Below are 72089 nucleotides of genomic sequence, written 5' to 3'. Positions count from 1 at the left end.
ATTTCAAGAAATATAACTCTTGAAAAAAGAATATAGCATTCCTGCACCTTTAATGGTCAAACTGAAAATGAAATTTCAGAAGGGGTAGTTCCCTTTTCCCCATCACCATGTACAGATGTGAGGACTGGACAGTGAAGAAAGTGGATAAGAAGAAAATCAATTTATTTGAGATGTGGTGCTGGAGAAAAGTGCTCAGGATACTGTGAATGAACAAAAAGACAAACAAATGGGTCCTTGAACAGATTAAGCCTGAACTCTCCCTGTAAGCAATGATGATCAAATTGAGGCTGTTTTACTATGGGTATATCATGAGAAAGCGCAAATCATTAGAAAAGACAATAATGCTAGGAAAGGTAGATGGCAGAAGGAAAGCACGCTAAATGGCTAGACTCAATCAGGGAAGTCAGGGGCCTGGAATCTAAAGGACCTAAGCAGAGCAGTGGAGGACTGGGGGTCTTGGAGATGACTCATCCACAGGGTTAGCATGAGTCATGGTCAACTCGAGGGCAATGAACAATAACAAAGTTCCCTTCTCATTCCAATATATTTCTTTTGAACCTGTGCATTCTCATAGACACTCTCACTTTTCAATGATCAATAGTAGAGTCCTTAGTAGTATTAATATATACTGTCAAGTCCTCGTCTATAAGCTAATTAGGGATGGGCAAGAGTGCTGCCAAACTATGAGATTCAGACAATACAGAAGCAGTTAGGTTTTAATTTGCCCCCCAAAAACATATTTCAAGCATGACTTTTCAAGATTTTTTTTTAATGGAAAGATTGCTAGTAGAGCAGTTGGGAGGAAGGCTGTTAATTATGCAGAATTAACCTGTTTGGATTGGTAGAAAATCAACATTTTCTGTTCCCTGAAATTGTGAATTGTGCAGTGTGAAGCATGCAGCTTCTTTCCTTTTTACTTTCCCTTTACTTTCCTTTTATTCTGTCGCGTATGTGTGTGTTATGCATGCAGCTTTCTTTGGTACACGAAGATACTTTCACACAAAAATGTGCAGCTATTATTAACAGATGTGAAGAAAGAAAAAGAGCTCAAATATTATTTCCACTCTGCATTTATTCTGTCACACCACACAGTTATCACACTTTGATACCACATTATCTGCCATGCCTCTATTTTACAAAATACAGGGATTTCTACCTTGGTGACTCATAAGAGGTCTCATATTTCATGAAACTACAGATCCCAGAAATCCATAGGATGGAGCCATGACATTTAAAGTGGTATCATATCTATTTCAGCCTTTAAAAACCAGAGTAACTGCTACCTCCCAGAGGGCCTTCTCTGCAATTGCTCCCAAACTATGGAACAGCATGCCGGACGAGATCCGTCAAATTGCCAGCTTAGCTTTAAAAAAGCTGTCAAGACGGATCTCTTCTGGCAGGCCTTTCCTGAATAAAAGTGCCTGGCCACAGAATGACTGCCCCTCACATCATGTATTAACCCACCGCTCTGTCCTCGTCGTATTTTTATTGTGTTTTTAATAGATATTTTAATTGTAACATGTTTAATCCTGTTTTGGGGGGGGGATCTGGGACATAATTTTGTAAATGTGGATTTTAATGTGTTGTGAGCCACTTTGATTGTCTAGTTACAGAAAAGCGGGATAAAAATAAAAGTTTTATTTATTATTATTATTTTATAATTGTGCAGAGTGATCATTCATATCAAGAAGAAATAAAATGCAACTGGTTGTTTTGACATAAATCCTGCAGTGATTTTCAGTTGTAGCATTGCAGTATGTTGTTTCTCACTTTCAATTGTAGCTTAAGACATATTCTGTTGCTCTCCAGTCATATGTCAGTAATTTAGAATTAGGCTAACAAACTATGCAATACAAACGGAGAGTTAACAAGATGTGTGTAATTGTTTTAAAATTTTTATTGTAACATTTTTGAATAATTTTATCTGTAAGCCACCTTGTTTCCCTTTCTATATATTATTATTGTTGTTGTTGTTGTTGTTATATCATGATATACTTAGGGTGAAATCCTATACTTGCTTATCTGGGAGTAAGAGGCTGTGCAGACTGCCTTAAGGGGCAGTCTGAAGCCATCTCCAGCCGCACTGGATAAGGACCATGGCAACTGATTGCTGTGGCCCCAAACTGGCCTTTCCAGGGTGCAAAAAGGAACCACAAAAGGCAGCTCCTTTTTGTGCCCTGGAAAGAGCGCAATAGCTGCAGCACTGCAGCTTTAGGGCACTTCTTTGGTGCTGCATCATGTAGACACAGCGCCAAAGGAGCTCCATGATGCCACGTACCATGTGCAGCAGAGCACAGCATCAGGCTGCACTACGGGCAGAGTTGGGGCATGCATCATGTGGATGCCATGCTCCAACTCTGCCCCCAAGCCAGCCTTAATGGTTGGTGTGCACAGCCCCTATGTTCCATGTATCAATGAGGCTTACATCTGAGTTATAGACTGGCTTGCATGTTAGTGAATATACTTACTAATCCTGTATGTTTCCCAGTGTGTGGCTGGAATCCTGTTAATGGTTTATACAGGCATGCATTAATCTTAAACCCACATATGTCTATTTTTGGTTGCTGCAGAGCTGGTATTCACTTCTTCCATCTGCATCAAACAAAGCTCCACCAAAAACTCATTACAGAGCTTCTAAAGTCCCCACCTATGGCCATTTGTGGTAGGAGGATTGCTGGACAGATGTGTCTGGTTATGTCCCTGTGAAGTTATTTTCATTGGCCACTCCTAAACTTTGGAATGACCTACCAGAGGAGATCCGTAATATAACATCTCTTGAGGCCTTTAAAAAAGCCATTAAGATGGATCTCTTCTGGCGGGCATTCCCAGACTGATACACAGGCCCTCTCCACTGTCCCATAATTATGCCTCCTTGACTCTCCCTAAAATCGCCTCATTGTAATAGGGATTAATTCTATTGTAATTTTTGTTGTGATTTTAATAATTCACATTTTATGCTGCTGTATTTTAAATTGAAGGTTAGGAATTGTGCTATTATTTTATTATGTTTTATTTTTATTGTAACCTGCCACGATCCTCCAGGGAGAGGCAGGCTATAAATTATTATTATTATTATTATTATTATTATTATTATTATTATTATTATTATTAGTTGCTGAGACCTCTTAACCCCACACGTCAGCAGATGATATAATCATTTCATGTCTGGCTATGGGGAGATAGACAGATGCTTCCACAACCCCTCCCTCAAGCATAAATGCAGATGGATGGTAGGCTTCAAAGGCTCAATGGTAGGTCTAGGGGTGGTAAATAGGTTTGGTATGGTGGTGTTCTGTGTGTGGTACTACTGCACTATGCATAGTTATGCAGGATTGCTTTACAAAGCCATCTCAGAAGATATAAGCATGTGAACTCCTTTCTCGTTCATAACTTTTAATCAATTGTTGTGTTAAATAAGTACAGAAAGAAACCTGCATGTTTTAGTTCAGCACTCAGTCTTAGGTCTGCATGGTAAGTAAACAAATTATCTTGATCTGTGAACAAAATTGAGAAAATGGTTGCAATTCCCAATTGCTTCAATGCATATGACAAGTCTGGTTGTGAAGGAGAGGCAACAGGAAGATTAAAAGCTGAAACTGGTTTCCCTTGGAGTTGCAAATGATCTACCCAGACAGGACAATTAAACAAGCAATTCAAAATAATGGAATCAGGGGACCTTTGGCGGTAGTGGCACAATGCTATAAACAAGTCGTAAATTGTTAAAATTAGTGTTAAAAATAGCCCCTGGTGGGGTATAACTTTACAGAACATTATTTAATGGATTGCCAAAGACCAGACAGCAAAGATTCCTAGTTTCCTTCTAAGACTGAGTAAAGTCCAGTATCATGCACTTTTTGGGATAACAGCATTGCTGCCTCAGTGGACATTAAAGAATATTGTCTATAGGGCAAGAGGTAGTTGAGTTATCTATAAACTCATTTCTCTCAGTGCTTTAGGGAGACAAAAATCCTTTTGACTTTATTGAATGAGTGTTTCTGTCTAATCCCCGGCCAGCCCGTTGTTAGCATTACCAGTGGCTGCAGAAGCGACCTCTGAATTGACCTGATCTCCCTCTTTGGAACAAAGTCACAATTTCTAGAGACAAGATGTAATGATATTTCTAATTCTCGTCTGAAAAAATGGGCAGCTTCATGTCAGCAGTTCTGAGTGCAAAGAAAATAATTGCCATGTGGAAACTACGTGTGATGATAGCCACCATCCAGATTTTGAACAATTGAAATCAGCTTGCATCCATATTTGGCAAGGAATAAGGAAACTGTTGTGGGCAAATGATCCTAAAGTTAATTAAACCAAACCAAATTGAAGCATTCTTCCAGTAGACCAGTATATGGTTCAAATATGAAAGAAGTAGAAAGGGAAAGTCAGAGCCTAGAAAAAGTTATTTTTGTACTACAGTTCCCAGAATCTTCCAGCCATTATGGTCATATATGTACTTTTAAAAATTCCATATCAAGAAATTTAGCAGATGGCACTTTTAAAAAAAAATCATAAAATATAATGAAAAAACATTAAACTCTGACAATACAGAGTAAAACATTCCTCTTAAACATAACAACATATAAAAACTCAAATATATTTACAACATTAAAACATACAAAAATATCCTATCATTTACTGTGACCCTTTGTTGTATAACCAGTAATAATACTGGAATATAGAATATACAGACCTTCTATATAAATCTTTTCATTAATATTGTCGACATTCATATCCGTCTCCTTATTTATTTCTGTTCTTTTTTTCCCACCTATCCTTTTTATATAGCCTTTTTTGTTGTTGTTAAATATTAACATTATTTTTCTTATTTTGCCATTCTCATACCAGTTTCAGCATCTGGAACATTTAAAATTACATTATTATCCATTTCCATTTAATTTACCTATATATACCGGGAACATAGAATTTATCTTGCAGATGGCACTTTTTTTAAAGTATGTATATATTTAAATCAAGCCATAATATTCATCATCATAAAGTATAGAATCCTATCACCACAGAACAATACACATGCAAATCACTTCTGCATTCCCAGGCTCACACAGTATATATACACCCAATTTTTCCAGGCAAAGCATTCTCTGAAGATGCCAGCCACAGATGCTGGTGAAACGTCAGAAAGAAACTCTGCTAGAACATGTCCACATAGCCCGAAAAACCCACAAAAAACTATCCCCATTGGTTAGTGCAGTGATGGTGAACCTTTTTGATACCAAGTGCCCAAATTCAGTGACATTCCTACACTGGGTGTCACCAAGTGCCAGGGCGGGGCTTCTGGGGGAAATGCACAATGAAAAAAAGGGGGATAAAAAATATAAAAGCCCACCTATATAAACATACATCCATCCTTCTCGGCCCTGTTCAAAATGGAGGACGTTGGACCTCCAATGCTGGACAGGAGACTGAAAGGGAGAATAGGTCTGGGAAAGGGAGAACCAAGTCTGGTCACCTTCAGCCAAAGCACCTATCTTTTCAGCCAGAGTGCCATATGGGGGAAAAGCCACATACAAATAAAATACAAATAAATTCCTGATTGTTATTCCCAACTAGGGAAGACATATTTGATCAATTGCTGAACAGTGAGTGAACATGTAGGTAGATTCCGTTGGTTCAATGAGTCTAATTTAGGGTGGAACACTGTCTTAAAAGAAAAGTAAGAAGTCCAATTCACGCTGCAGAAATAATCCAGTTTGAGACCACGTTAAGTGCCCTGGAAATCAGTGCTAGGGAATCCAGGAAATTGTTGTTTATTGTGGCACCAGAGCTCTCTAACAGAGAAGGCTAAATGTCTCAAAAACTACAGTTCCCAGAATTTCCTAGCATTGAGCCAGGGGAGTTAAAATGGTCTCAAAGAGGATTATTTCTGCAGTGCATTTTTGACCATTATTTTGGAATACCTCTATATGCATTTACATACATAATGAGATATCTTAGAGATGGGATGCAAGTTTAAACACAAAATTAACCTTTGTTTCATATATACTTTATCTATGACTGAAGGGAATTTTATACACCTTTTTAATAATTTTGAACATGAAACAAAGATTGTGTGCACTGAACGATCAGAAAGCAGGTATTATTATTTCAGCCACCCATGAAAAATGTTTTGGTTTTTGCAGTATTTTGGATTTCAGAATTCTGGATAAGGTAGACTAAACCTACACACACACACAAAGACACAATGTGTTGCCCCTATGTTCAGTGGCATCAGTAAGCCGAGAAAAACACAGGGAGAAGCATGGCTCACCAACAAGGACAGTGAAGTAGGGAAATCTGTTCAGTCCAAGGTATACACAGTTCAGTGGTAAATCCAGGTAACAGTCCAAAAGGAGAGCCAATAGCAAAGTCAATGAATAAAGCAGCGTCTAAGGCTATCAGGCAGCACAAACAGGGACATAAGTAATGAATGTTGCTTCAACCACAAAGGTAGGTTGTCAGCAACAACTTCTTGAGGGAGGTGCTATGTTATTTATGGCCTTGCAGCCTCCCGCAAGTGCTGTCTGATTGCTGAGTGTTTTATATATAAATGATCCAAGTATCTCCACCCATCCTTCTCTGAATGACACTTTGCTGGGCCCAGTACCACCAGGTCTGTACATCTGTCTGTGTCTATTTCAAACTGTTGCTGTTGGGGGGTGGGTCTGTCTCTGCCATCTGTCTCTGGTACTGGCCTGTCTCTCTGTATCAGAGTCTGCACTGTGATCTTGGAGACAGGGAATGACACAAACCAGGACTTACATAGTGTCCAGGAAATTGTGTGGGATACTTGAGAATCATCCAGCTGCTGTTCAGGAGTGAGCAAACAGCGTCCGCCTCCCTACTGGGTCACCAGCAAGCACACTGGCAATCCAGATGGTGGAGTGAGAAGAAAATACCTGGTCTTTTCTCCTAGATGCTGCCTGAGCACCCCACACTATCCCACATCCACTAAAGGACTACCCCCTTCCCTCTTCCCCTTGGCAACAGGCTTGCAGGGGCATTGCTTAATAGCTAGCTCTTTGTGCAGCAATTATGAGGGAATGCCTATATCACCAAGAAGATTCTAGCCAATGTCTTGATCACTGTGCTTTCAGGCAACCTGCAAATTCTGGAGTGGCAAACAATAGTGATCATGTAATACTACCTCCATTTATATGTACCTAGCATATAGAGAGCAAGCATGGTGTAGCAGTTTGAGCATTGGACTACACCTCTGGAGATCAGGGTTCAGCTCCCTGCTCAAGCATAAAAACCCACTGAGTGACCTTGGGTGAGTCACACTCTCTCAGCCTCAGAGGATAACAATAGCAACCCCCCCTGAAGGCCCTAGGATAGATTCGCCTTGGGGGTCTCCATAAGTCAAAAATGACATAGGGGCACAGAACAACAACAAAGCATGAAGGGCTTCATTGTGCCAAATAAAGAGAGTGATTATGTCTGCCCACAACATTGTACATTCCTCCTCCCATATCCATACACTGAACATGGATGTTTTCTCAGGAGTCTCAAAGCCCATGCAGCAACTGGCATGTAAGAAGTTTGCACTATAGGCAAAACTGGGACTAGCTCAATGATATGGACTGAGTGTGAACAGTTTTCAAATGTCAAGGCTTCTTTGCTCAGTGCATGGATATTGGGGTAGGGCAGATGCATGACACTCAAGACTGGGCTAAAAGAATCACCTTGCCACGGCTTAAGGCTTTTCATTCACTAATGTGTGAATAGGATTTTAGTTAGGCCATTTTGGATGATGTAACTACACAGGTTCTACTATGAAAATACTCAAACATTACCTTAGGTCTGCTTTGTCAAAACAGACCATGTTCATGCTTTGCAGTCTAATGCAGTCCCTAAGTTTTTTCATTTTTCTAATTATGGTAATAGTTTACCCTAATTAGGGTAAAATGCATACCAAAATGTGTGGGCTTTTCTCCCTAGAAAAACAATCAAGAATAATGAAAGGTTTTCATGTGACTTTTTTTAAAAATCACAGATTGATATGGAATCAAGAATAACAAGCTTTTGCCTAAACTCACGCAAAGCTGAGATGAACCAGAAACAGACTGATCCATCACACTAGAAGCACTGATTTTCTAAATCTATCAAGATTGTTTCAAATATCATATCATGTGCCTTTCATATTCAAATGATTCCTTTTCTCTTATAACAAGGAACTATATATCACTTTATTCAGGGTGTTTTTTAAAAAAAAAGTTTAATATTTGGATTCAAATATATTTATTAATGATCTTTCTATTTCTCAGTTTATGGCAAATGGTTTGAAATCTGCTTCCTCCCCCCCACCACCACCTTTTCTTTAAAATGGGGGAAACTTAAACAAACACTACTAAAGAAATTTGCCCTTTAGAACCATATTTCATATAGCGACATTAAATGCTGATTACAAATCCTTATAGAATAAGCCATTATATGCAAACTTCTCATAGAACACGCTACTAGATATTCTCTGGTGACATAAATTATGGGGAAATACATTATGAAATGTATAGTGCAAAGAAAGAAACAGGTGAAGTGCTTCTAAACTCAAGTCCAACTAGAACAGGGCCACACAAAATGAATTTTACATTTCTGCCCAGAAGAAAGGGCTGTTGAGTTCAATAGCTTTAGTTGTAATTGTTTTAAATCACATAATGGAGTGGACATAATGAACACAGAAGAACAGACTTTTTTGTTATTTCTGTCAAACTAAAGGATGGTCTTCTCAGTTTTAGGGATAAATATCTCATATTCCATAAAATGAACTGGTCATCTAATGGGTAAGGTGTGCTCTGAAATGACTGCTTTCTTGCCTTAAATAGTGAGGATTTTTTGTAACAATGAAAGCAACCTTGACTCTAAAGTCTATTTAAGCACTCTGCAGCACCCAGGCTAGTATTGTCTCTGCCAGTATCTGTCAGTGTGCCTTACTGTCTGAACACTAGCATCAGGACACTATAGTTCAGAGATGAAAGTGCGCAAGACTTAATAACCATTGAATGCTTTCCACTTTCCCAATGTATCACAATTACAGAAACACCTGTTCTAAATAGCAGTGTGTGCTTATCGGTGGTGAAAATGTACAGTGCTCAACAGCCCTCAAAATTTCTCATTTAATTTTTATGGCGGGTGGTCTAGCAATAGCAAATTGGGTGCAGTGCAGGACATGTTGGAGCACCAGGTCAATGGTTTGTTTACAGTACTACAAAATACATCTGTGTTCCCATTACTGGCTGTATATTATGTTACTGGTCTTCCTTCTTAATAGCTCCCAGAATTTCTTTTTTAAAATAATAAAAAAGCACATCCAAATAGCATTGTTATTGTTTTTAAAGCAAATTCACACAACCTGAACAGAACTAAAGCTAAGAAAAGAGAGAAAGACAATATGTTTAGGCAGAAAATCACTTCTGATCTTGGAAGCTAAACAGGGTCAGCCCTGGTTAGTACTTGGGAGACCTTGAATGAGTATCAAGTGCTCTTCAGTATATTTTAGAGAAAGGAACTGGTGAAACTACCTCTGAGTAATTCTTGCCTAAGAAAACCCTATTAAATTAATAGGGTTGCAATAAGTCACAGGGGACTTGAAGGCACATACAAACACACACACACATTTGTGTGTGAATCTTATATGCCTATACAGCATGAACATTACTGTTTCTCTTATTCAATACAGCAAAATAAGAGATGGTACACATTAAAGGTATTCAAAGCAGTGGTGTCCCTGCACAGGATGTCACCTAGTGTGGAAACTGGGCTTCCAGGGAAGAGGCTTGTGGGGGTGGAGCTAAAGGGGCAGTTGCCACCCATGCCTTCCAAGTCCTTGCTGGATTTGGAAGGCAGACTCCACCCCCTTTCCAAGTCCAAGCTCCTCCTCCTCCATCCTGGGCTTCCTCCATGGAGAGGAAGACCAGGATGGAGCAGCTTGCAAGAGTGCAACATAAACATAATGTGTAAGTCAAAGACCAAGTGTTAAGAAAAGCCAAAGTCAGAGAAATGGTGTTGTATCCTGCCCTCAGACGAAGGGAGAGGAAGTCCCAACCATGTGTCACTCCCCCTTCTGGGTGTCACCCTGTGTGTTCCACACCCCACATGCCCCTAAATATTGTTCCATGCTGACTGACAAAGCAAGCACAGAGTGCATGCTGTCTATCTCATACAGCTGATGACAGCCTGGCTCCTATTGTTATCCCCATCAAAAATATACTTATTCAATCAGTGGGATGTACTAATGCATTGACTCACCTTTCAAAAGAACAATGAGTCTGCTCTAGTTTGGACTAATTGATAGGCGATAAGCTAAAACGAGTGCTTGCCTTGAGTAGAACATCCCACCTTCTTTTTGCTCCAGTTTTTAGCCCCAGAGTGCAGCTTCATTTTGCTTTCCTCCTGGTTTTGCCTCATGTGTCATCTAAATACCCTCTCTTCAAAGTAGTTAAATGCCACTTTAGTTGGCCAGTACATGCTACCCCTTGGTGGTCCTCTTGTTTCTGCTTCTGTTGGAAGTGCTTTGATTGTGTATTCCTGCACTCCTGCATTCTGTATTCCTGCATTGCAAGGGGGGGGGGCGTGTGGACTGGATGGCCTTTGTGGTCTCTTCCAACTCTATGATTCTATTTACATTTCCATGCTGAATCTTAGATACCTTGTTGTCCAAAATATACCATTCCTCCTACTTTCTCTTATTGATTTAACATGTTCACTTTTCCTTTATGGCAAAGCATCTAAACAGGCAAATATGCTCTCTCTGTGTGCTTGCATGACAAGCTGTCATTACTGCATAATGTTTAATGACATCACCAGGAGCCATCCCTAAGTTTCAAGTTTTGACCTAAAAACCTCAGGGCCTGGGCCATTCCTGAACTTGCAGCCCTGCATCTAACAAATAAGGTAATATGCACATACACATTTCAAGGTAGGTCTCTAACATTGAAATTCCCTTTTCTCACCCTGAGGACAAGAGAAGAGGAGCCAGGCCCTACGATCTGGGAACTCTAGAGTGATTTCAGCCCCCAAGAACTAAGATAGCTTCTGTATACACAAAGGCGAATTGCATCTTCATCTGTTTTGCCTTTTTCAGCTGTACAGTAGTGGTTCTTTGTTTGCAAAGAAATAGTATGAGAGAACTTTGGGAACTGTCTGCATCTACATCTTTACCAGGAATGATTGTTCGTTCTCATAAAATAAATTTGTGGCTCCATTATATTGAGCTTGGTGCAGTTAAAAGGCAGCCGGTGTCAATTATACACATAGCCAGGCTGAGGGCAGGATACAACACCATTTCTCTGACTTTGGCTTTTCTTAACACTTGGTCTTTCACTTACACATTATGTTTATGTTGCAAACAAATTTACAGACACATGACAGTAGCCTGGAAAGGTGAAAACGAAAAGGCAGACTAGCTGCAGACTTTCATCAAACACACTTGAACAAGAACAACAACAAAAATCTATTTTCTGCTTTCTATTTTCAAAAGTGAGAAAGTTATCTCTTAGGAGGGCTTACAGTAAATCTAACACATTTTTAAAGCTCAGTGTTCTTTAAAACTATGTTCTGGAAATATAGCTCGGTTTTGTTTTATAAGAAATAATTTGGCCATGATCCACCTAAAGTAGTTTTAGGCTGCAAATCTATGCATCACATATTGGCCACCACAAAAAGCGTGTAGGCTCCATACAGACTGCTATCATATTTAAGTTCAGTCATCCTTTGTGTTCCAAACTGTGTGGTCCTGGGTCATGACTGAGTAATTAGTTAAATTTATATTCTGTCTTTCTCCCAAAATGGGGTTATGCGAAGTACAGCAAGTGTGGATGGAACACTACTTTCCCTTTATAATCCACACCTCACTCCACCTTGCCCAACTCATTGGCAGCAGGGAAAGCTTCTTCCCAACACTGATCATCTGGTTAGTGTCATGGAAGGGGCAGGATCCCACTGTGGAAGGAAAGGAAGTTCAAATCTTTCCATCTCTTTTAAGGTGAGATGCAGAGGAAAGAATAAGTGTGTCTCATACCCACCAACATTAATGAGGTAGACAACAGCACACTGCACTATTATTCCTCTTTAACTGCCATGGCTACCTCTTGTGGTATTTGCAGTTTAGGGTGGGAGCATTTAGAATTCTCAGATAGAGAGCTCTTAAGCCTCACTAGACTACAGACTCCAGAATGCCACAGGAGGAAGCCACAGAAGTTAAAGTGGAATAATAGCACTTTAACAGTGTGGTGTAATATTTAAGAAAAGACAAGCTAGGAGAGGCTGCAGGAGGTTGGTTGTCCCTGGGGGCTCTTTCACATGGAGGAGGCAAGCGTCATTAAATCGTGATTAAATTGTGCTAATAGTGCAATCAGGGGGAAGATTATCACACCCCATGCACTTCTCCTGTATGTGTCCCATGAGTAAACAGTAATGGACGTGTCATTGGGTAATAACGGAAACTCCCATTATTACCCAATGATACATCAATTATTATTTACGCATAGGACACGGATGGAAGAAGTGTGTGGAGTGTATGTGATAATCTTCCCCCCAATCATGCTATTAGCACGATTTAATGACACTTGCCTCCCATGTGAAAAAGTCCTGTGTCTAATGAGAAAGGTAAGATTCTGCCTCCTCTTCCTCCCTTCTCCCTCCTGCTGAGTTAACTGAGTACAAACTACTTTTGCAGTTTGAATTCAGTTTGCACCAATGGAAATAATCTGATGATAAAGGGGAAAGTGGGAGGAGGAGAGAGAAACTGGGACATTTTAAAAACATCTGAGAAAGCAGGATGACAGAGGGTTAATCATGTATACAATTTGCCTCAGTGGGTCATTGAGAGGGGGTGAGGTGGAAAGCTCACCATTTGTGTTAGGTTTCCCAGATCACAAGGCGTGGATCTTCTTCTTCAGTCCTCAGGGCAAGGAAAGTGAGAGCTATAGCATATACATTTTCCTCATTTGTTAGACTTTGTGTTTTTTATTTTCAATAGTGTACTCTATCAATGTGGTTGATACTTTGTAAAACAATTAACTACTATTGATTATTTATATAACATCATCTATGTACATGGCACATTACAAACAGTTACAGTATAAAATATTTGCAACTATTCCAATAATATTAATTCCTAAAATACAATACTAAAATGTAATGAAACACACACACACACACACACACACACACACACACACACACACACTGTAAATAGCAGAATAGTTATGCTTAATGGTATCACCAGGGGCTTGTAATAGCATCTGTCCCAGTGACAGTACAAATGGCCACGACTTGGTCTGATATTTTGGCCCTGAAATCTCATGGCCTAGGATAACTCTGACTTGGAAACGGAGTGGTGGTGGCGGCAGAAACAAAAGATAGATTCTCTGTGTGCATGTGTGTGTGCATTTGCTTGAAGCTATCCAGTGACACCATAAGGAGTTGAATGAAACAGAAAGATAGCCCGTTCCCACTATACACACCTATCTGAGAGACTCCTTGAATTTATTTATACTTCTGAACACATGTAAATAGATGTGTTTAGGATTGCACCATTCGTTCCACTGAAATTTAGTGAGAGATTGTTAAGCATATGCACTCAATTCTCTCCAATGGAATTTTAAAATGCCCTAATTTTAGCTGAGTTATGACCTTTAATTTTATCTCTCAGATTTTTGTCCCCTCCCTGTTCAGATGGTTTATATGAATGTCTGTCTATTTATACATACACACACACACACACACACACACACACACACACATATATATATATATATAATCTCAAGATTTCAAGTTGTTGCAGCCCCCACTTTTCCCTTCTAAAAATTTAATAAATCTTTTACCAGAACTTTAGAGTTTAGTTTTCTTTGGCTGGAGATTCTTAATACCATGTGATTTCAAACCTTGCACATTTCCGTTGCAAGTTTACCATTGCATCTTTGAAAATCCCAAAACATGTAGACTGAAAGCCAATGTTCACTTTCTTGAGGATAAAGCTTGCTGAATTCAATAGGACGCTTTCTGAGTAGACCACGCACATGCTTGCACACAGCAATGTGTTTGCAAAAAGTACAGATTTTTAATCAAGTTACTGAAGACATGTGAGTCTGTGTCTTGTTTGGAACTGTGTTTTATCTACTTTGATTTCTGGTGTTATTAATCATTTATCATAAATAAATTACGATTATCTCCTAATCAGTTAAATTATCACCTTGACTTCTCTCCTTCCATGCCTAGTAAAGACCTTGGGGACCTGGTGTTAAACAGTAATTTGCTTGATAACCTCACAGCAAAATTTCTCTAAAATCCATTTTTTGAATTATTAATTAGCTTTAGAAATTATCAGATTGTCACGATGTGAATGACCTATTGCTTTTTAATTATCTCAGCAGCTTTTGATACTATTAAGTATGACATATTGCTGACCTAGTAACAGTTGTTTTCTTGGCTTTTCTCAGCAATAATAAAATGTTTTCCTTCAACATTTTCTTACTCCTATATCCCAGAAACAAATGGACAGCACAGCTTGGACCATCTCCATGTTCTTGAGTGGTGTGGCTCTCAAATCTGAGCTGCACATTTAAAATTATTATTACAAGTGAAAAGTATTTCATTATCTAAAGAAGGCATTCTCAAATTAATCTTCTTTCATGAAGAATGGTAAAATCACTGAAAGAAGGCCTAGAAGACATCATTATATATATTATATCTTTGAATGGTCATCAGCAAAATCATGCATAGTTTGGGAGCCCCTAGGTCTCAGCGATTCCCAACTTTACTGATGCTGCAGCCTGTACCTCTGTGTTCCATGGTGATACTGTCATATATACTAATAGTGAGCTCATTGCTCTGAGTGTCAGTCTTTTTGTAATTCAAGGGAACTTCAGGGTTTGAAAAAGAAAAAAAAATATCTAAGGAAGAAGACCACAAAAGCATCTCACAGGGACCGATGGCTGAACACAAGTAGAAAACCGTGTGGAATGAAGAGGAAATGATCTGGCCAAAATTTGTAACATTTTGTGGTGGTCCTACTTGGAGAGGGGACAAAATGAGGACATTGCCACTCAATAATAACTCTTCCCCCATGTCTAGCTTTTCTAGCATTTCAGTAACTTAAAACTTGAGTTGAGCATTTAAAAGCACAGTTTAGGCAGAAATATGAACACTGCAAATATAAGAGGTTTAGGTTTCAATAATTATTAACATCTCACATCTAGAATGCAAGACGTTTAATGTCTCACTGCTAGAATACTAGAAATCAATGTTAGAAACTTGGGGACTGAATGGAAAGAGTTTATCGCTTGGCGTTTTAAATCGTCTCCAGCCTTCCAGGCTGCATCCAGGACGCAGGAGGGAGGCAGGGATTATCACACACTAAATTGCTACTAAATTGCCAGCCAACATCAGCCCAATCCAGGCCGCACTCCACCAGCACTTTTTAGAAGTCAGAAAGCTTTCCAACTTCTAAAATGTGCTGTCAGAGTGTGGCTTGTACCTGGCTGGAACTCAAGCCAATGGCAACCAGCAATTGAGCAGCGAATTAGTGTGTGATAATCACTGCCTTTGTCCTGTGACCCGGCTGCAGCCCAGGAGGCTGGTGCCAATTTAAAACTCCAAGTGATAAGCTCTAAAATTTCATCTGGGGAGGTCAGAATTCTTTGGAGGGGTAATACCCTCATTTTTCCTCTCTCTAGTAGCTACATCCCTACTCTTAGTTATTCCTTCTGTTTCCATTTTTCAGGTATAAGTGGTGGTGTTTAGGTAGCCAAAATGAAATCAGTCACACACACAAAAGGAAAGTGTCAGTAGGTTTAAGCAAGCTCCATGCTTTACAGAGGAACAAAAACAGTTAAGAAAAAGCTCTAAGGAGGTAACTTCACACACCCCAGCAATATTGTGAAAGAATTTGATTCCCTACTGGGTTAACATTGGACAGAGAGGGAATGGAATTGAGTATGATGAAATAAGTTCATGGCTGACAAAGCAGAACAATGAATAGGAAAGCAGTCATCCAGCTCCTCAAAATTGTCCCACAAGTTCAAATCCTGGGAGAAACTCCAGAAACTTAAAAAGTATTCCAGCATTAACATCTGAACTGGATCTAAAGTCTTAATAGCTATCTACAACAACAAAGAGATTGGTTCAAATATGAAACCATTGCCACACTTGCTCTGATATACAATACCACCACACCATGATACTACCATGAACAACATTTCCCTATACACATCTATTAAGAAGTAAACCCTGTGGAGTTCAATGGAATTTATGCTCAAATAAATGCATATATGATTATAGCCCCAATCAAGTTGGCTTACATAAAGGAACTATGGCACGTTACAGACCAGCCAGAAGGGGCGGTCTGCCGCCGCCGCCATTTGCAGCACAGAGGAGCCCCAGCGTCCAAACTGCGAGGCTCCTCCACACTGCAAATCAGAAGCGCCAAAATGGCGCTTCTCTTTGCAGTGTGGATATGACACCACGAGGCACCAATGGCGCACTCGCAGCATCATATGCGCCATGTGACGTGCGGACGCAGTGCGTCTGCTACGTAAAGATGGCGCCCCCCATGTGGAATGGGCACCACCATTTTGTATGGACTTGGTCCGTATTAGGGTTAGGGGCGTCCAGAAGGATGCCCCTTTCTAACCCTAATACGGACCCAGTCCGTACTTTATGCCCGTCTGTAACGGGCCTATAATATACTGTACATGTAGACTTCATGACATATAAATAATTAGAAATTGTTAACATTTTTATCCCCTTACTAAGAAACTGGCCTTTACAGATTACTCTGGGATAATTCTAACAGAAATATTAGGTTGTATCCATGGTGTTGGTTGGAATGTCCCTGAGTGGAATTCTGCTCAAAAGACCTTCTTCTGGGAGAAAAGGGGCAGCAACATTTTGACAACTAGTCTATTCTGATTCATGTATGTAACAAAGAGTATTTTTAGCAGCAATTCAAGGTATACATACATACAATACATACATACAACCTACATATAGTTGATTGTATCCATAGCTGATAATTCTTACAACAAATTTCTTTGCTTTCTACAAATATTGTGATAAGTGTTTTCACTGGCTTTTTTCCTTGAGACTTTTGTTCCACTATAATTCACTGTGTTATGGGGAGAGAACACCCTTATAGTATTGTTACTGTGACATCATTGCACACCCTGCTGTGAATTCCAATACGTTCCATGGTATAAAAATGTCCAACAATTACAGGAGTGTTTGTATCTGTAAAATATCACAGGTTGTTTTCGTACCTCGTGGATTCTAGTATCCATTCCCAATAAAAGACCATTTAATAACAACCTAAGCACTTATATTCAGATTCTCTGCTTCATAATTTGTCCGCAAAAAAGAATAGATGTTTCCCCCCCACACTCTGTATCAACTGGGGAAGAAAAGGACTTCATTGTCCACAAAAATAATCAGAAGATGGTCAGAATAATTTTTGTCCCAGGCGTTTTTGTTGATTTGATTATTTTTATTTGTTCTATCTGAACTTTCTTCTAATGTGGGACTGAAGATAGCTTACAGCATAGGGCAAAACAAGATGGAGCTAAAATAATTCACAATGTTTTTTTTATTGTTGTATGCCTTCACCTCATCTCCAACATATGGCAATCCCTAAGGTAAACCTATCAAGGGTTTTTGTTGTTTTTTGTTTGTTTGAGGGTTTTTTTTTTCTGTTTTTTGCAAGATTTATTCAGAGAGGTTTTGCCTTGCTTCGCTCTCAGGCTTAGAGTGTGTATAGCTTTGTTGAAGGTTGCCCAGTGGGTTTCCATGGCTGAGCAGGGATTCGATTCCTGGACTCCAGAGTTGTAGTTCAATGCCCAAACCACTACACTATGCTGGCTCTCAATTTATTGCATAAAACCTTTTAAACAAATAACAATCCTATTCAAAACACTTATTTAAATAACTTTTAAAAGCATTCAAAACATGACCATAAAAATAAAGTTATAACACACCATATTAAAAGATTCTTATGCAACAATCAGTTATCCACTAGGATTTGGTTCCAGGACCCATCCTTCCCACATAGATGCCAAAATCAATGGATGCTCAAGTCCCATTAAATGCAGCAGTGTAGTAAAATGGTGGAGCTTATCACACAGCTTTTGTAATGTGACTTACGGCTCCCAAATTGAAGCCTAATTCAGGCTGCATCCTGGTTCTATCGCTTAGCTTTTGTCTTCCAATCTGCCATCTGAATCCAGCTCGGCTGCAGCCCACGTTCCTTAACATGCTTCAGCAGCCCTTTTTCAAAGTCGAGAGCTTTCCGACTTTGAAAAATGGCCAACAAAGTGCATTAAGGGACACGGGCTGCAGCCGGGCTGAACTCAGATGGCAGATTGGGAGACAAAAGCCATGCAATAGGACATGGATGCAGCCCAAATTAGGCTTCAGTTCGGGACTAGTAAATCATGTTATAAAGCTGTGTGATAAGCCATAAAATGGCAAAATCAAGGTTTGCTTTAGGTGTGTGTGTGTGTGTATAATATTTTCAAACCATGGATGGTTGAATCTGTGGATAAAGGATCCATAGATGTGGAGGGCCAGCTATTATAGCCAAAGGCCTGTCTAAATGAGCAGGTCTTTACCTGCTCCTGTCCAGAAAAGGGTCAAAAGGTAAAAAGCCAAGCTTCCCATGGGAGAGAATTATACCAGATGGGAGCAGATAATGAGAGGTCCCTGTGACTATTGTAAGGAAATATCCTACAACATGAGATAATGTTAAGATGTGTTGTTGTTGTTGTTGTTGTTGTTGTTGTTGTTGTTGTTGTTGTTGTTTTATCATTTCTGACTCATGGCAACCCTAAGCCAAACCTATCACATGATTTTCTGGGACTGATAGTGTGTGATTCACTCAAGCTCACTCACTGGGTTTCCATGACCAAGCAAAGAATCAAGCCCTGATCTCCAGAGTTGTAGTGCAGTGTTCAAACCTCTACACCATGCTGGCTCTCTTAAGACAAGCCACCTAATACTGACTCTTATATGGGGAAAAATCATTTTTGTGAACCTCATTTTACTGTTTTGCGATTCTATATATTTATGAAAAATAATATGCACCTCATTTGGTTGTATATATTTATTATATCAAAATAACTTTCATTTAAACATTTTAAAACACACTTCCTTTGGTGTTGGTTAATTGAGGGAAAGAGGAATAATTCTTTTAGTGCAATCATTTGCTTGTTTACCCAAACCCAAATCCAATGTTTGAGCAGTGACTTGCATCCTCACTCTTTTTCTGCTGCCATTGCTCTCCAATGATTCCTTCAGCTTAATGAAATGGCAAGTTCTTCTTTTCTCCTCCCATATTACTATTAAAAAGCTTTCAGCCAGCCTTTCAAAGAAGAAAGTCTTAGGACTTTTCTATGCATTAAAAAAAACCCTCAGTAATAATTGTGTTATGTTTACAATCTGAGTTTCCCCCCCCCCCCCAAAAAAAAAAAAACCTGAAAGAAAGAAAGGGAAAAGGAAAAAAAGGTTAAGGACAAAAAGAACACAGCACTAAAGTGTTTACAGCCTGACTTTGAAGAGGCAGCTGATGTAGTTCTGCATTTGAAGCTAATTGTCTGTGGAACTTTTGACATTGGGAAAAGAAAGAGAGAAAGAGAAATCACAGAGGTTCTATTTTGAATTTTCTTCACTAGATTTGTGTGTGTGTGTGCTATTGCTGTACACCTGTTTCAGAACAACAGAACTCTCTTACTTTCACCCTCTCTCCCACCTTCTTTATTGGTACATAATATATATTTTTTTCAAATGTGTTTTCCAAGGAATAAAGCAAAACCTTTCCACCTAGACTTATAATTGCAGCCATTGCTACCTGCCTAGTGTCAGACAGGTAAAGAAAGCATATGTAGATATACTTCTAACTCAACAATTGTTGATGGGGGGGAGGCACATAGCATGCCTTCCTTGGAGGGAAATGCATTCCTTTCCAGTACCAAAACTCCTGGAGGGATTATCCATTTTGAGGTCATCCATATTTTCGTATCTTGAGAAGGGTGGGGGGGGGGGCAGCATGGTGTAGTGGTATGAGCATTGGACTAGGACACTAGGAGACAAGGGTTCGAATCCTGTCTAGACCATGCAAACCCACTGGGTGACTCTGGGCAAGTTACACTCTCTCAGCCTCAGAGGATGCCAATGACAAACCCTCTTTAAGAGGGGTTGCATCTCTGACCTATCTTGAAGAAACTTGCCAAGAAAACCCCATGGCTTTAGGTCGCCATAAATTGGAAATGACTTGAGGACACAAAACAACAATAACAACAACAACATACACACACACACACACACACACACACACACACATACACACACACACACATCCATCAGTGATACCTTTATTGGCCAACCCAAATGCACAATATACTTGTTGCAAGCTTCTGAAGCTCCATGGGTTTCTTCATCAGGCAAAATGTTACAAATCAAACAGGAGGAAAAAAATAATTGGAGATGTTAGTCAGATGCCTGCATGTTGTTTCAGTCCTTAGTAAAGATGTTATGATAGGGAGGATATCTTTTGCAGGCAGGCTCCTCCTCCTTCTGGCCATGCGGCAATAGGGGAATTTTCAAAGTCCTTGAAATTTAAAGTCCATTTGCATGTCAACAGGACCCCTCTTTTGCAATACAATATGTCTACCCCTGAATGTTACAGATACCTACACACAATCTTGTTGAGAAAGAACTAAGGTAAGATATATTAAAAATGGTGGAAATTAACATATAAAAAGTGCATATATAGAGTACAAATATAAGTGAATAAAATGGATATAGGTATTTCAGTTTCTTGAGATTTGTTTTCTAATTCCAGCTACATAATAACACAATAAAAATAAAACTTTTATTTATACCCCACTTTTTGCTACAGGAGCAATCAAAGCAGCTTACATGATTAAAAGACAGTGAATATACACTACATACCGTCTGTACAATACTATATTTAACTCCCCCCCCCTTAAAAAAGGATTAAAGACATTAAAAATTAAAATCAATTGTCAAAATACTGATAATAACAACAATCTACTGGGAAATAGTAGAAGGATATTTAAGGCTGGGAGAAATCATTAGCCCATTGTTCTATTCAAAGAAAGCCTGCCAGAAGAGATCCATCTTAACATCTTTTTTAAAGCTGTCTGGGCTGAAAATTTGACGGATCTCCTCCAGCAAGGCATTCAACCATCTGGGAGCAGCAGCAAAGAATGTCCTCTGGGAAGGTGCAGCTGGTCTGGTCTTTATAGGTTGCAATAAATTCCTCCCAGAGGACGTGAGGGTGTGGGGTGGATTATAAGGAAGTAGGTGATCCCTTAGATAGGTTGGACCCAGGCCATGTAGGGCTTTAAAGGTAATAACCAACATCTTGTACTGTGCCTGGAAACTAATAGGCAGCCAGTGAAGTGACTTTAAAATAGGTCACTCCTGGATTTTCCGGTGACCAACCTGGCTGCCACGTTTTGTACTAACTGGAGTTTCCAGACTAGGCACAATGGTAGCCCCATGTAGAGCACATTGCAGAAATTGAGTCATGAGGTTACCAGTGCATGTACTACAGTTTCTAAGTCCCTTATTTCCAGGAAAGGGTGCAGCTGGCATATCAGCCGAAGCTGATAACAGGCACTCTTGACCTGATTTGTCATCTGGAGCGAGGGATCAAGAAGCACCCCCAGACTGTGAACACAGTCCTTTGAGGAGAGTGTGACCCTATCTAGGACTGGAGGTTGCAACCCGATGCCTGGTTTGGGGGGCCCTACTGTAAGTACCTCCATTTTGTCTGGATTCAATTTAAGTTTCTTTTTCCTCATCCAGTACATTACCACTTCAAGAGACTGATTGAGAGGAGAAATACTATTTGTCATCAAAGCTGTTGACTGAGACATAGAGAAATATATTTGGGTGTCATCAGCATATTGATAACACCCTGCTCCATAGTGATTGTGATGAGAGGGGAGATCCAAGTGAGTGCAACTAACAAAAAGCTAAGCACAAATAAGCTAGAATTATGTTGGTGTCATCCTTTTGGGGATGTTGTAAATGAGGTATACAACAACTCCTTGTACAATACCCCCCCCCCCCCCGGGCAGCCTCCATAGATGTGGGCTGACTTCCATGCCCATTTCCTGAAAGGGAGCAGAAAAAAAAGATCCAGAAGGGTGCCATTAATCCTCTTCCCATGACAACAGAACTGCAATCAAGTGCTGCTTTTGTACCTCCTGCCATTCTTTCGCCTCAGCCAGTAAATGGCCATGACAGTGCAACCCAGTACAGCTTTGGAACTCACGGTTTTGCTTATTGGTCAGGTGATCCAGCTCCAGGATGATGGGGCAGAGAGAGGGAGCAATCATGGGGAACCCTCTGCTCCTTTCTCTGCCCCATTGCCTTGGAGCCAGCTCAGCTGATCCAGCTCTGAGGCGACGGGGCTGAGAGGGGAAGCAAGTGGACACCCTTTGGCTGTATCGGAGGGAGATGGGGCATGCACCCAGCCAAAAGGGAAATTGGCATGGTGGTCATCTGGTGGACACAGATTACAAGCCCTGGTGGCCTCTGCACCCTGGCTCACTTTCCCCAGACTGAAGGAAGGCCCATTCCCTGCCACCGAAGCCACGCTAGGCCCGGTAGGGGATGAAAGAAGGAGGTACGGAAGAAAGGGAGGGAGGGACTTGAATAGCCACAAATTTTCAAGTTCACAGGGAGTCCCAGAATGGATCCCCCATGAATTCAGAGTGATGACTGTATATGGAAGCTGTCTGATGAGGTGTGGAATGGCATAGAAGCTGCTTTCTGGAAGCAGAAGGAATGTATATACTGGACCTTGACCAGGTTAAATCAATTGAACAATCATATGCATTCAAAAGTCACAGTGTGTTACACACAACTTCTTGACAGTAAACTTGCACAGAATTGTAGCCCCCTCACACACACACACACACACACACACACACACACACAGTTTCATCATGTAGTTAAGTACAATGATTTCAATTGGAACTAATCATGACTAAATGTTTCTAGTCCACCATCTCACTCCATTGCAGCAATCTGTTCTTAGTGTGAATGACTCTGATGAATACACTGAGCTTAACTGCCTGGAATTGCTCTCTCATTCATTTTAACAAAGAAAGATGATCCACATACATAAGTTTCCATGTGTGGATTAGCTCCCTCTGCCAGCCATGCGTGGAAAATATCTATGTACTCTAGATCAGGTCATTTAACAGTACATCTAAAAGCAAAAATCCTTTATTTTTTTCTCTCTCAGATTGAGCCAAGTTTTTTTATCTGTATATTCCTCTCATTGAACAGAGAGTAGGGCTGGCCTAATACATTTTGCTCCCTCAGGCAAAGGACAGAATGATCAATGTGCCCAACTGGACCTACAACAGGACAATGTCCTCCACTGCAAATGTGACCAGGAGTCTACCTTAGGTGGTTTAGAACAAGCTGTATAGCACACTGGGTTCTGTCCTCCAACAGAGGAAAATAGTTCCATCATTTAGCAGGACCATCTAGGGCAGAGATGGACAAGTGGCAGAGGCTAATGGAACAATATTACCCCTAATGTGACCTTGGAGGGCCACACCCCATTGCAATATATATGCACCCCCAAATTCCCCTACCTCTTCTGGAGGGGACATGGGGATATTTGACCATGTTTTTGCATCTCTGAGTTGTCTTAAGCCCAGGAAAGGCCTATTTTACAATGGGTACAGACCTTGAAACCAACTTCTAAACCATTTTCTGTTAGGAGAAAAAAAAAGTCTTTCTTGGACCAAAACATCCCAGGGGCAAGAAATAAGACAAAATTGTCCCCAGTGCCCCAGATGGTGTGGGAGGGAGATATTTGTGAACCAAAAAAATGGACAGTGGGTAAATCTGGGGGCTGTATGTGCCCTGTAGGACATATTCTTCCCATCACTGAATATGCTGGCTAAAACAGTTATTCCACTTTACCCCAAAATGACCATAATAGATTAGAAAGTGGGGCCAAAACTAACAAAATGAACTTCAACGGGGAGAAATGTAAGGTACAGTGGTACCCCGGGATACGAATTGATCGCGTTACGAAATTTCCAGGGTACGAAAAAGTTAGATTGGAAAAAACTGTTCCGGGTTACGAAAGATTTTTCGGGTTACGAAATTCATTTCGGCGCGAAATTCAAATGTGAAGCGCGGCTAGCGGCTTTCCAGCGCCTTTTCGGGTTGCGAAATGTATCGGGTTACGAACGGCGCCGCGGAACGAATTAATTTCGTAACCCGAGGTAGCACTGTACTTAGGCAGAAAAAAATGAAATGCATAGATATAGGATGGGGGACACATGGCTTAACAAGATTACATAGGAAAGGAATCTAGTAGTCCTAGTACATGAGTTAATAGTGAGATGCAGCAGCACAAAGGCCAATGCGATTCTGGGCTGCATCCGTAGAAGTATAGTGTGTAGATAGACCAAGGAAAGTAATAGTGCCACTCTGTCCACCTGAAATATTGTGTCCAGTTCTGGGCACCACAATTCAAAAAATGTTGAGAAGCTGGAGTGTGTCCAGAGAAGGGCAACTAAAAAGGTGAAGAGGCTGAAAACTATGCCCTATGAGGAGAGACTTAGGTAGCTGGATATGCTTAACCTGGAGAAGAGACAGTTAAGGGGTATTATATTGAGGAGGGAGCAACCTTGCTTTTTGCTGCTCCGGAGAATAAGACATAGAGCAGTGGATTCAAACTAAAAGAAAAGAGATTCTACCTAAACATTAGGAGGAACTTCCTGCCAGTAAGAGCTGTATGACAGTGGAAGACACTCCCTTGGAGTATTGCGAAGTCTCCTTCTTTGGAGGTCTTTAAACAGAGGCCATCTGTCATGGATGCTTTGATTGTGAATTCCTGTATGGCAGGGAGTTGGACTGGATGGCCCTTGTGGACTCTACCAATTCTATCATTTTATGATTCTAATGCTATGGCCAGCCCTAACAGAAGTTCAGTATGCAGTATGGTGAAAATGAGAAGCAATCACATATTTAACAGTTTTCATACTAGTATGTACAGCAACTAGCTTCCTTTTTTAACTCTCTTAAATTGATTAATATCAGTGCCAGATAGATAAGGATCTTATGTTGACCTTGCAACGTGAATTCAATCACAACGACATTAGTTCAGCACAAATCTGGAGAAACAAGACAGTACACAACTCCATGTGTTTATTAATATCTTATCTTACAGGCCAATACAAAGTTATTAAATATGTAAATCTCATGCACTCATCAACTTTTGTTTCTCTGTGTGTATCTATTGGCTTAGCAACACAGTAGTATTCAAAATACAGGCAGAATGTTAGGAGTAGGTTGTGGAAATAAAACCTGGTAAGGGAGAAGATTGTCCATAGTAAGAGAAAAATATTGTTGCTTATAGAGAGACAGTGAAAAGGGGGAAAGTTCTCAAATGCTGGGTTCCTGGTTGAAAATAATTTTTTTCAGCTGACCAATGAGAGAAAATATTCAGCCAGGGTGAAAACATTCTCCCTGAAGCATCACATTGTAGAGCTTCAATAGAATCTGGCTCACTGCATCTTAATTCCCCTATTTATTTATTCATTTCATTTTTATACCAAATTTTTCCCAGAAAGGGACCCAAGGCAGCTAGCTTCCCCAGATGCTACACCTAAAGCTGCTCCCTTCTCTTTTCCTTTTGCCCTTAGAGTCAGCCACACTGATTTGCAGCAACCCCAGCCTGACCTTGTGCCATAATGGCAGAAATGCATATTACCCTTTTGGCACTTTTAACAGGTAGGTATGAACATTGATGGTGAAGCCCTGGAGAATGAAATGGAAGCTCTATACACCAACAAGGGAATGGGCTCACACTAACCCCTGGTACTGATGATTTCACCAGCCCTTAAAATTCAGCCACAACTCCCATGAACCTGGGGTTCCTTTGGACAGTGCTCATGTTTAGAATCCTCCTTGCAGATATTCATATCAACACATACAATTCCAAGAGGAAGGGGCAGTGGCATGTCCAATAATGGAGTTTATCAGACAAGGGAAATTGGAAGTATAATCCAATGGCAATCCGAATGCAATCATGGGTTTAACGTTATTGTGTGATAGACTACCACATGCAATTTCAGGCAATGGGAAGTCAGTCCGAATGCAATCATGAGGTTTCACGTTATTGCGTGAGAGGTGATCACACACAATTTCGGGCAATGGCAAGCTATTTTCGGGCAATGGGAAGTCAGTTCGAACGCAATTTGAATTCACGTACATTCGCTGAACTAGTGAATTCACATGAATGCATTCTGGCCCCACTTTCTTTTCATTCGAAATTAAGAGAAATTCCTCCTGTGTAATAAACTCCAATGAGAAGGAGGAGGAGGAACTTACTTTATATCATTCCTTTTCCCCCAACCCAGTGTCAACATGGCTGACAAATTAAAACAAATACTAAAATACAGACACATTCCTGGACTCTAATTCCCATCAGACCCAGCAAGCATAGTCAGTGGTCAGTGATGATGGCAGCTATAGTTCAACAACATGGAAGTCTACAGTTTATTCATTCATATTATAGAAACAGAAGGGAAGGTTCAACATCAGTAGTCATCGGTATTATTTCCATTGCAGAGGATTTTTTTACATTTTCTTACTTGAAGCACACATCAGAAGAATGCTAAAATCTAATTGATTATCCACACAGTGGTTTCTGTCTTCTTTAATATACCTCTTCAGAATTATATCACACTGTGGTTATATTTAGATCACAAAACCTAAGGACGTATATCCCTTGAAGATGGATAAACATCAAAATGGGTGTCTTTTCACAACAGGAAATCATTAACACCAATTTTATTAATGGAGAGAGACGAAAGATCTAAAGCAGACAATATTCCTTCAGGTCATAAAAGTAAAAGGTAAATAAATGAATAGTAGAGACAGAAAACCAAAACAAAATGATTTAATCAGAACATACAGTATGACAGTCATCACACAGCAGTTCATTTTGTTTCTTAGCCTCAGATAAATTTGAAACAGTGAAGACCAATTAACTTGATCTGTTAAAAATCAGTAAGAATGGAATCAACGTCCAATGCAAAACTAATTCCCATTTATGTATTCTCTTTCTTCTTCATTTTGGTGTGTGCATGTGTGTGCACGCATGCATGTATGCACACAAAGACCCAAATCCAGAACCAGAGCTTGGGATAGTTATTTATTGTACTACAGCTCTTTAAATCCTCCAACCATTTGACCATACTAGCTGGGTGGATTCTGGGAGCTGTAGTCCAAAAAGTAACTTTTTCAAACTCTACCCAAATTTCACAATCCTTCTCAAGTTCAAATGTTGCTGGTCCTAATAAGTTGCATTGCTTGAGGTTATGCATGCAGCAGAATGAGATGACAGAGTCTGGAAAGTACACAATTAATCTCTTGTTGTTTCTGCTGTTGTTGTTGTTGTACTTGTTCTTGTTATTTGGCATCAAGTTAGCCTCAACACATGGTGAAACTACGAATGAGATCTCCAAAGTTCTTGGTCATCCACAACCCTGCAAAGGTCTTGCACTCTCAGAGCCATGGCTTTCTTGACTAGGATCCTATCGCATGCGTTTAAAATAGTGGCTTACCTTTCCCAAATTCAATGCTAATTCGAGAGGCAACTGGTCCTATCACACAGAAAGTGCTGCCACATTGCTGCCCAGGTCCATCCAGATGCAGCGTGGGTCGTCTAAGCCACTTTGCAGCCATTTTTAGACGTCAGAAGATTCTGTGTTGAAAAAGACTTCTAAAAATGGCTGCCAAAGTGGCTTAGATGACCCAGGCTGCATCCGGGATGGACCTGGACAGCAATTTGGCGGCAATTTCTGTGTAATAGGACCTGGCTACCTGCTGAATTAGCACTGAATTCGGGAAAGGTAAGCTACTGTTTTAACTTCATGTGATAGGGCCCTAGGACTGGATCCATACTGCACAAATAATCTAGTTTGAGACCACTTTAACTGCCATGGCTCAATGGTATGGAATTCTGGGAACTGTAGTTTATTGTGGCACCAGAACTCTCTGAAAGAGAAGGCTAAATGTCTCACAAAACTACAGTTCTCAGAATTCCATAGCATTGAACCATGATAGTTAAAGTGGTGTTAAACTGGATCATTTTTACAGTATGGATGCAACCTCAGTCAGCATAATGTGTGCCTATCTGGAAACACCAACACTGCATCTCATCCTGACCAGGGCTTCCATTTCCATTCCAGGTGATGGGCTCACTCTATGGGCCTTTTCAAATTACATAATTATAATGCTATGATTCCACTTTAACTATCATGATTCCATCCCATGGAATCCTATGATTTGCTGTTTAGGATGGAGTATTTAGAATTCACAGCCAGGGAGCTTCAGTGCCTCTGCCCAAACTGCAAACCCTAGGATTCCATAAGTAGGATCCATCAGAGTTAAAGTGAAATAACAATACTATAATTCAATATTGTGAATGGGCCCAATGTCTGTTTACAGGAAACCAGTGGAATGAGCCAAAGAATTGCTAAGGATACCTGTTCTCCTTGGGTTCTGAAGTACTGTATTCTCAGTTATCAAACTGGATCACCCAGCTGACATTTCAATATGATGGCTCGTTTTAACTTTTTTTATTATTATGAGGCACTCAATTTTATTTTGTTTTAGACTTGTTATAAGCCACCTTGGGTCCCAGGAAAAGTCAGAATAGTAAACAAACACACAAATCCAAGTTGACAATTGAATCACTGGTCAGTAATGCATGTAAGGAGTGGCAGACCAGTTTCTGAGTCTTTGACTGCATTGGAGTCCCAATTCTTGGTGGTTTGCAAACCTTGGGAAATAGATAGGCCATATGGTAGAGTGGTGATGAGCTATCATCAAGACCTGAGGCAGCTCACTCACTGTAGAAAGCTAGAGACAAGTCCTACTGTGTATTTCACTAGTTTCTTGGCTTCCATTAATCAGAGCCTAGGCAAGCAGATATATGCTAAGAGGCAGTTGAACTCAACCCAAAGGTCCAGAAACTTGTGGTCAGCATTAGATCTAAGATTACAAGGGGGGACAGCCAGAGGGTGGCTTGCTTTTGAACATCCAGGATACAGTGAGGGATTTTCCATTTTCTGAGGATCTCACAGAAAGTTGACATACTTCTTCAAAAATTGCAAATAGGATTTTTACAATGTTTAGACTGCTTTTACAGGATTGCATTCTCTTCTTCTTCCTTTACCTTTTCCAGTGGTCTGTCTTGATATTTCACAGCATCTTATTTTTAATTGCTGTTTTAGCCCTTTCTTTTTTAGAAAAACAAATGTCATTTAATGGCATCCACTTCTTCCATAATAGATTTCTCTCCCTCCCTCCCTCTCTCTCTCTCTCAACCCTGTTCTCTTTCAGTTTGTAGATCTGCTAACAAACTCATTTGATGCCTGTACTCAACATATTCTTTGTTGGCACTCTCACAATAGTTGTTTTGAATACTTACTTGTCCCAAAGTTTTAGCCTGATCTAATTAAATAATAGCAATTATATTAATAGTACAAGTTCTAAGCATGTTTTGATTTATTCTTTGTTCTTTCACTTACATTATCATGGTGACACCGTATCATTATCATCCCAGGTTCTCCTGTACAGGTTTTCCTTGCAATCAGGTTTCCTGCATTCTGCAATACTAATCATGGGGTCTTTCTACAAGCAATGATGAGAAGTTTCTCAAGAAGGCTGAAGTCAGTGTCAGGGGGGGGAATGCAGTGGTGGAAACTAAAGGCAAAATGGTGGGAACAAAAATAGTTTAACTGAGACCATCATCTTTTAGATTTTAGACTTCCAGCTCCCAGTGACTTCAGGTGCATCTGTACTGTAAAAATAATGCAGTTTAACAAGTGTTGTAGGTCCACCCTATGGAATTCTGAGGCTTGTGGTTTTATAGTGTTTTAAGTCTTCTTTGCTAAAGACTGCTGGTGCCTCATAAATTTACCAATCCCAGGATTCTGTAGGATGGAGCCATAGCAGTTACAGTGATGTCAAACTGCATTATTTCTAGAGTGTAGATACTCCATGTATCTTAGAAGTAAATGTTTAGAAGATGAATTGTGGAGGGGAAGAGAGAGGAGAATCATATAGAACCCAGGAAACCAACAAATTATGATAACATGGAGAAGGGGGCAAATTTGGCCACAGTTCTCCATTCTTTTCCTACAGGTAGAAAATGATAAATCAGTTCTGCGTCTGAGCGACACCATGCTCATGAGGCTAAGACTCATAAGGTAGAGCGAGAGAAGAACAGTCAGGCACAGCTCCATCAGCTGCTTAAAGGCACTCTCTCTATAATCAATCTGAAAGCACATAACAGCAACAAAATTTAAAAGTTGAACTTATTTTAAAACATGGCAATAACAATAAAAGTATAGCTTTACTTGCTATTATCTGGTAGTTTCTCATTAATTCCCAGTTCAAACCCAATCCTTCCTGACCCCTCCTTCACAGCTTCTTTTTTTAAAGGAAAGTACACATATGCATGCATGTACAGTACATGTACACACACACACACACACACACACACACACACACACACACACACACACTAAATTCATCCATGCATTTAAAGCTAATTCTGTTTGGATTCTACACCCAATACTTTGGACCATCTAGCCCAGGAATAGATAAAATATGGCCCACCTAGCCATTTTCATCATTGGCTATGCCAGCACTGCTGAGAGTTGCAGTCCAACATTATCTGGAGAGCCACACAATTTATTACCAAGCACAGTACCACTAATGTCACTGGTAGGAATTCCTGACCATCCCCTCTCATGAAGTAGAGTTAAACCAAGCCCCTGGCTCACTAGGGATTTGGCAACAATGAAACAAGCAAGACGGCAAATAGAGCAATGTTTACTAAAAAAAGGAGAAAACCTCAAAATGAGTCCAATCTAACACAGGCTATTGCTATTTGAAGTCATGTGCCATGGTAATGTGTACAACAAAAAAGTCTGTTCTCTCCATCCTTACCACATATGGATCAGCAAAGAGCCATCCAGCAGAGCTGTTTCAAGGATATAGAAGTCTTTTACAACCTGGCCCAGAAGAGAACCCAGACTACTCATTAGCCCACTGAGAAGAATTTGCCTAGCACTTTGAAGATCAAATTGCTCGCTTTTGTGTGTGTGTGTGTGTGTGTGATTTGGGCCTCCTTTGCTCTGGCCAGGATACTCCAGGGGGGGCCCAGTTTTCTCCCATTACCTGGCCTTCCATTCTTATGCCACGGTGACTGTCTGCACGGGCATCCTGCTGAGCCACCTGGTGCATCCACTACAGGTCACTCACTTCTGAAGTTAAAGCAAGGCACCCAGTAGAATTCTGGAAACTGTAATGTATTGTAGCACCAGAGCTCTTTGACAAACAAGGCTAAATGTCTCACAAAACAGCGATTCCATAGCATTAAACCTTGGCAATTAAAATGGTGTCAAACTGGATCATTTCTGCAGTGTGGATGCAGCTTCTGAGATTTCTGATACCATTATCCATGGCATCCTATTGGACAGGAGTGATGGGATGGGACTAGAAGGCACTGTTTAACAATGACTCTATTCTTTCGTGAAAGGGAGAGATCAGAAGGTAATGCTGGGATATTACTGTTCTCTTCCATTACCATTGACATATGGGACTCCACAAGGTTCTCTTTCCCATGCTATTTAACGTATACATAACGCTGCTGTGAGAGGTTTCTGGAGTTTTGGTGTCAAGTGTCACCAGTATGCTTATGATACCCAGCTCTGTTTCTCCTTTTCACCTAGTGCATGTTGTTAGTAATGGGCAGTGATGTAGACTCGAGTCGATTGATTCAGACTGAAGTTGGGCTCAAGTCAACTCGTAACTTCTATCTTTTTAGCAACCCTCTTGCTGGCTGGTCTAGTTTAATTCAGAAACAGCAAACATGTTAGGTAATGGGCCTGAAGCAAGGGTTGAGGTCTACTCAGCAGTCTGTCACCACGGCATATCAAAGGAGCCTGCTAAAGCTTTTGAAAAGCTTTAGAAGGATCCTTCCACCTCAAGCCTATTGCCTAATGCATTTGCTGTTACCATTTCAGAAATACGTCCTGCCAACTCGTGCACCAAGGGGGTGGGTCTTGCCTGCTGCTCTTAGGAAAGCTTTAGAAGGCTCCTCTGTTGTGCAACAGGGACAGGCTGCTGAGTAAAGAGACCTCGTTATTCTGAAATGCAATCTTGATAAATTGCCTATGATAATTTATTTATTTTCCTAAATTTGTGCACACATTCTTGATTTTCTAGTTATTGAAACTCCACTCCCACACATGCACACACCACCACTGCCTTTTTACATTATTATTTAAGCTGTCTCCAAAGCTTAATCCAGACAAGACAAAAGCACTCCTGGAATTCAGCCCTGAGCCTGGGGATACATTCCCCATACATTTTCAAGTTTGCAGTTACAGTAGTTTATAATTCTAGTTTTAACAATGAGCCTGAAAGCCCAGGTTTTGGTGGTAATCAGGAGCACAGTTGCACACTTAAAGCTAATGTTCCAACCAGGTCCATTCTGGAAATATCTGATCTGGAAGTGGTGACACATGCCTTAGTTATGCCCTGTTTAGGTTACTGTAATGCACTTTCTGTGAATCTACTTTTGAAATGTCCCCAAAAACTTCAGTTGGCCAAAAGAACTGCAAGATCATAAACTCCTTGATTGCATCAACTCCACTGGCTGCAATTCAAAGTGCTGGTTGTGACCTTTAAAGCTGTATACAGCTCAGGTCTGGGCTTTCTGAAGAACTGTGTTTCTTAATATGAGCCATGGCAGGCTTTAATATCTTCAGAGGGGGCCCTTCTCTTAGTCCACCACCTTCCCAGGCATGATTGGTAGCAACATGAAAGAGAATCTTCTCAGTGACTACTCCCAGGTTTAGGAACTCCCTCCACAGGGCTACTAACATGACTCCTGACTCCTTCCTTCTGACCTTCTGTCAGCAACTGAAAACTCTCCTGCCCCAACAGAAACTGCTGGGGCATTTAATTCTATCATGCTTTCTGATTTTGATTTTGTTTTGTTTTAATGAATGCACATTAGATGGTTTTTAGTTCTATGGGTAATTTAACTGCATTTTAAAAATAATTTTATTTGTTTTCATTTCTAACTTTGGAAGTGTTTTTAACTGTATTTGTTTTACATTTTGACATATGCCTTGATTATATCCTGTTTGGACTATCCTGCTCTACATGGGGCTGCTTCTGGAATCTGTTGGGAAACTTCAGCAGGTTCAGACACAGATCATATGGCACACAAACACCCCATTGAAACAGCTGCATTGACTACCAGTCTGTTTCTGGATGGGATTCAAAGTGATAGTTTTGACCTTTAAAGCCTTACATGGCTTCAGTCCAGACTATTTGAAAGATCATATTACCTTATATAAACTAAGGTATGCATTGAAATCAACAAGGGAAAGCTTTCTTCTAGTCCCACCAGCCTTGCAGGCACTGTTGCTGAGGACTCAAGAGAGAGCCTTTTCTGTGCTTGCTCCCAGACTATGGAATTCCCTTTCATGGGAGGTCAGGTTGGCCCCCTCTATGCTCTCTTTCCACCAACAGCTGAAGACATTTTTATTTAGGTAGGCTTTTGAATTTTAACTATGGAGTCACAGTGTGTGAAGTAGTTTGTTATATGTGTGTATGTATTTCATTTTTAAAAAAATTGAAATTCTGTTTTAAATATGTTTTAAGTGTATATAATTTTTAGCAGTTTAAATCATGTTATTAATAGTACAGTCTGCCCTTGCCTTACACGGAGGATCCGTTCTGGACCCCTTCCCCTCGTAAGTCAAAAAATGCATGTGCTTGAGCCCCATTAGATATAATGGGTCTCATGCATGTCGGGTGGGCGTGGGCGCACGCCACAAGCACGTGCGCCATTTGCCGATTCTCCTGGCGGCGGCCGCATACGTTGGAAGCCACCGTATGGCACGGGCTCACTGTATTGATGTTTAATTCCTTTTTAACTTTTGTAAATTAATGTTTTGGTTGGATCTATTTTAAATTATTGTAAGCCACTCTGGATCTTATTTTGAAAGAAAGGTAGGATAGAAATACAATAAATAAATACATTTGGCAAGCTATATTTGCTTTAATTTTTGAATCTGATTAGTGAAGAAAAGTTGGGGTATAAATGACTACAATCAGAAGCAGGATTCCCCTTACAATGCCTTATCCCAGTGCAGATCACTGGCAGGAGGGGACTGGAAACATCATCCTGTCAAGCCACCAGAACAGATTTGGAGCAACTGTTGGCTGTCAAGGTAGATTTGTGACCAAGGCAATAGTGCCCCAATCATAAACATGAATACTCAACAGTTACGAATGCATTAGTCTAGCTTATGCATTTGTAACTGTTCAACAAGATGCCAGCCAGTAATAATATTAGAAGCCATATAGAGTCCCAGAAGGGGTTCCTTTCCAACCCAGCTGTCTGATAACTTTTACTGGATAGCAAAGTATTATTAATTTTATTACATACAATTCCTCAGCCCAGTACACTCCAAATGCATTGGAAGACAACCTGCATCATCTCCAGGGCCATGCTATCTGTAACACTAGCAGTGATGGAGATTGTAGTCCAACATATCTGGAGGGGAGCAGGTTGGAAAAAGCTGATGTATATGAAGCAGTCATAGGAAGATCCCATGAGTATAATTTCCTGTAGTAGCAAGTGGAAAAGGCTTACCATTTTCATGCATTTGCTATTCATGCATTTCCCTGCCTCTCCTTTTAGTTTCAATTGTTGTTAAAGCATCTTCTTTTCTATGTTCCATGAAACAAAGGCAAGTCCTTAACTGGCCTGATGGAGCCCAAGGGGTTATTTCTCATGAAGAGCCACAAACACAGACTCTAACTGAGCACCACTTTTATCTTTTTTGTTGTCTTTTGCTTTACACTGATGTTGCCAGAAAGTCACAAGCTCTTTTGTTCACTTGCTGTTTTGTAACACTTTGCATATTATCATATTAAATGTAGTTTGCTTCACAATGTGACTTTGTAAATGCTGGAACTATATCTGTCATAAAAACTGACAAAACAGCTGAAAATCTGCAAATGGTGAAACAGAAGGGGGAAAAGAGTCAGTTTCCATTTGTCTGAATGTCTATTAAAATCATGTGGGTTGTTTTTTTTCATGTTTTCTGGCCTCTATGGGGTTTTTTTTTAATGCAAACACTCTTACAAAAACATTTGCACTATAGAATATCTTGTCCATTTAGAAAGGTGATACTTATCATCATAACGATTACACAAATAGCCAAAGAAGTTGTGCATTCCTATACATGCATACACAGAAAAAAAGTGCCCATGCAATAGCAATGTCATGTTAAAGAACTGTGTCAAAAGAAAACCTTGGCTGCCTTCAATTGGAGAAACCCCTCAAATGTCTTTGAAGTGACAACCAAACTGGGAAATATAACTGACTCACAGCCTTTAAGCGATCAAGAAGTGATCAAAGCTGTAACTCTGGAACTCAAGAAGAAGGGGGGAAACTGACATGCTTAGGGAAATGAGCAAAGCTTACTGCCAGCTGATATTCAAGGAAACAGAACAAGAAGTGAAATTATTATGAAACACATCTTCCTATGTGGGGTCATAAAACAGTATGCACAGTTGCTAGCCCCAAACTTTTCTCTAGTGGAAAACATCAGTTGGTTCCACAAAGTGGCCCAGTAAATATCTGTGACTGTGACACATCATTTGGGAAATATTATTACTATCTCAAATCAACCTTCACTTTTCAGATTATGATTAGTGAGGGGGGGGGATTCAAAATGCTTCATTTCGATCATAAGTGATTGGTGCATTCTCTACAAAGCAGTTAAGGGATTTCTTTGAGGGTAATATTGAATCTAATAGAGAACATGCACATTTATTATGGATGATTGACAAGTTGACAGCATTCTCACTGTCACAGAATTTATTTTCAAAATGTTGGAGAATATCCTGAATAAATCCAGGGTAGTGGCTGGTTTCCACATAGTAGCTATTTGCTGATCTATAGTCACCCCACTGAGAATATAGCTGCATCCACAAGCAGCTCTTAATATTCCTCTTTCTAATTATTGTTTCAACATTCTGAGTTTGGAGATGCTTTGTAGTAACTGTTCATTTTCAGTAGCTGTTCAGCTGCCTTAAATCCCTTTTTGGGACAAAGACAAGCTATAAATCCAATAAATAAATAAATAAATAAATAAATAAATAAATTTTCTGCAATCACGATAGCACTTAGTAATATTTTCACTAAGCATCTTATAGGACTGCATCAGATAACAGGACCATACTAAGAGCCTATTTCAGGGATGATGAACCTTTTAGGGACCCAGTGCCTAACCTAAAAGGCCTTCTGGCACTGGGTGTTGCCTGGAGAGGCAGCTGTGCCTGTTCCTCCTCTTCCCCGCCCTCTGTGTGCCACAAAAAATGGCTCCATGTGCCATCTCTGGCAGGCGTGCCATAGGTTTGCTCCATGGCCCTATTTAGAACAGCTCCACTAGCTGCCAGTTTTTCAGAGAACAACTCAAAGTGCTGGTTATGACCTATGAAGCCTTATTTGGCTGAGGTCCAGGCTACCTGGCAAACCATATCTTCCTGTATGAACCAATCCAAGCCCTGAGATCATCAGAAGAGGCTCTTCTTTCAGTCCCAATGCTGTGTCACAAGCACAATTGTTGGGGAAGCAAGAAAGGGCCTTCTCAGTGACTGCCTCTAGACTCTGGAACTCCCTTCCCATCGAGACTTGAATGGCCCCTTCCTTATTGTCCTTACTTTGGCAGACAAAAACTTTTTTTTATTAAGATAGGCTTTTAAAACATAAAGTTTTTAAAGAGTGGGCTAAGTGCTGTATTATTAATGTAAATATGCATCTGAGGAAGTAGGCTGAAGTCTATGAAAGCTCATGCTACTAACTTCTTTCTTTCAGTTAGTCTCAAAGGTGCTACAATGTTCTTAATATATTTTCTTTTTAATTACATTTTATTCTTTTAAGCATAAATCTAAATTGTTTTCATATTGTGACTAGTTTAATTCCATTTTAATGTTGTTGTTGTTGTTGTTGTGTGTCTTCAGGTCATTTCCTACTTATGACCCAAAAGTGAGCCTATCATGGGGTTTTCTTGGCAAGATTTGTTCAGAGGTGGTTTGCCATTGCTTTCCCCTGAGGCTTAGAGCATGTCACTTGCCCAAGGTCACCCAGTGGGTTTCATGGCCATGCTGGGAATCAAGCCCTGATTCACTCAAACCATCATGCCATGTTTACATTTTGTATATTTTTACTGTATTGTTCTTTTTAAATAGCCTCCCTGAGTCCCAGTTTTGGGAGAAAGTCAAGATACAAGTAAATATAATCACCATCATCACTATAATCAAAAGCAGCAGCAGATCTTTTCTAAGTATAGAACTTTCTGGTGTACTATGAACACATTTTGCTGTTTTAAAAAGGTGCTTAGCAGACTGATCCTGCACCTTATTGTCACTGAATTATAACTGTATTTGTGAAGAACAGTTTATGCTACTCTTATCAGAACGTAAATGTCACTGTGAAGGCTATATGCTTTCAACTGGGGCTCAAGATTTAATTAGAACCAAGATTCAGCACTGGGATTGCTAATATTAGGCTCTAGAATATGTGAACGAAATCTTAAACAGAGAATCTTTGAGAAAATGCAGAGTGGCCTCTCTGTACTACTGTACAGATGGGCAGTGGGATGCCACCCCTATTTGCCTCGGATCAGTGTGGCAGCAGCTGCATGCAGTGGCACAAATCCGCTCCCTCTAGGGAGCAAAAAAGAAGCTGCTCCAAGCAGCTTCCTAGAAGGGGTGTCATAACCACCACAGCGCAGCGTCATGACACCCCTTCCGCGCAGTGCTGTTTGGGCACTGCGCATCCCCAAATCCCTCTGAAAGCAAATGCTGACTACCAATCAGGGTATTTTAACCCTGAATGCCCTCTCAGAAAAAGCAGGTTAAATTGAAGGCACCTTTCCTGTCAATCAAATTTAGTTCCACAATCATCATAGGTGGCGATCCTGCACTCATTGGCCCATCGGAAGTGTCCTTCCCCCTCCTTTTTTTTTTAAAGGCACCTGTATGCGCAGATTCTGTCAAATTAAAAACCTCCTCTGTGTGTGTGTGTGTTGTGAGTATTTGGGTCAGTGCAGGTTGTGATCTTCCCTTGGCCCCGTTTTCAACCCCAAAATGCAAGCTAATGCCATCTCTGCATCCTGTATCCCCCCCTCCTTGCCACCCCAGAATGCCTCATACACATGTAATAATAATAATAATAATAATAATAATAATAATAATAATAATAAATTCCTCACCTCGGAATGCCAGAAAAGGATGCGATGCCATGCATTCTTTTTTGCTTTCCCTGCTATCCCTGAATTCCTTAGAGCCAGTAGCAAAAGCTGTATCAATTTGCCAATTTGCCAAACTGGAAAGAGAAACATTGTAACATTCGCATTGGAGCATTCATTCGCAAAGGAAAAAAAGTCTGCAAAGTGCTCTTTGCAACATTTCCTTTGCTGGAAGCGAGGAAATGAAAGGGAAAGTGAACAAGCAGCTAGCCACGTTCTAACTAATATATACTACCTGAAGCAAAAATCATGCGCATAGACTGCCAAAAATAATTTTAAAAATAATAAAAAGGGGGGAGGTGCCTGGTGCGAGCTCCGTTCGTGCCCTCCCTCTGACCTGCCCTGAATTGACCCTTTGTCCTTCTTACATTCTCTTCAGAGGAGGTTTGCCATTGCCTTCCACTGAGGCTGAGAGAGAGTGACCTATCAGTTCCAACTAAAGTAGACCCATGGAATCAATTGGAAATGAAAGGAAAAGGTAGCGCAGGCATTGATTGTAGCATCCGCATATAACACAAATAATAATAATAATAATAATAATAATAATAATAATAATAATGGCTCTTAAGTTCCAGGAGCAAGAGGAAATGAAAGTAGCATAAGCACACACACATTCTACATCACCCAAAAAATTATGCGCATAGACTGTCAAAAATAAATTTTAAAAAATAAAGAGAGAGAGAGGCTCCTTCCTCAGCCTGATTTCCCTACATCCCTCCTCCGGCTTGCCTCCGCAGCCCAATTTCCCTTGGCAATCCTCCTCCTCCTCCTTCCTTCCGACCCTCCCCTCCCTCTGAGCTGCCCTGAATTGACCCTTCCCCCAGCTCCTTCATCCTCCTTCTCCTGCTCCATTATAGAATGCTCTCCATGGCCTCCTTCTTCCCCCAGTTCCATCATCATCATCATCATCATCATCATCATCATCCATCACTTTCTCCAGTACCCCCCGCCCTCCCTCTGACAGCCCTTTGCAGCCCTCGTCAGTCACCCCGATTCCTCCTTTTTGCCTCCTGTGACCCCAATTCCCCCTTTTTGCCTCCTGTCACCCTTTGCCTCCTGTAACCCCGATTCCCCATTTTTGCCTCCTGTCATCCTTTGCCTCCTGTGACCCCGATTCCCCCTTTTTGCCTCCTGTCATCCTTTGCTTCCTGTGACCCCAATTCCCCTTTTTTGCCTCCTGTCATCCTTTGCCTCCTGTGACCCCAATTCCCCCTTTTTGTCTCCTGCCATCCTTTGCTTCCTGTGACACCAATTCCCCTTTTTTGCCTCCTGTCATCCTTTGCCTCCTGTGACCCCAATTCCCCCTTTTTGTCTCCTGCCATCCTTTGCCTCCTGTGACCCCAATTCCCCCTTTTTGCCTCCTGTCACCATGCCTCCTATCAGAGTCCCCTTTTTTGCATCCTTCCTTTGGCTCTTTCTTCCTCCTCCTCCTCCTTCTCCAATGAAACGGAGGGAATGCTCTGCCCACTGCCCTCCCTCTGACCTAAATCCCTCCCTGAACTTGCCCCGATCATGATCAGGGGCAAGTCCATATTCAGCAGTGGCTTGAAATGATTATTAAGTAACAACATCACAAACACATTACCACCTGACTGTTATCATAGGTTTGTTTTATATTTTCATTTGTTGTTGGCTATATTTTATTATTTAATGTTAATATGTATTAATAAGTATTATGTTAAATTATTTTAGTAGAATATATGCCTTAGGCAGGTTTATTTTATTTTATTCTATTTCAACTGATTGTATCTATAACACTGTAAATTTACAGTGCTCTATAAACAAAGCTTAATAATCATAATAATAATAATTACCAAGAATATTAAAAATAATGTATAGTGAAGAAATTGGAGCAACTGGGAGGAGCAAGAGTTAGATAAATTGTTCTGAGGGAGGAAAAGCCTCAATCTATTTAGGGTAGGACAGAGAGAAATTCATTCTTTCCTGGAGGGATGATCTCACAGAAGGTGCTGGGGGATTCTTGCTTGGGTCTTTGGCCATTGGTCTGTGAGGTCCTTCAGGGTTCAGTCTTATCCCCTATGCTTTTTAACATCTACATGAAGCCACTGGGAGAAGTTACTGGAGTTTTGGACTCAGGTGTCAGCAGTACACTTATGATACCTAACTCACTTACTCCTTTCCATTTAATTCCATGAGCTAAATTGCTGCCTAGGAGCAGTAATGAACTAGATCAATGAAGCAAATCTTTTAGAGACCAAGTGCCCAAACCCAATGGTGTTCCCATTTTATTTTATATACTGCCTTTCCAGAGATCAAGGCGGTTAACAGCATATTAAAACACAACAATATAACATCATCAACAACCATAAAAACCATCATAAAATTAACTCATATCAGCAGCGGTATATAAATAAAATTTTATTTTATTATTATTATTATTTTATTTGCAAAAAGAACTTAAGATGGTATCTCATTTGGTAGTTGGTTCTCAAAGCTTATGGTTACAATGTGTACATTGCTTCATTTGTTACAAATTGACTTTGGAGATTATCGCACACAACTTATCCCGTCTTATCCCACACATTTAACTGTCAATGATGGATCCTACTGCATTCTCCCGTCACCAGGTGTATGCAGCCCATATGCCACCCAGGTTCATCCCGTGGCTTTTCAAGGATGGGAAAATCCCATTTTTGAAAAGCCATGGGAAAAACACAGGTTATACGGGCTGCATACAGGCTGCATATGCCCAGCCACAGGAGAATGTGGTAAGATCTGTCACTGATGGTTAAATGCATCTACCCTGTCAGGGACAAGACAGGGTAAGTCAAGCGCGAAAATATCCTTTGTTCCAGTTCACTCAAAGACTTCAGTTACACTTCAACTATGTTTTAGTTCTGTACATACACCTTCATTAAGGGTATAAAACCTAGGAAACTCTAGCTTTATTCCTAAGTTACACTTCCACTGAATAATGTGGATATGAGCCTTCCTTAACTGACTCTCTATTTTTGGAAAAGGTAACACTTTAAACTGATTTCACAGGATTTTTTTTTTTTTTTGTACTTTTAAAATCTTTCCTCCTTATATGGGAATCTAAATCCCATTAGTGCTAAGCCCTTATTTCCAACTGCACTCTTGGCAGTTCTAAGACATACTCATATAATCTCAAGAGCTCCTCCTCCCTTTTGATAGCCGCTCACCAGGCAGGCCCCACCTTTTTGCCAGCCTGACTCTGACTGGCTGCTCTGAACTTTCCATTTTTCCAGTGTCTCTCCACAGCAACCCAAGGACACCATGGTTAATTGTATCAAAAGCTGCTGAGATGTCCAACAGAACCAAGAGGGACACACTCCCCCTATCCAGTTCCCTCTGAAGGTCATCTACCAAGTCAGCCAAACTTGCCTCTGTCCCTTAACAGAAACCAAAATGAAATGGATCTAGATAATCTTTCACATCCAGGAATTCCTGAAGCTGACAAGCCACCACATGCTCTGGTACCTTGCCCAAAAACAGAAGGTTGGAGATCAGCCTATAGTTATCCAGTACAATAGGATTCAGGGGAGGTTTTTGTTTTTTGTTTTTTTCAGAACAGATCTTATCATAGGAGTTTATGAAACTGGAGGAATTTCTCTTAAATTCGAATGAAAAGAAAGTGGGGCCAGAATGCATTCACTTAAAGTTGCAAGTTTCGTGCAGTTACGTAAATACGCATTGCATTCGAACTGGCTTCCCATTGCCCGAAAATAGCATGCCATTGCCCAAATTTGCGTGTGGCAGTCTATCGCGCAATAACCTGAAACCACATGATTGCGTTCGGACTGACTTCCCATTGCCCAAATTTGTGTGTAGTGGGTTATCACGCAATAACGTTAAACCCCATGATTGCATTCAGATTGCCATCGGATTTTACTTCCAATTCCCCTTGTCTGATAAACTCCACAGCTTCTTTCAAAAATGGAGTTGGACCTTCCCTTATTGGAAAGAGGTATTAACCACTTCCCTTATCCACTTTTCCCCTCTGGACTGTTTAATTAGCCAGGAAGGACAAGGGTCTAGTACACATGTGAGGGTTCTCATCTTTCCAAGGACCCTGTCCACATCCCCAGGTTGCACAAAGTGAAAAGTATTCATCAGCACTGGACAAGCAAGGGCATGGTTACATCCACTGGCTCTGTATCACCTGTGGTGTCTAGGGAGCTGTGCAGACCAGCCATTAGGCCTGCCTAGATGTGGAGTCAGGGTGTGATGTCCATACGATGCACATCCTGACTCCACCCCATAGTGGCATGATGCTGCATGCCACTCCACATGGTGCATGGTATCACAGCACCAAAGGAGCACCTTAAAGCCGTGGTGCCACAGCTATCATGCCCTTTCCAGTGCACAAAAAAGAGCTGTTTTTTGCACCCTGAAAAGGCCAGATTGAGGCCGTGGTGTGGGGCTGCTGTGGCCCCAATCCAGTGTAGCTAAAAGCGGCTGCAGGCCACCCCTTAGGGACGGTCTTCACAGCCTCTATGTTAGAGTAAGGGGGGAAACAAACAGCTTCTGAAGATGGATTGGGACCACAGCAAACACATGCCACAGCCCCAATCCACCTTGAAGCTGGCCAATAAAGGAGCGGTAAAGATCTGGTCCTTTTTTGTCTGGCAAAAAGCCAGCTTTTCCTGCCCCACCACGGTATGAAGCTGCCTCTATACCATAGCCAAAAGGCAAAGAAGGGAATAAAATTACCTTTTCCTCATCCTTGTATCACCAGCAAAAGAAGAGTAGTTTAAGAGATGTTCTGGGATGACCAATCAGAAAACTAGGCATCATAAAGCACGGATTAATCCTGGTATGAATTATCACACACAGCAGCCAGAATGGTCTGAAAGCAATAATGACATATATGAATGGGATTTCCCCATTCTTGACAAGGTACAGCAAAAGCCTGACTACGGGGCTGTGTGATAACATCTATTCCATTCAAGTGACATCCTGCACCCAGTCCAGGAGGAAACGGCAGTGCAATAATCTCCTAAAATTTGAGAGACTTCTGTTGCTTTCCTTCCATTCTGAATACAGAAATCTCATCAACAGTCCCTTCACCCTCTGCCACTCTTTTTCCCTGCCTCAAGAATCTTAGCAGCAATGCTTCTTTTTCTTCCCTAGTCCTTTCAACAATAATTTCCTGATGAATTATTTCAGCCCCCCCCCCCCCTTTTCTTTTCTTCTTCTAAGAAGCTCCCAGTTTGGAATGTCGATCTGAAACTGGCCTTTGAGGCAGCTCCAGATGTGTCATGGCTTCCTAGCCTTTTGGTTGTATGAAAACCTCCCATTGGAATTTTGACTTGAAATTGGGCAGTAAAACCTGGATGTCAGGCACAACTTCCGGATGGGTTACGACTCTGCCCTATTTTACTTTATTTCATTTGTTTCTAGTGTCCTCCTTACTTGGAGTTTCAGTTTGCAACACAGCACTGCAACTTGGGCAATAACCAAAGATATCAAATCCTGAGTCATCTAACATAATGTCCCAATGAGTTATAGCTGCTGCAGGCATTCTCTTTTATTATTATAGAAAATACAGATGAGTAGGCTACCAAGATCAGTGTTTTAGAACTCAAAGGGCAAGGCAAACATAATTCTTTACCTCATTACTCCTTGGCATTTCATATTTGAGTCTAGAGAACCTGTGCATCCCCCCTCCAATATTCCCAGATAGCTGAGCCAGTGGCAAAGGATGATGGGAGTTGTAATTCATATACATGCAAAGGGCCACATATTCCCTAACTTTACTATGGGGTTTTCAACACTTTATTATTAATGTGAAAACACAAGTGTGCCTTATTAAGGAAAGACACTGGATCTCACTGACAACTAGCAACCTGCTATCTGCTATAGATAGATATTACAGCATTATTTTTTTAAAAAAAGAAAGAAAGAAAGCTTCAGGGCAGTAAAGGGATTTATCTAATCATGTTTTTCAGAAGCATCCAACATTGTGCACTCTTTTTACCCACATTGACTCTTGTGTACAGCCCAAGGGCCTAATCCTGTTCTCCTTGAAGTCAATCAGAAATTTGCCATTCATGCTGATGACTGACACAGCAGGCCTTGAAATACAACTAAAAAGACCTCATTCTTTCTGCAGTGAAACATGTTTGCTTGAGTGTGTTGTTTTTTTTTTCTTTGTTTTGTTGTTGTGTTCTGTATATACCAACTTGGGCAATTAGTTCAGATTGCATGTCCTGCAAAATTGAGAGAGAAAGGGGTACTCAGTTTGTGCTTCTCTTTGGTGCTTAAAGCAGAAAGATGAGCTCATTTGGCCCCTGGACTGAGAAAAGTCATATCCCTTTTAACATTAGGAGTTCAGATATTTTAATGCATACAAGGATGAGGTCCTCCCAATTACAAGTCATAAAATATAACAGCAGCCTACTGAGAGGAAAAATGAGTACAGTTCCTGCACCTTCAGTAATTTATTTATTGGTTTGCAACATTGAAACCCCACCTTTTTTTCCAAATAATCTCAAGGTCAGTTGATGCAGCGGGCCCTTGGTATCCACTGGGGTTTGGTCTCTTTCTGACTATGCAACATTGTCCTGCAGTTGCCTCAGTAAGGTATTTCTCCCTCACCTTACTGAAAGTCATTCCCAGAGCAGCTAGCACTGAAACTCATCTCTGACCTGAAACATCCAACCTTGAGTAGTCCCTCTTTTTAAAGAAATCTAGCCTATGTTACACATCAAGCCCAAGATTTTTTTTATTTTTTTTTAATTTTTATTTATTTATTTATTTATTTATTTTGCTGCCTGAGGCACAGCAGTACCACACACACACACACATATCAGGTACATAGCAACAGCAATAGCATTTACATTTCTGTAGGGAACTCAGCACTCTCTAAGAGGTTTACAATCTGTAATCCAATTGCCCCCAACAAGCTGGGTACTCATTTTACTGACCTACAAAAGAATGGAAGGCTGAGTCAACCTTGGAACCTGGGACTGAACTCACAATGATGTGGCGGCAGTACTAGCATTTAACCAGTGCACCACCATATCAATCAAGTTAGTTCAGTGTTTGAGTTAGAAAATCCCACAAGACCCGTTCCCTATCACAACAACTATAAAAATGCATTCATAATTAATAACTGTCACTTTACTGATGCCCCCAAATCTACAGATTGAGGCAGCTGCCTCCCTATGCCAAATGACTGTTGGCCCTTGCTGGCTAATGACCAGATCCAAAGCCCATTCAAGTGAACGTTCTGTGGATCAATTGACTGCCAGGATCAATCATTTTATACTCAGGCAATTCAGCATATAAAATGATACAATCAAAACCAAATGGTAGCTTTAAAAAATCCTTTAGGATTTCTTTTAAAAAAATTTAAACCAGTATCTCTGAACAGGCCCACTGCGTATACATATTTATTTAGCAGTAAATAGAATCAGGCTGTTAAATCCCAAAGCTTTCAGGGAACTTGGGGAAATATATCATGATGTTGTGAGTAGATATGTAAGATCAGAGCCTTCTATTCAAAAGAAAGACACAGATGAAAATAATGACCAGTATTGATATAATGTGGATCAAATCTAGGTAAATAAGTAAAATCCACTGCAGCTTCAAAGGCAGAAATTGAAAGAAAAGAAAACTAATGACCAGTAGCAAAGAACATAATAACACCCTTTTATGATCACTACTATTCCCCTCTTTTAAAAAGCAAGCAACGAATATAACATATTTTTATATGTGGAAGTGTATATATTCTTCTATCTGTGTTAAGTGCCATGTTCCATTAATTCAATGGCAGCTGCAACTCAGAATCATTTTGAGTATCAATCAGAACTGATGCCGGTGTCATCAGTGAAAAGTAAGTACATTCTGAATTTTGATTTTGAAAGCTGTAACATGCAAAATGTTGAATCTTCCTTTAAACACACACACACACACACACACACATATATATATATAATCTGATTGGAGTTTCATCTTCTACTCCCACCCCATCATGTCTGGTTGCCACAAATCCAGATATTTCAAAATGGCCAGTAAACTGAACATTATTTTCCTCCTTAATTTATGCTGTGAAAGACTCACATTCATAGATACCCCAAATCCATTTTATAGGCATTTGAGAGTTATGGGTCAGTGAGCATTCTTGTGCTGTGGTGTTTCTCCGATGAGGCTTCAAGACAACCCCTATCTCTCTAATGATGGGTCAGGAGCAAGGAGTGGAGGAGGGGAGAGAATATTTCAAGGTTGTCCTGGATTTGTGCCAGAAAGAGAAGAAAGGAGCCTTTGTGAATGAACATCTCAAGGCCACGGGTAAACATGTTAGCTATACTTAACACCCAGCGCCACTGCCAAAACCGTTAGACGCTGAGTAATCCATGCCAGTTCCCCTTTGGAATTCAACTGACCAGTACAATAGAGAACAACCTCCACCAATTATGACGTTCATTCCTCTGAAAACATCCTCCCAGGAACTCCCAAATTAGCAACTGCCTCAGAGAGTAAACAGACTCTTAATTTCATCAACAAAGGTGAACCGTTGATAAGTAAGTTGCATCTCTCCCTCCTCCTCCACTCACTTTTCTTTTCTTTTCTTTGTATTCAAAATGCATCTTTATTCATCTTTGATCATTTGTCCATGTACATAGTTCATTCAAGGATTTATGCCAAAGAAACAGTACGCACTCCCCATTCCAGAAAAAAAGCTGGGCTTTTGCAAGGAGCACATTTCATTTTTGTTGTGAATTTTTATGTGGCTTTTCCTCTTCCACTCCTCAGTTTGCTCCCTCCCTGCATTGTCTTCCCTGCTGTCCTCACCCTCTTTCTTCTCCTCAGCTTTGAAAAGAGACTTATGTGCCTGAAGCAACCTCCACAGAGGCCCGAGTGTGTGCAGCAATGCCAACCAAGGCTTCCCTACAGTGGACTGCTGCAACATGTCTGCTGCTTCAGCAGTCCTCTTTCACTTATCAGGTTTCCCCTGAGGGTTGCCTTACCCCCAAGGTCCTATTTAATCACATACCTTCAGCCTCATTGTGGAGTCATCTTCCTGCCTTAGCAGACAGACCTCCACATTATATACATCCTTCACGGACAAACAGGTAATCTTTCACCATGCCTAGGGAATTTTTTTCCCTGTGGGGTCAAGACTGAAGTGATTATTTGCTGACAGAGTGGAAACATTTTTGTTTTTGTGCTGTTGCTCATGGCATTGCTGTTGCTATGATGAGACTGGGTTATAGAACATCTCAACTCAATAAGGCTAATCCTCTCAATAAATTGGAACACCGTTTTAATACCGGCTATGACGATTCTGATGACACAATGTTACAAAGAGAGAAATGTATTCAGACATTTTGATGTAGTATATCTGCATGACTACTAGCACATCAATCCCGTTTCTCAAAAACAAAAATCCACTTTGATACTTGGGGCCTAAAAAGGAACATTTGTGCAGCATCCGGATGAGAGGACTCCCCAGCCCCTTTTCCCCACACTTCAATACAAAAAAAAAGTACTGTGAAATATGTTAATATCCATGGTATTTGTGTGGAGATAATATCTTGACATCCTTTGTCTGAGTTAACCAGGAGTAATTCTCTTAATCTCTGCTCATTAGAGAAGTTTTTCCAGTCCTATCATCATTCAAGATGCTTTGTTTCAGTTTGAATTCATTAGTTTTAGACATGCTGAAAAAATAGAAGAGGCATGGAGTAATAATAATAATAAGATGCCAGCCACAGATGCTGGCGAAACATCAGGAAGAAACTCTTCTAGAACATGGCCACATAGCCCAAAAACCCACAAAAAACTATGGATGTCGGCCATGACAGCCTTTGACTTCACAATAATAATATTTATTTGTATTCCACTTTTTCACAAAGAAATCAAAGCAGATTCCAAGAGTATAAATAAAACATCAAACAATTAAAAATTACAATTTTAAAATCCCAAATCCCAACCCTCTCCCCAATCATAAAAACAGTGATCAACCCATAAAAAGAGATTAAACATAAAAAATTAAAACTATCCAATATAATGTCAGGAAATGAAATTGTTGTGGCCACTAGGGGGAGCTGTTGTGCAGATAATTTGGAGCTCCAGTGGCAGCTAATGTGTCAGCATTCAAACAGTGCATCATCGGAATGTTGATGCAACTGTCAACTGTCAGTTCTCAACTGTCACTGAGAGAAGAGAGAGACAGTTGGTGTCTGAGAGTGGGCTGTGTCTGTTACTGAGAGGCAGTGAGAAGGTTGTGTGTTAATGTGGCTGCCTCAGAGGTTGTGTTATTGTTGGCTGGTGTAAATAGTGTGTATTAGAGACGGATGCCCAATACACTGTGTATATCTATGTTTTAAATACTGCAAAGGAAGATTAAAGCCCTCGTTTAGAGTGAAGACTTGTAAGAGTCATTATTAGTTGAAGACATCTTCACAGATTCCTTCTTCTTGGCGTCCTGTCGACGTGGTTGAACTCTGCAGGTGATCATGGTGGACACTGCGCGTCATTTCCATAGGTCCCAACAAGGGTTATGGGAGCAGCACACGAGCCACAACATATAAATATATTATGGATGGAGTAATATCTATTGTTACCCAGAGGTGCTGTGCAGAGATAGCAGGGAATCATATGACTCCCTCCAGTGTGCTGATATGTTTCATATTAATAATAATAAAAATAAAATTTATTTATATTTCCCACCTCTCCCTTAGTTTTGGTTACTCCTGAAGGATACCTCACTTTATAGCTCAATACAGTGAAGAAATTGAAATGGTTAAAGAGTTCCTGTACCTTGGTTCAAACATTGATCAGACTGGGGACTGCAGTCAGGAAATCAGAAGAAAACTGGGAATAGGAAGGGCAGCTATGAAGGAACTAGACAAGATCATAAAGAGTAAAGATCTACAACTGAACACTAAAGTTAGAATCATCCAAGCCATTATATTCCCCACCACCATGTACAGATGTGGGGGTGGACAGTGAAGAAAACAGAGAAGAGGAAAATCGACTCATTTGAGATGTGGTGCTAGATCAGAATGCTGAGAATACCATGGACAGCGAAAAAGACAAATACGTGGGTCCTTGAGTAAGCCAGCAATCTTCCTAGAAGCCAAGATAATCAAATTAAGGCTGTTGTACTTTGGCCACATCATGAGAAGGCATGACTCATTAAAAGGCAATAATGTTAGGAAAGGTTGAGGGCAGTAGAAAGAGAGGAAAACTTCACACAAGATAGACAGACAATCATGGAGGTCATAGGCCTGAAAGTACAGGACCTAAGCAGAGCAGAGGAGGGCAGGGGTTCTTGGAGATGGTTCATCCACAGGATCTCCATGAGTCGAGGATGACTCAAGGGTGGTTAACAGCAAAACAAAACACCCATTTCAATAAGAAAGATGCCTCCAGGGATAGCCAAAATATTTTCCTATCTGAAGCGATGGCCAAGATGGTGCTCACCCCACTTCAGCCTGAAGAAGCCAACTGTCCTGTTAGCTGATAGATGATGGGGCAACATACTCTGGTTCATCTGAGCACACCAGAATAGCTTAAAACATGCAAGTTAGGTTTCCTATAACAAACAATTCTGTCCTCTAACAGAGAGGAACAGTCAGGGGGTGTCTGCTGTCCAAAACTCACCCAAACTCAACTTGGCTCTTGTTGTTTTTTATGTAAAAGACATTCAAATTTAGAGATATCCATTGTTATGTATAACCAGTAAATTGATAATAACTGTGATTATATCCTTTCAATTTAATTAGTCGGACAAGATACTAGGTATGCCCACAACATAACCTTTTCTTAAAAGAAGGAGTGACTTTGCAGGTGGACTAATGCACTTACTTGCTATAGTTCTATTGCCGTATATAGTTTATAAGTATATTTATAGGTATAGATTGTGTGTGTGTGTGTGTGCGCGCACACACACACACGCAGAAACCCATTGGGGGCCTTGGGCAAGTCACTCTCTCTCAGCCTCAGGAGATAGCAAATTCTGCCAAGAAAACAATGTGATAGGTCACCATAAGTCAGAAATGACTTGAAGGCACACAACAACAAACATATAAAACAAATGCTCCTAACATTGCCACTTTGAGCACAGTCTCAGCCAGCCAAGATGAGCTCATGCTAAGTCAGCTGAAGTTGTTTAGAACCCAAACCCCTCCTAATCCCCCAACAGATGCTGGAATTTATTTAGGATTCATTGTGGCCCACTTTTGTATCAGCTCTTTGGCTGTGTCCCTGGGCTGGAAGAAGTATGGATCTGGTATAGGTCAGCTCTACCCTTGATCCTACTCTCCCCTCATCTTTTTTATCCTCTCCCAGGATGCAGATCTTGGTCAACAGAAGCAGTTTTTCTGGCCAGTTACTCTCCCTCTGGACCCTGAAATAACAAGTATAAGAGGATTCTGCTCACAGAATAGGATTTCTGCCAGCAGAAGAGGGTGATGAGTAATCCTGACTACAGCTGGGCCTCTTTGAGTTAGAATGTCTTTACCTATTTTACAATTTAATCATAAATATATTCAGGAACAGAATGTAATGTAGTGGTTTGAATGACAGACTAGGACTTTTGGAGATCAGGGTTTGAATACTTGCTCAGCCATGGAAACCTATGTGATTGAGGTTGGAAACCTCAATCTGACCTCAGAGCAAAGCAACCGACTGCAGCAGATGTGCCAGGTGGCTCAGCAGGATGCATGTCCAATCACCTGCCCAGCATCAGAACAGAGGGTCTTTGCAACAGGGGAGAGTCTAAGCAGCTCTGGGGCCAGGATATTCCAGGCTGCCCCACACCAATTCAGACAGGACCTATGTGGCTTGAAAGGATTTGTATTCATCTTTGCTTGAAGCATGACCAGAATTAGCAGTGAGGAATAGTATTGCAGGACATCCCCCTTCTATTTCTGATAACTGAGCAAAATCATGCAAGATTCCTAACTTGTCTGGAGCAGAACCTGAAAGACACTGTGGAGTAGTGGTTAGAGTGTTAGACAAGATAGACAGTGCCACTCACTGGATGACCTTGGGCCTGCCAATCAAACATTGAATCAATCAGCCTCATGCAGTTGGCTGTTGTAAGGATAAAGCGGGAAGCAATTGAACCATGTATTTGTGTACTTTGAGCTCACTGTAGGAAAGGTGGAACATAACTGTAATTAAAAAATGTAATAATCAATACAGTACCCTAAGAAAACAACAGCTGAATAACAGAGTTACATAAATGACTGATCACAGATGTGCATATCTAAATATACATTGGCATTTCCTCTGAGAACATTTACTCCTAGATAAAGTTTAAGGTCATGAATGGCACTTATTTTTCAGCAAATATCCTTAGCAGTAGTCTGATGTATACCTTCTGCCAGGTCAGTCTTCAAATGTCAAAAGTAAGTCTTACTCTGTTGAATCATTAGTAAAAAATGTAGACAGTGTCAAAGTGATACAGTCCAAACAGTTGGGCTGGAAAGGAATCTACTTAAAGTTTATATCAAGAATAGAGACAACCTTGGATGTACAATAAGCGTCCAGAGTCATTTCAGGGATTTTTCACATAGCTATTCATAGTGATTCTGCCATACTTAAAGCAGAATTACTGTGGGGAAAAGTGACTTCCATAAAAGAAGATTACACTAGTATAATAGTAGCAATTCAGGCCAAGAAGTTTATTCACTCTTGTAATTGTACTTTGGGATGTTTACAAAGGCATTCACATTCAGAGGAAAGAAAGCAATTCTATTTAGTTTAAAAGAAATATTACAAGCAGTGTTTAATTTCTTTCTTTAAAGAAAGAGGGAGAAAAAGAAAGAAAGGGAAGTATTGCCAGTGGTACAGAGGAGCTAAGATTTACAGGGTTGAAATATCAGAAGTTATTGATTAGCAAGGATAGTGATATCATCCGCTATCCCCATAACTAACCAGTTATGCCTACTTTTTTGTTGTTCTCACAGGTATGACTTTGGGGACAGCCATAATGAGTGTCTACACTTCAAAATATACACTTGCATCCTTGGGTGTTGTAGCTTAAGTTTGGCTTGAGCTTAGACCAGATGACCTAATGACTTTGCTTTCTGCTCACTGGTATGTGAAACAGGCTATAGTTATTATGTCAGTAGTGAAATACTACAGGGTGGTGTAGTGGTTTGAGCATTGGACTATGACTCTGGAGACCAGGGTTGGATTCAAAATTATCTTAATAGATTTCAAAGCTGGCCCAAAACTAATAAAATGAATTTTAACACTTTTTTCCACTTAGGGTGGAAAAATGAAATGCATAGATATAGGATGGGGGACACCTGGTTTAACAACAACACCCATGATAGGGATCTAGGAGTCCTAGTATACTACAAGTTGAACATGAGTCAACAGTATGATGCAGCAGCTAAAAAGGCCATTGTGATTCTAGACTGCATCAAAAGAAGTATAGTGTCTAGGTCAAGGGAAGTAATAGTGACACTGTATTCTGCTCTGGTCAGGCCTCACCTGGAATACCATGTCCCGTTCTGGGCACCACATTTCAAAAAGGATGTTGGCAACCTGGAGCGTGTCTGGAGGAGGGCAACCCAAATGGTGAAGGGTCTGCAAACTATGCCTTGTGAGGAGAGAGTTAGAGAGCTAGGAATGTTTAATCTGGAGAAGAGATGGTTAAGCGGTGATATGATAGCCCTGTTTAAATATTTGAAAGCCTGTCAAGGATGAAGAAAGTTTGTTTTGTACTGCTCCAGAGAATAGAACATAGGGCAATGGATTCAAACTACAGGAAAAGAGATTCTACCTAAACATTAGGATGAACTTCCTGACAGTAACAGCTGCTTGACAATGGAACACACTACTCTGGAATATGGTGGAGTCTCCTTCTTTGGAGGTCTTTAAACAGAGGTTGGATGGCCATCTTTTGGGGGGTGCTTTGATAGTGAGTTCCTGCATGGCAGGCAGTTGGACTGGATAACCCTTGTGGTCTCCTCCAACTCTTATGATTTTATGATTCTATGGCCCGTTCGCCACCATTTTGACATCATGGACGCCTAGCGTCTGTGCGTCACGCGGCAGAAATGACGCCGCAAGTGCGCCATTGGCGACTTGCGGCACCATTTCCACGCCGCAAGAAAAAGCTGCATTTTGCAGCTTCTTTTTTATTGCGTCTGGGAATCGCACGGTTTGTCCGCTGTGGTTCCCGGACCCAGCAACCAGTGGCGCCAGCAGACCACCCTTTTTGGGCGGTCTGTAAAGCGAAACTGACTTTCTTTCAAGTCCCCTCTCTCCTTTTTTCTCCTCTCACATATTTCTTGGATAAAAAACTGGATAATAAATATTAATCACTTTTTCAATATATGACTATGGCAGCAAGAATACTGTTTGCTCAGATTTGGAAACAGTATGAAGTATGGATTGTTATGGTTGCTGAGGTAGCCCAAATGGCCCAGTTAACATGAGTTCTAAAGTAGAAGCCATTTGAAGGCTTTTTGAAAGATTGGAAACCATTTATGGACTTCTTGAGTGTAATAAATAATAATAAAACTTTTATTTATATCCTGCTCTTCTGTAGCAAGACAATGAGGACGGCTCACACAAAAACATCCACATACAATATAATACATAAAATTACAATATCCCCCATTAAAAAGAATTAAATATATTACAATTAAAACAGTTTTAAAATCAATTTATAATAAAGATAACATAGGCAGGGTAGTAGTAAATACATGGTGTGAGGGGATAATCAGTCTCTTTTCCCCAACTCTGTTGTTTTCCCCAACGGACTGGGGAGCACCACAGCGGGACTCTTTTGTGACTCTGGGCGTTGTGACTGGCTTTGGCGTTTGGCGGCCAGTGTGCGCGGGGCCTTTAAGAGACACCTGGGGGGAAGCCAGGGAGGAGCCCGCCAGGTGAGAGCGGCGGGTATAAACGCCGGGCAACCGGACCCTCCCTGACACGCCCCCTTTTGCCTCCTCACCGGACCACCTTCGCCACCAGAGCTGCGCCTTCTGCCGGGCGGCCTCCTCCCGGCACCGCCCCGGGAGTGCCGCCCACGGACTGGGGAGCACCGCTGCTGCGGAACTGCGCAGCTGCGCAGCTTTATTGGGCTAGGGAGGCTTGGGTAGCCTGAGAGCAGAGGATGCCTGGGGTGGCTAACCTCTGCTCTTTAAATGGCCATACAGGGGTGGGGGGAGGCTTGGGATGTGGGGGATGCCTGGGCCGGGGATAACATCCTCACGGGCGGAGCTCCAATTGAGGTAGTGTGGGGCAGGAGGAGGTATGGCGGTGGGAGAAGGGACTTGCGTTCCAGGGGAAGGAGGGATCGATGCATCATATCTATCTCTCCTTCCTGTCCCCCTCCCAACCTTAGGGACCTGAGGGTCGCTCCAACCGTGCCACAAATCCTGTCGCTGCTCCTGTGCAATGCCAGATCAATAAACAACAAGACCCACATCCTCCACGATATGTTGGAGGACCAAAAGTGTGATCTGGCTTGCATTACCGAGACCTGGCTTGGGCCTGAAGGGGATGCTGTGTGGGCTCAGGCCCTGCCTGCCGGGTTCTCGGTGAAGGACCAGCGCAGGTTAGGTGGGCGGGGAGGGGGTGTGGCCTTGATACACAGTAACACCGTATCCCTCACCAGGAACCACATCCGACAGACCTCCTATATTGAGTGTATTTACCTGACCCTGAAGGCTAGGGACAGTCTAGGGATTCTGTTAGTGTATCGGCCACCCCGTGCGCTAGCGGACTCCCTTAACGAGCTGACACAGCTGGTCGCGGAGCTGATGCTGGAGACGCCCAGGCTACTTGTCCTGGGTGATTTCAACATCTCCCTCACGGCCAGCTATGTTCCATCCGGTGCGGCTCGGGAATTCATGGATACCATGGCGGCCATGGGCCTGTCCCAGCTCATACAGGGTCCTACGCATTGTGCGGGTAATACTCTCGATTTGGTCTTCTGTTCGGAGGCGGAGAATCCGTGGGTGGAAATAGCTAATGTTTCCCCCCTGTCATGGACGGATCATTTCCTGGTAGAGGCGAAAATCAAGGTCTCTACCCAGATCCCCCCCGGGGTGGCGGACCAGTTAGGATGGTCCACCCTCGAAGGCTGATGGAACCCAAAAGGTTCCAGGAAGCCTTAGAGGGGTCCATGGTTGGAAGCGACGGCGACTCTGTTGATGCCCTCACCGCTATCTGGAATACCGGTCTTTCAAGGGCTATATACAGTATCGCTCCTAAGCGCCCTCTCAGGCCCGCTTCCAAATGCAAGCCCTGGTATACGGAAGATCTCCGGGCAAGGAAGCGGTCACTGCGACGGCTAGAGTACCGTTGGCGGAAACACCTTTGCTTAGACGACAAGGCTCTCCTAGACCAACTGTTAGAGGACTACGGAGAGGCAATACGAGCAGCAAAGAATTTGTTCTATGGTGCTCGTATTGCGTCCGCAGAGTTGCGTCCGGCAGAGTTGTTCAGGGTGGTCAGGGAGCTAACTCAGCTCCCTCCCGCTCAGAACCAGATCCTTGAACCTACTAAGGCCTGCTGTGACTTATTTAACGACTTTTTTGCGGATAAAACCTCTCGGATAAGCGAAGGTCTGAACGCCGACATTTTAGCAGAACCTAAGGTAGAGGTGTCCGGAGCCTCCGTGGACTTTATTAAACTAGATCGGTTTGAGTCGGTAAGTACCAAGGATGTGGACAAGATCCTCGGAAGTGTTCGGAAGACAACCTGCTCTCTCGATCCCTGTCCCTCGTGGTTAGCGGCCCAGGGGGGATCGGCGGTAACAACTTTGTTACGCCAGATAGTTAATACATCTTTGAGGGATGGGCAATTTCCATCACAACTGAAATTGACCATAGTAAAACCTATTCTAAAAAAGCCCTCCCTCGACCCCCTGGTTCATAATAATTATCGGCCTGTTTCGCTGCTACCATTTTTGGGAAAGGTGATCGAGAGAGCGGTTGCAATCCAGCTTCAGGCGGTCTTGGATGAAACGGATTATCTAGACCCATTTCAAACTGGCTTCCGGGCGGGCTACGGGGTTGAGACAGCCATGGTCGCCTTGGTCGATGATCTCCGTCTGGGCATTGACAGGGGAAGCGTGTCCCTGTTGGTGCTCTTGGACATCTCAGCGGCTTTCGATACCATAGACCATGGTATCCTTCTGGGACGCCTGGCAGAGGTGGGAATCGGGGGCACTGCGCTGCAGTGGTTCCGGTCCTACCTCTCTGAGAGGTCCCAGATGGTGCAGCTGGGAGACGTGTGCTCCGACGAGAGGCCCCTTAAAACCGGGGTCCCTCAAGGGGCCATTCTGTCTCCCATGCTATTTAACATTTACATGAAACCGCTGGGAGAGATCATCCGGAGACATGGGGCGCGGGGTTATCAGTACGCTGATGACACCCAAATCATTTTCTCTATGTCTCCGACTGATGCAGTGACTGGGGATGGGGTCTCTCCTCTCGTGGCGTGCCTGGAGTCAGTAATGGGCTGGATGAGGGAAAACCGACTCAAATTGAATCCAGAGAAAACGGAGGTACTAGTTATAGGTTCCCCTGGTCCAGGAATGGCAGTGGTTCCACCTGTCCTGAACGGGGTCACGCTCCCTGTGAAGGACTCTGTGCGCAGTCTGGGGGTGCTTCTTGACTCGTCGCTTCACCTGACTGCTCAGGTGAATGCGACGGTCAAGAGCACCTGTTATCAGCTTCGGCTGATTCGCCAGCTGCGCCCATACCTGGCCCAGAGGGACCTAGAAACTGTTGTACATGCTCTGGTAACCTCGAGATTGGATTTCTGCAATGTACTCTACATGGGGCAACCCTTATATCAAACTCGGAAGCTGCAAATGGTTCAGAACATGGCAGCCTGGCTGGTCACTGGTGCTCCCAGGACCAGCCATATAACACCGGTATTGAAAGATCTCCATTGGTTGCCTATCCGCTTCCGGGCCCAATATAAGGCGTTGGTTATTACCTATAAAGCCCTAAATGGCTTGGGTCCAGGTTACCTAAAGGACCGCCTCTCCCCGTACATTCCGCCTCGCACCCTCAGGACATCTGGGCAGCAGCTACTGAAGGTGCCTGGGGCTAGATTGTCCTCCACCACAAGGAGGACATTTTCCACTGCTGCCCCAGCCCTTTGGAATACGCTGCCCACTGAGCTCCGCTCGACTACCACCCTGGCCCAATTCAGGAAGGATTTGAAGACCTTCCTGTTCCAACAGGCATTCCCCGATTAAAAATCCTGTGGGCCTCCCTCCTCTTTCATGGCCAAGAGGAAGGGCTTTGGGGCTTTTTTGCCTGTATTTTTTATTATTGTTTATATGTGATGTATTTTGGATTTTATTGTATGTATTGTTGTTTGAAATTTTATACTGTAAGCCACCCTGATCGAAGGAAGGTGCGGGATATAAATAAAAACTTTATTATTATTATTATTATTATTATTATTATTATTGATTTTATCATTATAACATTTTATATTGTAATTTAATTAATTTTGTTTTATTATTTGGGATGGGACGTTGGGAGGGGGATAAATTTTAATTGGATTTTATATGTAAGACATTGCTTTTATATGTTGTAACCTGCTTTGATTCCCCATGAAAAGGAGGGCTATAAATAAATCATATTATTATTATTATTATTATTATTATTATTATTATTATCATCTGTGGCCAGGGAATTTATTCAGGAAAGGCCTTCCGATGAGATTCATCTCGACAGCTTTTTTGAAGCTGCCTAAGTTGGTAATTTGATGGATCCTGTGCGGCAGGCCATTCCATATCCTGGGAGCAGTTGCAGAAAAGGTCCTCTGGGAGGTTGTAGTTAATCTGGTCTTTAAAGGCTGCAATAAATTCCTCCCAGAGGACCAGTGTGTGCGGGGTGGATTGTAAGGAAGTAGATGTTCCCTTAAATAGGTTGGACACAAGCCATGTAGGGCTTTATAGGTAATAACCAACAACTTGTACTGCGTCCAGAAACTAATAGGCAGCCAGTGGAGTGACTAGGATCGGTGTTATCCGTTCACTCCTAGAATTTCCGGAAACTAACCTGGCTGCCATGTTTTGTACTAATTGGAGTTTCTTGACTAGGCACAAGGGTAGCCCCATGTAGAGTGCATTACAGAAACCGAGTTGTGAGGTTACCAGTGTGTGTACAGTGCACCCTTGCTTTATGTGGAGGATCTGTTCTGGACTCCCCCACATAAAGCAAATACTGCCTATGCTCGAGCCCCATTTAAATGAATGGGGCTTGTGCATGCAGTGGCATGGTGGTGCGGTGGCACCATGAGAAAAGGTAAAAGAAGAAATAATATTTGTGTGTAGGAAGGGGTGATGATGTGAAGCTGTATGGGAAACACATTGCTCTGAGGAAGAAGGAGGAGGACGATCAGTTGTAGATTTTCTCACTGGGGAGAAAAGTGTGAAGCTAGCTATGGGCCCGTTACAGGTGGGCCTTAAAGTATGCGACGATCGCATACTAGGGTTAGGAAGGGGCGGTGCTTCCGCACCCCCCTAACCCTAGTGTGCACTCGTCGCGCACAAAATGGCGGCGGCCGTTCCACACGGCCGCCGCCATCAATACGTCACGACCGCGCTGCCTCTATACAGGGCGGCGTGGATGTGACGTCCTCGCTCCGTGCCAGGGCGCTTAGTGTGCCCTTAGCACAGAGCAGGAAGGAGCTCCGTTTCGGAGCTCCTTCCTGGTTTGGTCCGCTGGGCTCAGCCTTCACATGGCTGCACCTAGCGGACCAAAGGGGAAAGGGGCCAAACGGACCCTTTGTCCTCCTCCCCGCTGCCGCAGGGTGTCCTTGGGGCTTGAAGCCCCAAGGACACCCCTTTCCAGGCTGCAGGGAAGCGGCCTTTTGCCGCTTCCCCACAGCCCGGAAAGTGGCGGATCGGGGCCTCAGCGGCTGCCGGTCTAGCAGCTGAGGCCCCGAAACACTGGGGAAAGGGGCAGGTGCAGCCCGCCCCAAACGGGCGGTCTGTAACCCGCCTATGCTTCTTTCTGCCCTGGCAAAAAGGGATTGAGAGTCCTTCTTCACTGGGGAGAAGCTTCTCACTTTGCATCTGGTCACCTTGGGAGCAGTAACTGAAGAGCCTATCAAGCAGCAACCAAGAAGCTTTTACCACAAGGCCAGCATGTGCAAGAGGCTTTTTGATCACTGATCAGCTGGCTGCTCAATTGCTGCTCCCAGGGTGACTGAGTGCAAAGGGAGCAGCAACCAATCAACCAGTGACCAAGAAGCCTCTCACCCATGCTAGGCTTGCTGCAAAGTCCGGCACAGGTGAAAGGCTTCATGGATGCTGATGGACCAACCTCCCTGTGCACCCAGTCACTCTGGGAACAGCAACTGAGCAGCTGGCCTCCTTTTGTTGTAAGGCTGGCGCAGGCAAGCCAGGTCTGGGCCCCTACCACCACTGCTGCTGTATTTGTACATGAGAGGGAAAGATAGAAGAGGAGGTGGTAGCAAGCTAGGTGCAGCTGAAATAAACGCTGCTGGCTGGGTGCCTGCTGCACAAACAATATTCCTAATATCAAGAAATAGGCTTAGAGGAGTGCTAGGGTTGTCATCCAAGAGGAAAGGAAGGGGTAGCCTGAAAAGGTTTGGGGACCACTGCTTTAAACTCTTCTGCTTTCTTCAGATATGTTGGAAAATGTTTTCCATTGCAAGCATAGAAGCAAGATTTCCCTAGGAATCCAGTCAATTAAGAGGGTACATCAGCTTGTCCTTCACCTCAGGTAGCAAGCCATCTTGGACCAGTCTTGCAGTAGAATAGCTCTGCAAACATTCTTAATTTATTCCAGTATTGTTTGTTTGTTTCCACTTACCTGCCTTTCCCACACCCCAGGACTCAAGCTTACAAAAGATAAAACAGATACTGATGAATGTTGACATCATTACAAATACATGAATGTTAAAATATAATTAAAATATCAATCAAATTAAAAGCAATTTAAAAGTGTATCCATAAAAAATGGACAATATAGTACATTACTAAAAGCTTTTTCTCCATAAGACGTAAGTTCCCTATTGAAACTTTCACCCATCATCAGAAAGAATGATGGAGGGAGCTAGGCTACCCTCTTCAGGAGGGCTGTTCCAGAGTCTGGGAAGCTGACACCAAGGCTGAGTCTGCACTGCAGAAATAATGCCATTTGACACTGCTTTAATTACCATGGCTCAATGCTATGGAATTCTTGGAACTGTAGCTTTGTGAGACATTCTGTCAGAGAGCTCTGGCGCCACAACAAACTACCATTCCCACAATTGCATAGCATTGAGCCATGACAGTTAAAGCAGTTTCAAACTGCTTTGCAGTTTGTGATTTTATGAAATAATTAGCTTTCTCTGTCAGAAAACTAGTGCCACAACAAACTATAAATCCCAGGATTCCATAGGTTGGAAGCCATGACAGTTAAAGTAGTGTCAAACTGCATTATTTCTGCAGTGCATGTGCAACACAAGAAGACTTGTGTCTGTGTTCCCAACAATTATACCTGTGACAGTGGTGGAAAGAAGAGAAGGCCTCTCCTGAAATTCTCAAACCCAGAGCGGGTTCATATGAGAAAATACAGTCCTTCAGATAACTTGCATCTAAGCTATATGGGGTCTTATATATAAGACTGGTGCAGGCAAGACAGTTTGAATCATGGCTGGAAACATCAGTTCCTTTAGAGGAGAAAAGGAAGGATGTATAGAACTGGGGTCTGCCATAAACGTAAAACCAATTCATTACAGCTATATTGCCAAGAATTCGCTAACCAGTGATCAAGATGTTTGGTGCTCTTTTCTGGCCACTGGATCTGCTGCCCATTCACATATGTGTCCTTCTTTTTCCAGCCTACAAACAGCACAACTCAAAATAAAGCTTCACACATGGAATCCGTTGTTATGTAAATGAAATACCTAGAAACCTACTTAGAAATGAGGAGTTTATTCTGAATGCAAGGTCAGGATGGGGTGGGAAGCAAAAGTCAGAAAACCCTGCATTTAGCATTATCTTTATATATTTACTTTTAAAGAAACCTCCTCATTTTTGTATTATTTGCAATATGGGAAATGCTGCCAACTGACACAAGCTTTTAGTTTGGGATCACCAGCAATTACTGTAAAGGTGAAAGGAGATACTGCAGATTTAACAAGGCTTTTTGTATGAACTAATTGCATTAGAATACATTAGTCAGAGTGCACATTTAAGGTTTTCTGTTTCCCTGGAAAGGTCATCCTAGATTTTGGTTACATAGCTAAAGAGAGGAAATCATATTAGCAGAGTTATCCAGTGAGTGACTGCATGGTAAGTTTCCTTTGATTTGCATTATCTGATTGTAACAGAGTTGTTCTCCTTTTGCTAAATGAGTAGGGAAAGACCTCCAGTGACAATAGGGATAAGTTCAAAGCCTTTGAGTTTTATTACAATGCACTCATTTTCTACAACTAGGCTAACGACTGTACTGTCCTGATGGGATGCTGGCATGCTTTCTATAAAAAAATACTGAACACTCAGTGAAAGTTTCTCTCATTTTTGGCAAAAGTCAACAGGGTTTCTGCTTCTTCAAAGATACATCAACCCCCTGATGTGCCACAAAAAGAATGAGCTCGCTTTCTCTATCTTTCCTCTCACCCTCCCTCTCTTTCTCTGGAAATGATCCTAACTAGCATCTGAAATTGCAAGTTGTGTTTTCTTGCACAAAGGGGCTGGCCTAAATCAGAGGCCCAAAGAAAAGCAATACACCAGCCAAAATGAAATCCAGGTTCATTTTTTAAAATATATTTTCAGTGAGTTTCATCAGGACCTTGATGACACATCGTATCTTTTTTTTTTTAAGTTAAAACTGTGGCTTGGCATACTTTTCAAGAAACTAGGGATGTGGTCAACAAAACATGCTGAACAAAGCATGCAAAACTCATTGTCCAGTGAGGAATCATGTATAGTACCTTATAAGCAGTTCTTGCACATAGCACAACTTGTGGCTAGGGGTATACATACACAACATTTATGGGGGAACAAACCTTTCTGTCCCTCCTGCTTTCTGTCCCTCCACCACACTCTTATGCCAAGTGAAACCTAATTTAATAATGACTGCAAACCCTTCTTTCTCCATTACAGCTCAAGACATCATACAGAGCACAACTCTACAGAACAAGGCTGGCATCCTATTCAGCAATTACAAGACCATAAGGTGGACTTACAGTTTTGTAACTGCTGGCAATTCACATTTATGGTTATTAATGAACAAATGTGATCTCCAAAACATAGCAGTGGGGTGCATTGAAAACCTTTCAGCCTGGCAATAGGGTGCATTGAGATAAGCAACTTCAGCAGAATCTCAGGGGATATCACCAGCTATCTGTTCTCAATAAGACCCATGAATGGAAGATTGCTGGAGACATCATTTCCCAGCACCCTGGGAAGAACAGTGGGCTTTTGGTATCTGCTGTGGTTTGGTTCCAGAATTCACCCCCATGGATACCACAATACATCAATGCTGAAATCCCAATATATACAATGGCATAATAAAATTATGTCCCTTACATAGAATGGCAAAATCAAGGTTTCCTTCTGGAATTTTTAAACAAAGTATTTTCAAGGCATGGATGCTTGAATCCAAGGATGCAGAATCTGTGGATATGCAGGGGCTACTGTACCTTGGAAATCCTTTGGGAGTTAAATCTGGATTCAGTGCTGAGCCGGGAAGTCCAGGTTTCAGTGGTAACCAGGAGTGTGTTTGTGCATATCCATATTTGGGCAATACCTTCCTTAAGATAATGAAGAGGCACAACATGTGCACAAACATTTGGACCCTTGAACACCAAAAAATTATAGTGCTATGATCCCAGGATTTTCAGTTTAGGGAGTGGTACTTAAAAGTTTCAGCTAGAGAGAATTAATGCCATGGCAGGTAAAGTGGAATATAGCACTATAATTGTGAAGTGTGAAGGGGCCCCTAGTCTGCAATGTAAGTTGATTTACTTGTTGATCCCTAGAGGCCAACTGGGCGTTGCCAAAACGTTTTTTAAAAAGTGGAATCATAGTACTATAATTGTATGGTATGAAAGGGCCCTAGATCTCTTCCTCAGGCAACATGTTACAAATAGTAGGGTAAGAGGGAGACATCAAAACAAGACCTGATCCGAGATCCTGCATCATTGGGCATAACTATGAAGATGGAGCTCTGTCGTAGCTATGTCTGATGATGCCACACACAGTCCAAGGGATGGAAATGGGTGACTCTGATTGTTCCTATCTTTTTTAAAGTGAAGTTAGTGCAATAAACTATACAAAGTACAGATCGATGAACCTGAATTATATACTTGCCAGAATCTATGCACCAGATTTGTTCTCAACTAATAGAATGCTGAGGTTTCTCTAAATTATATTGCAGTTGGGGAGGAGAGAGAAATGGCATGTTTCAAGGACAGCCAACTGGAAACAGACTACTGTTTCACTCTGCATCATACAAGCTGCAGTCCTTTGCACATTGCACTGAAGTTTGCACTCAAAATTCAGCAGGCTTTCCATTGCTTTACCCCTCCAAATTATAATAATGCATTTATTGGAAGATTGCTGTATGGAGCTACCAAAGGAGTCTGTCCTTGAGGATTAGCTATTCTCTTGCTTTGCTCATCATGGTCTCCCCACCATTTTGAAGGGTGCCCCACTTCCCACTCCATCAACATCCACCCCATTCAGCAGTGCCCATCTGTAATCTGTCTCCAAGCTTATGGAGTTTAGTCCTTTAACTAAAATCTAAAATCCACCAATTAGAGCCAAGTATTAAAACAGTGACTGAAACAAAGCAAGATACAAAACTGAGCTGTTGGTAAGACCCACATGTACAAGTTATACTGTATATATAAAGCAAAGGTAATGCAGTTTGATACCACTTTAACTGTCATGGCTCAGTGCTATGCAATTCTGAAATCTGTAGTTTTGTCAGATATTTAGTTTTCTCAAGAAGATCCTTTAATAAGTGTGGATTGTCTTATTTGTTTTGTTATCATTTTTTTAATGTGATATTAATATTGTTGGATACCAAATTAACAATACACTAAACTTTGTTCCTTGGTAAGGTTTGCAGTAGAGGTAGCTGCATCTTAATGACAGAAGTGAATGTTTTGAAAGTGCAGAATGCTACAAGACAGCCTCTAGCAGATGAAAGTGAAGGGGGTTTGTGTTGGGCTCATGGATGTCAGACATTAATACAGCTTTAAAAAAAGAAAAGAGAGTGCCTTGTTGAGATTCACCTGCTTATGTGCCACAAATCTTCTGTGTATGGTCCAAACAGCCTGAGAAATTGCCATGAAATGATAGTGTGCAAACACCAACAAAGATAACCCACTCATAGATGTACATACATAAGACATCTCAGTTCAAATAATCTCTCTCCTCCTCCTCCTTCCTTCTCTCCCCTTTTTCCTCAACGCCCATACACACAGAGAGAATCATTGATTTCAAAGGCAGAGGTTTTTAAGACTGGCATTAACCATGTATTTTAAAAGTCTGTACTGGGTCCACATTAATAAAATTACTGTCCAGCTTATTTTATGTTCAGTTATATATCGTGAATACTGAGGCTAAATCAGAATTATCTTCCCACCCACAGACATATGTGTCTGTGCAAAAAAAAAAAAATGCCAGGGACCCAACTGGAAAGACTTCTGGGAAAGGATTGCTTGTGAATGCAGTACTTCTTTCTCTAGTGTGCTAGTATTCTCTTGAAATATAAATGTCCAGTAGATACAAAATAAACATATACATATTGCATGCTTCAGCTAGGAATGTTTGTGATTTCATATTTTTTTACATATATTTCATTTATTAACCCTTTTTTCCTTGGAAGCTGCCTTACATGAAGCCCATTAATCAATTGAAACCAGAATTGTCTATAATGGTGCAGTTCAGAGTTTTCAGACCATGGATCCATTCTTGTGGGGAAGGGGCTATTTGGTAGTAGTGTGTGATGCTTCATTTCACAGTGTTATAAATCAGCACTGCTGCATTTGGGGTCCTCCCTATTCATTTTGCTGAGAGAAGCAGTGATTTCTGCTCCAAAGCCATCTCTGATCATCTGCACACTTACTAGCAGCAGCTTTCCAATTTTTCAAACAGGTGGCTTTCCCAACCTCACTAAGGACATCAGAATTTGAACCTAGGACCTTCTGTGTGCAAAGCACATGCTTGACCACTGAGCCTCATAACAGCTCTATTAGACTGGGTTTGACTTCCTCAAGGCCAGATAGTGATCACTCTACCCGAAAAGTCATTTGAACCTGCATTTATTCAGGCTACAATACAAACCCAAAATTCAGACATGAAGGAGATGTAGAGGTCAAACAAACAAATCATGGGATTTGATGATGTGATGGGCTGGTTCAGAAGGGGGCACAAAAAAGGCAAACTGTATCTACACCAAACATCTATAATATCAGACTGTTCTCTTTAAATCTAGGAACTTCCATTCAACTGTAAATCTGGCTGAACCTTCTTAAGATATACTTAAGGAGATCAAAAATATACTGAATATCTCAAAGAAATGCTTTTAACTGATGATTTGTGATGTATCATGAGGGCAAACAAATAAAAGGGAAACATCTTGTTTAATATTGTTTGAAATACCATAGGCTGGGATCCATTATTATGTTCCTGGACTTGCACTAGTACAACAGGGCTTTGACACACATCTTGCCCCCTTCCATGGTCCTCAATGCCACCTGAAAAACCTACTGTGGATGGTATCTTGGCCCCCTGCCAAGCAGATTATGAAAATGTTTGGGGAGATGAAGGGAAGAGTCGGACCCCATTGCCCTGTTTCACTGGCAGAAGCCATTGTATCAGCAGAAGAATAACACATTTGTACCTTTGTTTTTATATAAACCTATTCAGGCCTGTTGCAGTGGTTTGAGGACTGGACTACAACTCGTAATATAATTGTTTGATTCCCCTCTCAGCCATGGAAACCAATTGGGTGACTATAGGTGAGTCATATACTCTCAGCCCCAGAAAACCCAATGATAAGTTTGCCTAGGGTCACCATAAGTCAGAAACAACTTGAAGGCCCACAACAACGTTCAGGCCTTATTCACTACAGTATCTTCAACAAGGTAGCAGGAGGATATCTAAGCCCACCTCACTTTTGTAATCGCTTTCTTTACAGAGGAAGCAATCTAAAGAGGAGAGGTTCCTGTCCATATAGAGGTTTCCCATATGAGCATTTCTTGCTCACATGGACAGCTGCCACACAAATGGGCCCCCAGTGGCATCATTTTTCACATGACAAAAACAAGGACAGAGGGAAGTGGGGTTAGGCCCTCCCTGTTCCAGTTTTGTTAAAAGTATAGTAAGTAAATAGTGGACCTAAATACCCTTAAGGCACTATATCCTGTCTGATCTTGGAAGCTAAGCTGGGTCTGACCTGGTTAGTACTAACACTCCTTGCTATTCTTCTTGAAATTTAGACCACTACAGAACAACCTACTGCACTTGTATGCTGCTGCTAGAGGAGACAGAAGCCACCTTGTATGTGCTGCCTGACATGGGATTAGCTCTGCTGAGAACTTCCTGATTGGATAATGTCTGGCTCTTTTTTGGTCCCAGAAGCAATGGCATTATGGGAGGGATGCTTGGAAAATCATCCACTGATGGAGCATGGACCATTTCTCAAGCCACCCATCCCATAGTCCCATGGCTCCAAGAACTGAACAGAGCAAGGTGTTAAAGAATCAACAAAGCTGGCCTCTGCCAAGAGGCATATATAAGGTGATGTGACATAATGCCACCAGTGGAGCATTCCATTTCTCTCTAAAAATGAATAAGATTTGCCCCTTGTTCTTACCAGAGCTCCACCTTCCCCAGCATATCTTTATCCCCAGCAACCTTTGTTCCTTTCAGACAAATAGGCTACCAACATGTGTCACCTTGGCACTCTGCACAGCCTGAATAAACTATCCAGATATTTACATAACAGGCCATGTATCCTAATTTGCTTAATCCATTCTAGCTGCAAAAAATATTAATATTCCTCTTTCAGAACTTGCTTGCTTCTAAAGCACAGAATTCTCAACCTCTGGTTATAATCATTTTGAATTACCATACATTTGTTATTCAACGTCATGTTTTCAGCACTCTGAAATATATGAAACCCTGCAATACTGTATATTGGTAAACCAGTATGAATATCAGAATCTTTCAGGCTTTTTCAGTGTTCATGGCTTTCTAATGATGTATGCTTCAGTCAGAAAGGGCAACTGAAATGCTGGTCTAAGAAATGAATTTTCTTTCTCTCAACAGACGTTTCAAGCAGCAAAGACCCACTCCCCTGCTGTGATGCAGAAATATCCATGCAAAAGAACACACTGACTTATGAGTGTGTGATTACTATTCATCTTTATCCTGATTAGTTTCATACCAAAGGGTTGATTTAAAATCAAGCTCAAATTTGAGTTTAATGATGAATATATATTTATTAGTTTGGTTAGAGAGAGAAATTTGAAATGGTTAAAAAAGCTCCACTCAAATATGGAAATGTCCTTTTAAAAACCAGATGGTTTTGTTAATATAGAAATAAATTGGAACCTATGGGAGGAAAGAGTCAGAAATGCCCACCCTTCAGGCACTAATATGCTGAATAATGGACAATAATATTAAGCCAAGTCTGCACAATGTGTTGCCCCTAAGAAAGCCCCCCCCACCCCCCAAAAAAATTAAGCTGTGGGTACAAACTTATGAAAATGAAACATTTTTCAGTTGATTCATTTCAGTAAAAGATACAGTGGTCCCTCCACATTTGCTGGGGTTAGGGGTGAAGGATCCCTGTGGATGTGGAAAAACTGCAAATTAAAAAAACATTCTTTTTACCTAAGAGAACACCTCTCTGGGAATCCTCAGGTCCTCCAGTACAACTCTGGTCAAAATCTGCCAGAAGTTGACCATAGAATTGTGCTGGAGAACCCAGACATTCCTAAAGAAAACATTTCTCTAGGCATTTGTGGGTTCTCCAGCATGATTCTATGATAGAGGACCAAGAAATTCCTAGAAAGAACATATTAATCAAAACTGCAAATAATCAAATCTGTAAGTCAAAGCCACAAATGTGGAGGGCCAACTATATTTGGCTATGTGATTAGCTAGCCCACAAGCTGTTGAGACTTAATGCTCAGCTTTGTTTAGATCATAGCTAGTTAGAGTATGGATTTCAATCTAGCCATGACTTTAAATGAAATAAATGTATATGTGCATTTATGCTTATGTTTTACCACTGTGTAAAACTTTGTGGTAATTTACACTGAATTTTTTTACACTGCTCTACCCCACCCCATTTATTTAGTATCCTGGAAAACCTTAGTTTTTGCACACCACTGTAGCCTCAGCAGTAGATAATTATTTTCCCAAACAACACCTGCAAATACAATTTAATGAACACTTTAATTATTTTAATCTTTTATTATTTATTAAGGAACAGGAATAATCCATATTGGCATATTTTTATTAACAAGAAAACATATTGTGTAGCTTTAATAGAACATATCTTATCTATGGGTGTAAAAATTGATGGTGTTATCCAGAACTGTTTCAGTACTTTGTAGAACAGCTACTATATGTCTGGAAGTAATGAAAAAGGACAGTGGTGTAATTGTGTTTATACTAGTTCAATGAAACTATTCTCAACTAGTTTCATTGGGTTTATGGATATGTGGATGGTACATAAGTTCCATTAGATGAAGCTTTGTGCTCTCACCTTTCTGCCCCAATAGAATTTGTAAACACATATTTGTATCAAAGTATCTTAAGGACAGAGAATATTTCTGTCTTTCCTTAACATTTAAAAAATTGAATCACCTTTTCAGCAGAAGCTTAAGCCCCCACCCAGAACAGTGAATGCAATATTTCTGACACATACAAGTCAGAAATCATTTCATACTGTATTGCTTGATTATTGTACTGCTTTGTATTGTACTGTATTGTATTGTGACATATGTCACACAACCAGTATATCACTGGTTTAATGTTGTTATAATTAACAGGAGCTTTTCTGTGATCTCATAAAGCTGTGTGTGGACATAGGATAGCAAGTATCATATTGTCCAAAAGGAAATCAACAAATTTCTTTGAAAAATAGTACAAAGTTAAGAGTTCATGAATATTAAAAACACTGATGGTAAACAATGAATAAAAATCCCTCTAGTAGAAGGAATGGCATTAGAATATAATGGCCTGTCCATCATTCCCCAGCCACCAGCACCAAGGCCCATCCATTGCTTCCTTGCTCTGCTCCGAAGCTCCCCAGTGGCTGGAGATGATGGGACAGGCAGTCCAGGCTGCCCCAAAGGCCTCCAGAAGGACCTCAGCACTGGAAGGACCCCAGGAGGAGGAACACACTCCTGGATGGGCGGCCTTCCCTTTGCCCAGAGCTACTGGTATGCTCAGGATCAGGGCAGAGAATTTAAGGGGACATGGTGCCTGATCCAAATTGATGAATTGGTTTCAGCAGCCATGTGAACCAGCTCTGCTGCTGAACTGATTCATCAATTCAGATCAGGCACCAAATTATTGGGGCAGTGGGAATGAGGCCTGTTACTTTACCACAAAACAACAAAGACATACATGATCCCATAGTAAGTCAATCAACCAATCAACAAATCATTTTATTTATGCTCCATCCTTTTCTCAAGACTGGGACTCAAGGCAGTTTACAAGATTTTTTAAAATAAAATGCCAGTCAGATGTAGCTAAAAACATACAAATATTAAGATCAAAATAATGTTAAACTGTGTATAGAATTCAAACTATGTAAAGCATTAATCCAATCGCATAGATTAAAAACAGTACAGCACTAAAACAGAAAACCCATTAAATAAAGCAATCAGTTCCCAAATGCCTGCTGGGATAGAAGGGTCTTCATCAGATAATGAGAGCAAACCCAGCCTCCCTAAGGAAGGAGTTCCAGAGTCTGGAAGCAGCCACAAAGAAGACCCTTTCCCACATTGCCATTAAACTTGCCTGTGAAGGTGGTGGGGTCAAAAGAAGCCTTCCCTCAAAGATCTTAAAGCTTTGGGCAGGTTCATACAGGAAGACACAGTCCTTCAGATGGGCCTAATAATAATAATTTATTGCCTGCCTCTCGTCATGGATCAAGGCAGGGAATAACAATTAACAGACAAACATCAGAAAGTCATTAGTTAAAACACACATCAGATAAAAGGACAAACAAGATATACACATATTTTAAAAAATCTAGATTTCAAATTCATCATTTAAAATGCACAATTTAAAATTCATTTGGCTAACCCTATCAGAAGAGATTTGTCTTTAATGCCTTTTTGAATTTGGACAGCATATTCAGCTGTCGAATGTCTTCTGGCATGTTGTTCCATAGTCTAGGGGCAGCTAGTTGCCAAGGTAGTCCTGCCTGACTGGAATAAATGTCCGCCAGAGGACCTGAGTGTACGAGGTGGATTATATGAGAGAAGGCAATCCTATAGATAACCTGGACCCATACCATGTAGGGCTTTAAAGTTAATAACCAACACTTTGTACCTTGCCCAGAAACTAACTGGCAGCCAGTGGAGTGATTTTAATACTGGTGTAATATGATCACTCCTGGATGTCCCAGTAATCAATCTGAATGCCGAGTTTTGAACCAAATGAAGTTTCTGAACTTGCTACAGAGTTAGCCCAATGTACAGCACATTACAAAAGTCGAGCCTTGAGGTTATCAGCATATGCACTACCATCTTTAGGTCCTCCAGCTCTCAGGAGGGGTGCAGTTGGAATATCAGCTGAAGCTGATACTAAGTACTTCTGGCAATCACATCTATCTGAGTGTCATTTGGAAGCAGGGGATCCAGAAGCACTCCCAAGCTGCAAACATATTCTTGTAGGGGGGATGTAACCCCATCCAGGACTGTTTGACACACCTCCATATCCAGGTTAGGACCTTTGACAATAAGTACCTCTGTCTTGTCTGGATTGAATTTCAATTTGTCATCCAGCCCACTATCTCCCCTAGGCATTCATTCAGAGGAGACATGCTCTCCTTAGCTGAAGCTATATATGAAGGCATACAGAAATATATTTGGGTGTCATCAGCATACTAGTAACACCCCACCCCATGCCTCTGGATGATCTCTCCCACTGGTTTCATGTAGATGTTGAATAGCATTGGGGATGGGATGGTACCTTGTGGTATGCCATACAACAGCTAATTTTTTGAGGAGCAGCTATCGCCAAGTACCATCTGGAACCTGCCCAAGAGAAGCATAGTGCCTCTGATTCCAAAATCCCCCAGGCATTCCAGAACGATATGATGGTTGATGGTATCAAATGCTGCTGAGACGTTCAAAAGCACCAGCAGGGACACATTCCCCTGTCAATGTTTAGGTTAAGATCATCCACTAAGGTGGCCATAGCAGTCTCAACTCTGTATCCTACTCTGAAACTGGGTTGATATGGGTCTAGATCATTTGTATCATCAAATATTGCTTGGAGCTGCACCTGACAAACTGATCTCAAATGGGAAGTTGAAATTACCCATGATCAAATGTCTGGGTGACTCCAGCACCAGTTCTAATACCAGTTCCATGAGCTTGGGCATGGAGTCTGTTAGGCAGTGAAATGGATGGTACACTAACTGAATCTCCAGTCTATCCCTAGTCTTCAGACTCAGGTAGACATACTCAGTATGGTTCAGCAGCCTGATAGGTATTCTGGTCAGATTAAGATGGTCTTTGTAGATCACAGCC

The 72089-nt window shown here is 41.4% G+C and overlaps 2 long non-coding RNA genes across 2 annotated transcripts; one reads left to right on the top strand and one right to left on the bottom strand.

The window, feature by feature from the left end:
• Positions 1–35041: 35041 nt before the first annotated feature.
• Positions 35042–43230, bottom strand: LOC149311276 (uncharacterized). The gene is made up of 3 exons (XR_016281620.1): positions 43101–43230; positions 38370–38482; positions 35042–35100 (listed from the first exon to the last, which is right to left on the bottom strand). It is a non-coding gene; the product is annotated as an uncharacterized LOC149311276 (long non-coding RNA).
• A 3609-nt stretch (positions 43231–46839) lies between these two features.
• LOC149311275 (uncharacterized) lies at positions 46840–66286 on the top strand. The gene is made up of 3 exons (XR_016281617.1): positions 46840–46915; positions 62458–62530; positions 66235–66286. It is a non-coding gene; the product is annotated as an uncharacterized LOC149311275 (long non-coding RNA).
• The last annotated feature ends 5803 nt before the right edge of the window (positions 66287–72089 follow it).

The sequence above is a fragment of the Sceloporus occidentalis genome, unplaced genomic scaffold (genome assembly GCF_023333645.1).
Source record: "Sceloporus occidentalis isolate IW3139 unplaced genomic scaffold, rSceOcc1.0.p SCAF_6, whole genome shotgun sequence".
Lineage (NCBI taxonomy): Eukaryota > Metazoa > Chordata > Lepidosauria > Squamata > Phrynosomatidae > Sceloporus > Sceloporus occidentalis.
This window is presented reverse-complemented; position numbering and strand designations above follow the sequence as displayed.